Source organism: Nicotiana sylvestris, chromosome 5 (assembly GCF_000393655.2).
Source record: "Nicotiana sylvestris chromosome 5, ASM39365v2, whole genome shotgun sequence".
Taxonomy (NCBI): domain Eukaryota; kingdom Viridiplantae; phylum Streptophyta; class Magnoliopsida; order Solanales; family Solanaceae; genus Nicotiana; species Nicotiana sylvestris.
Genome location: NC_091061.1, coordinates 143,092,913 through 143,165,001, shown reverse-complemented (window position 1 = coordinate 143,165,001; position 72,089 = coordinate 143,092,913).

Below are 72,089 nucleotides of genomic sequence, written 5' to 3'. Positions count from 1 at the left end.
TTTCCCATGAAAAACACTAGATTTTGAAATGAAATCATGTAAAAAGATGAAATAGATTGAAGAAAAAGAGTTAAGATTCATTTACCAATGATTTGGGGAAGAACTTGCTCTAGGAAAATCGCCCTTAGGAGTTTAGGTTTTGAAATTTTGAAGAATGAAATGAAAATCCCGTCTAAAATCTCACTTAACAGGCTGCAGTTATCGTAATTGTGATTAGGGGTTCGCAATTGAATTTACTACTGCCTTCGCATTTGCGACCTTTAGGGCCTTCACAATTCCAGCCAAAGTTTCGCATTTGCGACAATATTGTCGCATTTCCCAGGCTTACAGACTTCGCATTTGCGAAGCCTAATCTCGCATTTGCGAGATCAGTGGCCTGTGCAAAATACCAGATGTATCGGCTGAGTTTTCCTAAGTTCTAATCACTCCGTGGCCTATCCAAAACTCACCCGAGCCCTCGGGGCTCTAAACCAAACATGCACACAAGTCTAAAAACATCATACGGACTTGCTCGTGCAATCAAATCATATAAATATCATCAACAACTAAGAATTAACCTTAAACTCATGATTTTCTTCAAGAACACTTCAAATTTACTATTTTCACAACCGAACGTCCGAATCACGTCAAATCACTTTTATTTTCCACCAAATTTCACAGATAGGGTCTAAAGACCATAACGGACCTGTATCGGGCTCCAGACCAAAATACAGGCCCGATACCAACAAGATCAATTCTATTTATATTGGAAAGAACCATTACATTTTCAGTTAAACAATTTTTTTCAAAAATTCATTTCTCGGGCTAGGGACCTCGGAATTTGATTCCGGGCATATGCCGAAGTCCCATATTTTATTACGGACCCTCTGGGACCGTTTACTCAAAATGTTGACCAAAGTCAACTAAAATTATCTTTTTAAGCCAAAAATCATTATTTTTAAATTTTTTTATATATACAAAAGCTTTTCGGTATCGCACCCGGACTGTGTACACAAATCAAGGAGAGATAAAGGGAGATTTTTAAGGCCTCGGAATACAAATTTGACTTCTAAAATAAGAGATGACCTTTTTGGGTCATTACATCAACTAGAGGATATTCTTACTTCATCACTTTCACTGATGATATGTCAAGATATGGATTTGTGTATATTATGAAATATAGATCTGAATTTTTTGAAATGTTCAAATGGTTCCGTAGTGAAGTTGAGAAACAGACTGGTAAAAGTATCAAAGTACTGAGGTCTAATAAAGGTGAAGAATATCTTAGTAAAGATTTTACTAGGTATCTCAAAGAGAATGATATTCTCTCACAATAGACACTCCAAGAACACCATAACATAACGGTGTATCTGAATAAAGAAACCCAACCTTATTAGATATGGTGAGATCTATGATGGGGTTCATTGATATTTCGATAAATTTATGGGGATATGCTTTAGAAGCATCAATATACTTACTTAATAAAGTTCTCACTAAGTTAGTCTCTAAAGCACCATATGAGATACGGAAAGGATGTAAGCCTAGCCTAAAACATATTAAAATTTGGTGTTGTCTAGCTTATGTTAACATATTGCAGTCCGATAAACTTGAGTCAACATCTAGTAAGTGTAGGTTCATTGGATATCCGAAAGAAATAATGAGATATTAGTTCTATCACCCTTCTGGCCATAAAATATTTGTTGCTAGAGGAGTAACCTTTTTAGAAAGAAAATTTCTTTTAGAAGGAAATTATAGTGGAGAAATAGAACTTGATGAAGTTCAAGAAATTCTTTGAATCAACACAAAATCGAGATCATGAGACATAAGTTGAAGAACCTTTATTGGATGCTTTGAAGTTGACAAGGAAGGCAATCTTCAACAGTTGAAGTTCAAGAATTAAATGTTGTTCAAGAAGTGTCACGACCCCAGTTTCTCACCTTAGGACGTCGTGATGGCACCTAGTCTTTAACACTAGGTAAGCCTAACACATGCTGCTTTTTAATGGAATTTAGTTAACTTAACTGCAATATATTAAATAATATATGTAACAACATAGCTGAACTAACATCAGTTACATAACCCCAAAATCGGTAGTATAAGTTATAAGCTTTTCTAAGAGTCACTAGAAATAACAAGTACATCACTATCCCGAAATAATAGAAAACAATGGAAACAAAATACATTAGAAGGTGAGTTTGGAGCCTGCGAACGTCAAGATAAACCTTGAAGTCTCCAGCCGCGCAGACATAAGTATCTAACCAACTCGATCATAAGTACCTGAATCTGCACAAAAATGTGCAGAAACGTAGCATGAGTATACCACAGCGGTACCCAGTAAGTATCAAGCCTAACCTCGATAGAGTAGTGACGAGGCCAGGTCAAGACACCTACCAGACATGTAAACCTATGTAGGATATAACATAAAGCTAACAAGGGAAAAGACGTCAATGTAAGACCAACATCAGAAGGATCACAAATTTACAATCAATAGTGAAAATAATAGGAGCACAAAGGGCAACAAGAAATAACCAGGTTATAAAGCAACAACATAGTTAGGATACAAATGAAATATTATCACGATCCGGATTTTCCACCCTCGGAAGTCGTAATGGCGCCTACTAGTGAGAGCTAGGCAAGCCAATCAACTGAATTATCTACCTTTTTCCATTTATTTAAAATTCGTTAACAGTTATAGGCCAACAGTTAGTAATCAACCAAATTTATCAAGCGGAAGATTCAATTTCAAGTTATAATAATCCTGTTAATACCATTCCATAACAAATCTACCCAAGATTGGTGTCACAACTTCAGAGACTGTCTAAGAGTACTACAAATAAAGGTCTGAAAGAAATAACAAAATACTGCCTCTGGGATTACATAAAAGAAACAGGAAAATAGATAGAGGGAGACTCCAAGGCCTGCGGACGCTTGCAGGACTGCCTCAGGTCTCCTGATGAACAAGGAGCAGAAATCTCACTGCGGTCCGAAATCTACAGCACTGGGATCTGCACAAAAGAGTGCAGAGTGTAGTATCAGCACAACCGACCCCATGTTCTGGTAAGTGCCTAGCCTAACCTCGGCGAAGTAGTGACGAGGCTAGGATCAGACTACCAAATAAACTTGTGCAGTTATAGCATAAACAGCGGAAATATAAGCAGATAATTTCAACTAAAATTGGGTAGGAGAAACATGCTTCGGGGAATAACAGATAATAACAGAATATCAAGAGAATATAAAGAAACCAAAATCCAATTACAAACACGGGTCGGGAAAATAAATGCAGAGTTCACTTTCATTTCACATCTCGTTGCAGGCGTGCAACCCGATCCCATTTCATGTATTTCGTTGCAGGCGTGCAATCCGATCCCATTTCACATATCTCGTTGTAGGCGTGCAACCAGCTCCCATTTCACATATCTCGTTGCAGGCATGCAACCCACTCCCATTTCACATATCTCGTTGCAGGCGTGCAACCCGATCCCATTTCACATATCTCGTTGCAGGCGTGCAACTCGCTCCCATTTACAATTCAACAACAATCACAAAAGAATCCCGGCAAGGGACCAATTATGTTTCAACAACATCCCAGCAAGGGAACAATAATGATAATATATCCCGGCAAGGGAACAATAATGATAATAACATGTGAAGCGCAATAAACCACAACGGAGTCATAACAACTACAATACAAGACTCACGGGCATGCTTGACTCCGACGTATAGATACTCGTCACCATACCTATACGTCGTACTCCACAATTAACACATAGCAAGTAAGACACGACTCCTAATCCCTCATGCTAAGAGCAAACACTTACATCGATTTGCAACCAATTCAAAATTCCAACAAGCCTTTTGCCTCCGAATTCATGCCCGAAATTCGCAAATCTAGTCATAAACAATTCAAAATACTCAACACGAATTGTAGGAACTAATTCTGTATGAATTTACAAATTTTCCAGATTAAAATCTGCAATTTAGCTCAAAATTTGCTCGTGGGGCCCACGTCTCAGAATCCGACGAAACTCAAAAAATCCGACAACTCATTCCGATACGAGTTCAACCATACAAAAATTATCGAATTCCGACATCGTATTGACTTTCAAATCTTAAATTTTTGTTTTTGGAAGATTTGGTAAAAATTTAATTTTTCTTCCATAAATTCATGGATTCATGATGTAAATGAGTATGGAATCATTATATAAAGGATTTATGATAAAGAACACTTACCTCATTCAAATATGTGAAAACCCCTCTGAAAATCGCCCAAACCGAGCTCCCCCAACTCTATTTTTGTTAAAAATGGTCAAAACCCCAGTTTTATAGCATTTTACGATTCGGGTGCCATAGGTGGCGCCAGGCGCTGCCTGTGGTGTTGGTTCCAATAGCCAAAATAATCCCGGCGCCATGGATGGCACCCCGCGCTACCCTGGGCGCTGGCGATGGGAAATTATTTTTTTCCCGACACGAAAATGGGCATAACTCTCTCATACGATGTCCGAATTGGACGGTTCTTTTTGCTATGGCTCCGATATTTCAATACGAATCTAATGCTTCAATCAAAACTGAATTTGGATCTCATTTGCTTAATATTATACCACTTATTCTTGAAGAAACGACATCGAAACATTCTTGAAATGCCCAAGTTAAAATCCATCAACCATCCAAAATCCAATTGAGGCCCTCGGGACTTCAACCAAATATATCAACAAGTCTTAAAACATTATATGGACTTACCTAGGGTTTCAAATCATTCCAAGCAATGTTGAAACGTCAATTCACACCTCGATTCGGACTTATGAGTTTCAAACTTTTCAATTTACAAAACTTGTGCCGAAACATATTAAATGAATCAGGAATGACTTCAAATTTGGCATAAAAGTCATAAATGACATAATGGAGCTATTCCAATTTTCGGAATATCAATCCGAGCCCGGTATCAATAAAGTCAAATCCGTAGTCAAACTTTGGAAACATTTAGCCTTTAGATTTCTAGTTTTTTTTGTTAAATGGCTATAACTTGAGCTAGGGACCTCCAAATTTGATTCCGGGCATACGCCCAAGTCATAAATCACGATACAGACCTACCTGAACTATCAAAACACATATACATGTCTGTTTGCTCAAAATATTGATCGAAGTCAACTCACTTGAGTTTTATAACTCTATTTCACATTTTAATCCATTTATTTCACATAAAAACGTTCTGAAAAATTATACAGACTGCACATGCAAGTCGAGGTGAGGTAACAAGGAGGTTCTTAGGCCTCGGAACATTGAATTTGTTTCTAAAATAAGTGATGACTTTTTGGGTCATCACAAATATGAATGAATTCAAGTAAGGGGAACCGTTGACAACTCAATCAAATCGTTCCTAATGCACAAGTTACAACAAGAACTATCCGAGGTACCACTCCTCGTAAATCTCAAATCATAAGTCACAACTTCTAAATCTTACAAGTATGGCACCGTGTGCCTACATTTTTCCAAATCACTTTCGCGTAGCAAAGTCCACGTGCTATCATGTACATCGTATCTGTGTAAATTGCTAAATAAAATGTTTGAGAGATTTATTTATATACGATAAAGCATAATAACAATCTTGAATAAGTAGGGAATCAATTGAGAAAATGAGTTTATTTTAGAAATTACTTGGGTAAAGAAAATAGCATTTTCAAATAAAACGAAGCACTGGATAAGCTATCGAATTAAATATAGAATTTGTTAAAATAAAATATAATACTGATTTTTAAGTAAAGTAAAAAAACATCAGATTTAGTAAGGAGTTTAATTTGAGAAATAAATTAAAGTAAAATATGAAAACTATTAAGAATAATAAAGTACCGAATGATATGACGAGTTCCAACTTAAGAGTCACGTAACATGTTAAAAATTCTTTAACTTAAAACTATTATGTTACTAACAACTCAACAAGATACAAGATAATGACTCCGTGCAGTAAATTCATCTTGAAAATTAATTCACCAAGTAACTACGGAAGCACAAATTGACACATTGAAGTAATACAACAGTGCATGTGGGATGCATGACTCACGCAAGACATAACAACACCAACAAGTACAACACACACAATCAGTTGGGGCACACAACCCGATCCCATAGTATCATCATTGATAACAACTAGGTCGGGAATCCAAATTAGAGTAAGAATTTGAGAAGTAAATGCAGAAGCAATAACAACAAGGAATTGAACAACTAGAATTAAAGAGACGAAAATAAAGGATATGGGAAGAATTCCAAGAACTTCCAAGAACGCAAGTTCTATAGCCTTGACAAGATCAAAGTAACAACGTCTTGATTTATGGAAGAAATCAAACGCCTTTACTTAAAAAGCAAATCAAAACAATAGATTCGGATCTTGACCACTTTACGAGTAACTTGAGACAACAATTAATAACTAGTATTAATCGCCTTCTAAGAATACCACAAAGGAATCAAAGATATCATAAAAGAGAAGTAATCTTACTACCTTGAACTAAGAACTAGTAAAGGTTGAAAGATAAATCTCAAAGCACAAGTAACAAAGGTTCAAAAGAACTCTCAAAGTATGATATACTTAATCAATAAATGTTGTATCTTATGAATGAGAAGAACTCCCTATTTATAGGAGTACTAAGTCATAAAAGTCCTTAAAATTAGGTAGGGTGGTTGCTAAGGCATACAAAGTCATTACAATTAGGTAGGGTGGTTGCTAAGGAGTAAGAAAAGTCATTAAAATTAGGTGAGGGCGGCCAAGACCCTTTGGGGCAGATTTGGACCTTAAAACAACTAGTTTGGGCCATTGGTTTGGACTCCAATTGGGCTCCTTTTGAAACACCCCCTTTTGGACCTCTTTTAAACTTATTTTGAGCCCTTTTTGATGGATTTCAAGGGCTAATTTGGTGACCCAATCTTTCTCCTCTTGGACTTCAATTTGGACCACCATATAATTGTAAAATTTGGACAATTTATTTCCTTTGGTCTTGAGCTCTTCCTCTACAATTGAAAGCTTCTTTATTTGCCATTGAAGTCTAGCAACCTTAGTTTGCAACTCTTTAGCTTGAGATCTTGTATATGGCCTTGGAGCTTCCAAAACTCTATCCTTGTCCTTGATGCTATCACCTAGCCAATTCACATCCTTTATCCTTGAGCTCTTCCTCCCAATTAATAACTTCTTCATTTGCACTTGAAGTCTAATGATCTTGTTTTGTAATTCTTTAGCTTGAACTCTTATTAAAGGCCATCTTTGAGATTCAAAAGCTTCATCCATGTCCTTGAATAGAGTTGAGCTTCCTAGGATGCTATCATTCCCCTCTTCTTGAAGAAAATTCGTCCTCGAATTTTGACCTTGCAAGAAAAAGAAAACACGCACTAGTAAATGGTATCCACTAATCTGAAAAAATAGTAGGAATAAAATAAGATAGTGACAATGTGTCCATTTAACCCAATCAATCCTAATAGGTATAAATACTCCCTTATAAAGAATATGGACATCATCATCCCAATAAAATTTATGTCTACCTAGATTAATACAATAAAAACCTCTCTTAGATGCACCATGCAATGGAACTTGCAATTCGATCTTGTCGGTACGGCAGTCCATGAGTATACATGATAAAGAAATTATAAGAGAGTAACTACACATCCATTTAATATAAGTACCTTTACCACATTTAACAAACAAGATACATTCATGATATAGACTACTAACTACAATTACAAATCTCATGGATTCCTCTACATGAAAGAGTATTTGATCACCAGTATTACAACAATCATGCATATCCTCTTTACTAGAAACAAATACTTGTACAATCTTACAATGAACATGACTTGAAGAATGACTCCCCATCACATAACAAAGATCACATTCTTTAGCACATGAAAACTCATTAGCCACTTGAATAAGATAAGAAGAAATATTTAACTCATTTGCAAGCCTCTTCACAGAAATTCCATGCCTCTTTCCACCAAGTTGGAATAAGTAATCATCTATGTCATACACAATTTCAAAAGGAAGCGAATTACTCTTACACATTAACTTAGATATTATAGTTAATGACTTGATGTGCATCAAAATATCATCATCTACAAAAATTATAAAGTCACCAATATAAGAAATAAGAGTGTAATTCATTACCTCCAAAAATACCTTAGGTGTTCTAGAAAGACCAAGAATGCAAATAAACCAATTATACATACCATACTTGGACTTATTTACCAATGGAACATCATCACCTTGTATTCTTTTATGCATTGGCTCCACCTTAGCAATGCTTTTAGGCAACTCCATGTCATAACCCTGTAAATAAGAATCGAAATAGTCAAAAGGTTTAATAACAAAGAATTTAATCAAGCTTTTGTCTTCCACCATCCAACAAGAATTGATATTGCCGAATTTATGTTGGAATCCAATTGGATCTTTTGCCACCATCTCTTGCGCCTCACCACTCCTTTCAAAAGGTATTTCATCACGTGGCTGCACAAAATCACAAGAACTAAAACAAGAAAGAGTTAATGGGTTAGGAAGTAAAGAAACGTTTTTCTTGCTTACACTCTCTTTGGCTTTTATCGCAAGACTAATGTTTTCCTCACCCTTAGCCTCTTTTCTCTCACTAAAGAGTTCTTTTCCTTCACTCAATCTCTCTTGTTTCTCTCTCTCTACCTTACAAACTTTGTTTCTCTTATTGCTTTCTCTCTTTTCTTTTTTCTCAAGATCATTGTTTACCTCACTTGACATCCCACTCTTTTTACTCAAGACAACCTCTCCTTTTTCCTCTCTTGGAATGTCAACATGCACTCCCTTACTCCTCTCATTCTTTTCTCTCTCGTATTTTTCCATATTCTTTTTAACAATCTTTTCATCTGCACAAATTTGTGAGGGAGTCAAAGGTCCAAGACTGAGTTTCTTCCCATTAACCTCAAAAGAGTATCTATTTTTTTCGATACTATATGAAGCACTTCTATAGATATTCCATGGCCTTCCCAACAAGATATGAAAACGATTCATGGGAATGACATCACACCAAATCACATCCTCATACCTTCCAATAGAGAATGGTAATAACACTCTTTTATCTACCTTTACTCCTTTCAACATGTAGGGATCAATATGTTCAACACAAGGCAAGTTCAATTTCTCAACCATATAAGTGCTAATTAAGTTATAGTTAAATGCTTTGTCAATTCTAAGGGTATAAATTGTAGACATCACTTTAGCTCTTGTTTGAAAAATAACTTTACCATTGTCTTCTTTCCATTCGATATATTGTAATATCGACCTTTCAAGAGTCATAGATCTACTCCTTCCACTGCAACTACCTATTTGAGATATCTTGACATAGATTAAAGGAAATATGTATCTCTCAAATTTGGCTTCTTTGTTTTTTTTTTTCAATTGTTCTCTCACACACTTTATCCTTTTTTTTCCTCTCGAAATGACCTTTGAACAAAATACTTTGTAGATTTATAATTAAACCCAACTCGTATGAAATTCTTAGTAGTAAAATTCAGATTTTTGGGGAACTAATGAAAGAAAAACCAAATCCTAGAACTATTAGGCTCGGTTGAAACATGACGCGAACAAAAAGGAAAGGATTATATGTTTAGATTAGAAAGAGTAAGAAAATCTAGGATCCCCTCTTCTTGTTTCCTTTGTTAATTTTTGGTAACAAATTAGATACAAAAGAAATATCCCGGAGAGCACTCAATTCTATTTTTTTTGTTCTAAAAACTGATTTTCGCTTCTTTATATTTTCGCTTTGGTAAGGGCTTTAGCCACATGGCAACATTACTTGTGGCCAAGAGAGTTTGTCATTAAAACTGATCATGAATCCTTGAAATACTTGAAGAGTCAAGGTAAGCTTAGTAGAAGGCATGCTAAGTGGGTTGAATTCATTGAAACGTTTCCTTATGTAATTTCTTACAAACAAGGGAAAGAAAATGTTGTTGCTGATGCACTTTCAAGGAGGTATGTCTTAGTTTCTACCCTGACTTCTAAATTAATGGGTTTTGATCAAATCAAGGGACTTTATGCTAATGATGTTGATTTTGGCAAAATTTTTGCAGATTGTAAGTTGAGTCCTTTTGAGAGGTTTAACCTCCAAGATGGCTTTCTCTTTAAGGAAAATAAGTTGTGTATTCCTAATTGCTCTTTACGTGAAGTATTTGTAAGGGAAGCACATTGTGGAGGGCTTATGGGACACTTTGGAGTCCCAAAGACACTAGACATACTGGCCGAAAATTTCTTTTGGCCTGGAATGAGAAAAGATGTTGAAAGAATGTGCGCACAGTGTTTGGAATGTAAACAAGCTAAATCTAAAGTGTTACCACATGGTCTTTACACGCCATTACCTGTTCCTACTTCGCCTTGGATTGATATTTCCATGGATTTTGTGTTAGGTTTGCCTAGAACAAGATATGGTAAGGATAGTATATTTGTTGTGGTAGATAGGTTCTCCAAAATGGCTCATTTTATTCCTTGTTTAAAGACTAATGATGCCTCACATGTTGCTGATCTTTTTGTAAAAGAGGTTGTCAAATTTCATGGTATACCTAGAACTATTGTTAGTGATAGGGATGCTAAGTTTTTGAGCCACTTTTGGCGTGTGTTTTGGGGGAAGTTAGGTACTAAATTGTTGTTTTCTACTTCTTGTCACCCACAAACTGATGGACAAACTGAAGTAGTTAATAGAACCTTAGGAAACATGTTGAGGGCTGTTTTGAAAGGTAAATTAACTTCATGGGAAGATCACTTACCTATGATTGAATTTGCTTACAATAGAACAATTCATTCTTCTACAGGTATGTCTCCTTTTGAGGTTGTTTATGGTTTTAATCCCTTCACTCCCCTTGATTTATTACCATTACAAACTAATGATATTGCTAATCTTGATGGTAGGACAAAGGCTGAGATGATGAAAAAAATTCATGAACAAACAAGGCTTGCAATTGAGAAGAAAAATGAGCAAACTGCCTTGAGAAAGAATAAGGGACGAAAGCAAGTTATTTTTAAACCTGGAGATTTAGTTTGGGTTCACTTTAGAAAGGAGAGATTTCCTTCCAAAAGGAAGTCAAAGTTGCATCCTAGAGGAGATGGCCCATTTCAAGTCCTTGAAAGGATTGGAGACAATGCTTACAAGTTGGACCTTCCTGGTGAGTTCCAAGTAAGTGCCACATTTAATGTTGCTGACTTATCTTTGTTTGATGTAGGATCGAATTCGAGGACGAATTCTTTTCAAGAAGGGGGGAATGATAGCATCAAGAACAAGGATATAGTTAAGGACAATGATAGAGATGATAGAGTTTTGGAAGCTCCAAGGCCATTTACAAGATCTCAAGCTAAAGAGTTGCAAGCTAAGGTTGCTAGACTTCAATGGCAAATAAAGAAGCTTTTAATTGTAGAGGAAGAGCTCAAGCCCAAAGGAGATGAATTGTCCAAGTTTTACAATTATTTGGTAGTCCAAATTGAAGTCCAAGAGGAGGAAGATTGGGTTACCAAATCAGCCCTTGAAGTCCACCAATAAGGCTCAAAATGACCTTAAAAGAGGTCCAAAAGGGGGTGTTTCAAAAGGAGCCCAATTGGAGTCCAAACCAATGGCCCAAACTAATAGTTTTAAGGCCCAAATCTGCCCCAAAAGGATTTGGCCGCCCCCACTTAATTTTGATGGCTTTTGTTACCCCTTAGGAGCCACCTACCTAAGTTTGATGGCTATTGTGACCCCTAGCAGCCCCCTACCTAATTTAGATGACTTTTTAGCAACCCCCTACATTATTTTAAGTGCTTTTAACTCCTATAAATAAGGAGTTCTTCTCATTCATAAGACACAACATTTATTGATTAAGTATATCATACTTTGAGAGTTCTTTTGAACCTTTGTTACTTGTGCTTTGAGATTTATCTTTCAACCTTTACTAGTTCTTAGTTCAAGGTAGTAAGATTACTTCTCTTTTATGATATCTTTGATTCCTTTGTGGTATTCTTAGAAGGCGATTAATACTAGTTATTAATTGTTGTCTCAAGTTACTCGTAAAGTGGTCAAGATCCGAATCTATTGTTTTGATTTGCTTTTTAAGTAAAGGCGTTTGATTTCTTCCATAAATCAAGACGTTGTTACTTTGATCTTGTCAAGGCTATAGAACTTACGTTCTTGGAAGTTCTTGGAATTCTTTCCTTGAATTCGTCCCATATCCTTTATTTTCGTCTCTTTAATTCTAGTTGTTCAATTCCTTGTTGTTATTGCTTCCGCATTTACTTCTCAAATTCTTACTCTAATTTGGATTCCCGACCTAGTTGTTATCAGTATTTGGCACCCCTTAAAATCTACCTGAGGTAGCTCCATAGGACTTAAACTAGATACGGAATTTATTTATTTGCACTATGTCTTAACAAGTGTTCTAAGAGTATAGTTTACCATACATTAGGACATAATATAAGCGGAGAGTTGGCTTAAAGAGGATGGATTTAAAGAAGAGCCTTTAAGAAGATGATGTTAGTATATACAAACTTGAAAAAGAATTTTGAAAGATGGAACATTTGTATAAATGTAAAAAAACGGAAGCACTTTATTCCCTAAATCATGGAGGTTTATGTCCTTCTATTGTGGTGAAAGTGTTATGAGAATGATCTTAAAATATATAATTTTGTTTTGAAGTAGAAAACTATTCAAATGCCTTTGTTTAGGGCAGCAGCGCCATGATCTTTCGAAAATAGTTAATTCCTTTTATGGAAGATTAGAATCGCGACAATTCTGATTTTTCTATTTGAAAAGAGGGTTGCCACTTTGTTATGCCTTTAGTCTTAAAAATCTTTAAGGAAAGAGTTAGTGAAGCATAATAGATTGATAACATTTCATGGCTAGTAGTAATAGAATTAATTGTTAACTAAGACTTCTTTTAATTTTAAGTTCTTTAGGCTTGCCTAAGTTATTTTATGTGAGTTAAAAAGATAAAATAAAACATTCAATCCAATATATAAACATGTGAGATAACACGACATGAGCATAGTAAAAGTAAAGACATAACAAAGCTATGAAATACTGGAAGTAGTAAACAAAGGAGATAGGGAAAGAAGGAACTCTAGGGGTGGGCCTCAAAGAGGCAGTCCCAGCAAATAACAGGAACGGACAACAACTGACTCTGGACCTTCTGATATATGGCAATGCTGGATTTGGGCCTGAGTTCCTTAAGAACTCAGTAGGCCCAAACAATTAATTATACATGGTCAAAAGGAAAAGAGAAAATCATTAGAATAACAGTATTGCGTACATGTCCACAAAATTCTCAACCAAAGACTAAAAGAAGTCACTGATAGTGTTCAAATGCTAAGGGAATCATACTAAGCAATTTAAAGAAGAAGTTGCTAACAGAACCTAAATACTGAGGAATCATGCTAAGCAGGGATTAAAAGGAGAAGCTGTTAATAACCTAAATGCTGAGGGAATCATGCAAAGCAAAGATTACAAATAATAATAAGAAGAAGTTACTATCAGTACCTAAATGCTAAGGGAGTCACGCTAATGTGGAGGTTATGTATAGTGAATGATTCACATTGAATACCTTTCGTTGTCATTAAACACCAAACCCAAAGAGAGTAATTAGTGTCAATGAATTAAATTCTAAGGAGAGAGTTCTACTCAAGGCATCCGATACCTCCTTTGAATCCCCCGATACTTCAAAGTTCTCAAGGGTCTCAAGGCCTAAGGCAATGCTTGTGCCAGGGAGAGCAGCCTAACCTAGAGTTAAACTCTACTCCCAAATACCTTTAGCCACTAACTACTAACTCTTCCCTCTAGGTTTGAATGCCACTGAGGCCCTCTCAATGCAAACCATCCATTAGGACATTTCCTACCACATGAGCCTACTTTTCTTAGCAGAATAACACAGAAATAGATACATAGAGTAGTCCTTATACTTCAGCATTAAATAACTGAAGCGCACATATGAACAGGTTTTGAAAATCAAAATTCTGACACATATGACAACAGGAATACTTATGTTGTTATTGCTGAAAGTTAGTAACAGAAATAGCATATCTCATAGACAAATAAGGCCCATCATTTGGAATTATAACAATTTTAGGATACATAACCTTGTCACAAATGAATATGCACTTAGGCTAATGACATTACTTGAATCCCTTGAGATCATTAATACAAATTCAGACAACGATACAAGTATGCTATTGCATTCAACCAAATAATAGTTCCCTTACATTAGATTCAATTCAGAATAACAAAAGAAAGAAAAAGATTGAGTATAAATTTAAAATAGTGTTCAAAATATGAAGTCATGAAGGATAAGCAAAGTTCATACCAAACTCCCACACACACTGAGATTTCAATTAAGATTATGACTTCAAATGACATGATGAACCCAAATATTGAAAAATCAGGTTGTAAATATCACTAGGGGTTAGGATAGGGGAGGCATCACACTTAACAAACTCAAATCAGCTACACAGGTTTGATTGAATAGCTAAACATGCTGGAGTTATATTCCAATTACATAAATGGTCAACAAGGCACATCTATACTCTGACTTAAAGGAGATGGGCTGATCATGACTAATACTAATGATGTTCAAAAGAAAATCCATCCCTAGTAGGATTGTTTACAAGATAACAGTTAGACATGGATGTAAAGCATTCACAATGAGGATTCAAATGATACTTAAGGGCTAATGAACATTTATGAAAGCATTTTGAACATTGAGATTTCATAAACCTTATCCTAGTAAGGCAGACTTATCCTATGTATTTCATATAAACCCTGGTTAAAACCATCTAATAACATCCCAAGTTTAGAAATACAGAACCCTACAGGACATGTTAAACATGGAGACTTCAATAACAACTTTGAGTATAGCATGATAGAACTTCAAAGGATATGGCATGATGAATAGAAAAGCCTAAGTAGGATAGTAGAACTTAGAAGGGTGCTGCATGTTAAGCATGATGACCATAGCAGGACCTAAATGCAGAACTCGGGAGAACATAACATGATGAGTCATGAGGGCTTATAATAGAACATCAAGTGGTACAGGATTCAGAATGCAGCATGATAAGGATGAAGGTTATAACAGAGCATTAAGTGGAAGAAAACTCAAAATGCAACATAAAGATTATGAAAGTTGCAACAAGACATTAACAAAACTCAAAATGTGACATGGCAAGCATGAAAGTTATAACAGGACACTAACAAGACTCAAATGCAGCATGAAGATTATAAGAGAATCTTAGAGCAAGGTTTGAGGTTTTAGGCAAATGTGAGAAATCATCAAGTTAAACAACTTAAACACCTAGGTTGTTTGATACAGAAATTGAGATCATTAAAGTCATACAGCTACTTAGTTCACATTAAACAACCTATCCTAGATCATCAATAAGTCATAGTTGTCACGATCCAAACTACCTAGTCGTGATGGCGTCTATCGTAGTACTAGGCTAGCCGACTCATTACCCAAAACACACAACATTTCATTTTAGAAATATATTTTCAAACTATTTAATCATAAAATCTTTCGTAAGAAATCTAAAACAAGGAAAAATGCGGAAATAAAAGCCCAACATCGGGTGTCACTAGTCATGAGTATCTACGATACAAGTCTGAATATGCTAATACCAATACAGTTTGGAAAATCTAATAAAATAGTTATAGGAAGATAGGAGGGAGAAGAGCAAGGATGCGATTGTTATGCAGCTAACTTTCCAACTCTAAAGATCTGCAGTGGATGAATCAACACTCGCTCGAACGTCTAATAATACCTGGATCTGCTCACAAGGTGCAGGGGTAACGTTAGTACGCCAACTCAGTAAGTAACAACCATAAATAAAGGCCGAGTAGCAGTGACGAGCAGTAAATCACATAAGGATCATAGTATGAAATCTCAGTGAAACAATATGCTTACAAATCAGTATTTGAGTCAAATCATCTCATAAAAATCCAGTTTCGGTGAAAATCATTTATTGATATTTTTCAACAGTTTCAGTAGAGGCTCAATGCAAAATAGAGTGAAGATAATAAAGTCATGAACAGCCCCACGGGCAAAATATCACTCATAAATAGCCCCTCGGGCAAGCCTAACAGTCACTCATAAATAGCCCATCGGGCATACCTCACAATTAGTCGTAACAACCCCTCGGGCATACCTCACCATCACTCATGCCTCCCAGTCACTCGTCACTCGGCACTCGACATTCGCAAGTAGGTACCTGCGCTCACTGGAGGTTTGTACAGACTCTGTAGGGGCTCCTTCATCCCAAGCGCTATAACAAGCCAAATCATGGCATCAATCACTCAGGTCCTCGGCCTATAATAAACATACTGTGGCGTTGGGACCGAACGTACCTGGATCAATGACTGCCACTGGGACCGAAATATCAATGACTGCCACTGGGACCGAAAGTACCTGGATCGGCACACAAGGTGCAGAGGGTAACGTAAGTACACCAACTCAGTAAGTAACGAGTCCAAACTATGGATTGAAAGGTAGTGACGAACTCAACCTCATTAGGGATAATAGAAATAACGTACAGAAACGTAAGCATGCTTTCAATTAAATAAACAGCTCAAAATAGTGAAATAGAGCTGTAACGACCCGACCGACCGTTTTGAGTATTTGCACTTTGCTCGATTGTTTGAGGGCATGAGTAGCTCCGTATGAAGTATTATGACTTATGTAAATCATCGGTTTTGGTTTTCAGGTTATTTGGAATTGATTTGGAAGAATGATTCTCAGCTAGAAGCTTTAAATTTGAAAGGTTTGACTGATTTTTGACTTTCTAGAATTTGACCTCGGATTAGATTTTTGATAGTTCCGTTAGCTCCGTCGGGTGATTTTGGACTTAGGAACGCGTCCGGATTGTGATTTGGAGGTCCGTAGTAGAATTAGGCTTGAAATAGTGAAAGTTGGAATTTTGGAAAGTTTGACCGGGAGTGGACTTTTTGATATCGGGGTCGGATGCTGATTTCGGAAGTTTGATCAAGTCCATAATGTCAAATGTCACTTGTGTGCAAAATTTGAGGTCAATCGGACGTGATTTGATAGGTTTCGGCATCGGTTGTGGAAGTTTGAAGTTTTAACTTCATTGATTTTGAATTGAAGTGTGATTCGTCCTTTCGATATTGTTATGTGTGTTTTGAGGTCTCGGGTAGGTCCATTCATGATGTGGGACTTGTTGATATGTTCAAACAGGGTCCCGAGGGGCTCGGGTGAGTTTCGGATAGGTTTGGGTTATGTTGCGCTCGTTTTTTAATGTTTCGAAGTCGTTTTTCAAGTATAAAAAGAAAATGAGCTCTAATTTCTTTTTTTTATTGAAGCATTAGATTCGTATCGTAATCATGGAGCTATAGCAAAAAGAATCATCAAATTTGGACATCGTATGAGGATTTTATGGTCATTTTACTAAGATGGGTTGCCAGATTTTTCAGATTAATTACGAAGTTGCTACTGAATTTGTATTTAAAAATCTGCACTATTTTCAAATATTGAAACCAACATATCTCCTTAAATATAAGATCAAATTGAGTGATTGAAGAGCCTAACTTGACTAAAATTTCACAAGGAATCCATTGGAAGCATCAAAGCTAGTTTCGGGATTGTTTAGCAGAATCGAGGCAGAATAGCTGGCAGAAAATATATAAAATAATGGTTTGTTCATTTGGTCATATTTTGAGTTGGGGAGCTCGAATTTGGGCGATTTTGTAGGCGATTTTTACCATATGGATTGGGGGTAAGTGTTCTCTACTCGGTTTTAGTTATATTTCATGAATTCATCTTCGTTTTTGGCATTTTATTGATGATTTCAAAGTGAAATTTGAGGGTTTTTGCCTAAAGTTTCATAAAGTGAATTTTTAAGTTTTGAACATCGATTCAGAGTTGGAATTGGATGAAACTAGTATGGTTGGACTCATAGTTGAATGGATTATCGTATTTTGTGAGTTTTGTCGGGTTTCGAGATACGAGCCCGGATTGGGCTTTTGAATAAAGATTCGACCTTTTTCAATTGGGATTGATTCCTTTAGCATTGTTTGATGTATTTGAGTTGCTTTTGGTTTGTTTCGAGCCGTACGACGGCCGGAACGCGCGAGATGGCATTTTGGAGCATCACTTGGCTTGCTCGATATTGGAATTGGATTGTTTGAGCTAAGTACCTATTGTAAATCTAGTCCTGAGGGTATGGAACCCCGGATTTCGTATCATTTTAATATTTTGAGGTGATGCGCATGCTAGGTGACGGGCGTGTGGGCGTGCACCGTTGGGAATTGTGACTTGGTTCGTCCCGTAGCAACTATAAGTTGCGTATTTGGTTGAAACTAGATGATACTTATGTGTTTTAGAAAGAATTTCTATAAATTGGGCTGAACGCCATACTTGGGCCTTGTGCCAGAGCTGTTTGGACCATTAGGGGCCTTTTTCTTACTATCCTCTCACTGGTTTCGCCGATGGGTGCGCCTGTTCTATTTGTGAAGAAGAAGGATGGCACGATGAGGATGGGCATTGATTAGAGGCAGCTGAACAAAGTCACAATCAAAAACAAGTATCCTTTGCCTCGTATTGATGATTTATTTGACCAGCTTCATGGAGTGAGAGTGTTCTCCAAGATTGATCTCCGATCAGGGTATCACCAGTTGAAGATCAGGGATTCAGATATTCTTAAGATGGCTTTCAGGACTCGATATGGTCATCATGAGTTCCTTGTGATGTCTTTTGGGCTGACCAATGCCCCAGCAGCGTTCATTCATTTGATTGATGAACAACGTGTTTCGGCCTTATCTCGACTTGTTTGTGATTGTTTTCATTGATAATCTTCTGGTGTACTTGCGTAGCCAGGAGGAGCACGTTGAGCATTTGAGAGTTGTGTTGCAGCGGTTGAGGGAGGAGAAGCTTTATGCAAAGTTCTCCAAATGTGAGTTTTGGCTCAGTTCAGTGGCTTTCTTGGGGCACATGGTGTCCAGTGAGGGTATTCAGATTGATCCGAAGAAGTAGAGGCGGTTCAGAGTTGGCCTCGGCCGTCCTCAACCATAGAGATTTGCAGCTTTCTTGGGTTGGTGGGTTATTACCGTCAGTTCGTTCAAGGATTTTCATTTATTGCATCACTCTTGACCAAATTGACTCAAATGGGTGCTTTATTCAGGTGGTCGGATGAGTGTGAGGCGAGCTTTCAGAAACTCAAGACTGCCTTGACCACAGCTCCAGTGTTAGTTTTGCCATCAACTTCAGGTTCATACACTGTGTATTGTGATGCTTCTAGAGTTGGTATTGGGTGTGTTTTGATGCAGGAGGGTAGAGTGATTGCTTATGCTTCTCGTCAGTTGAAGCCCCATGAGAAGAACTACCCTATTCATGATTTGTAGTTGGCTGCCATTGTTCACGCGTTGAAGATTTTGAGGCATTATCTCTATGGTGCGTCTTGTGAGGTGTTTACTGATCATCGTAGCCCCTAGCACTTGTTCAAGCAAAAGGATCTCAATTTGAGGCAACATAGATGGTTAGAGCTGCTAAAGGATTATGATTTCACTATCTGGTACCATCTGGGAAAGGCCAATGTAGTGGCTGATGCCTTGAGTAGGAAGGCGGTGAGTATGGGCAATTTGGCAAATATTCCTGTTGGGGAGAGACCTCTTGTAGTTGAGGTTCAGGCTTTGGCTAATCGGTTCGTGAGGTTGGGTATTTCGGATCCCAATCGGGTCTTAGCTTGCGTTGTTTCTCGGTCTTCCTTGTTCGATCGCATTAGAGAGCGCCAGTATGATGATCCTCATTTACTTGTCCTTAAGGATAGAGTTCAGCACGACGATGATAGGGATGTGACTATTGGTGATGATGGGGTATTGAGGATGCAGGGCCGAATATGTGTGCCCAGTGTAGATGGCCTTCGGGAGTTGATCTGGAGGAGGCTCATAGCTCGCGGTATTCCATCCATCCGGGTGGTGCGAAGATGTATAAGGATTTAAGACATCACTATTGGTAGAGGAGAATGAAGAAGGATATTGTGGGATATGTAGCTCGGTATCTCAATTGTCAGCAGGTGAAATATGAGCATCAAAGACCGAGTGGCTTGCTTCAGCGGTTAGATATTCTAGAGTAGAAGTGGGAGGGGATCACCATGGATTTCGTAGCTGGACTCCCACGGACTTCGAGGAAGTTCGATGCTATTTAGGTAATTGTGGATCGGCTGACCAAGTCCACGCACTTCATTCCTGTGTGCACTATGTATTCTTCGGAGCGGTTAGCTGGCATTTATATACGAGAGATTGTTCGCCTGCATGGGGTTCCAATTTCCATCATTTCAGATAGAGTTACTCGGTTCACTTTGTAGTTTGGAGGGCCGTGCAGAGAGAGTTGGGTACTCAGGTTGAGTTGAGTACAGCTTTTCACCATCAGACGAATGGGCAGTCCGAGCGCACTATTCAGATATTGGAGGACATGTTGCGCGCTTGTGTCATTGATATTGGGGGTTCATGGGATCAGTTTCTACCGCTCGTAGAGTTTGCATATAACAACAGTTATCTGTCGAGTATTCAGATAGCCCATATGAGGCTTTATATGGGAGACAGTGTAGATCTCCAGTCGGTTGGTTTGAGCCAGGCGAGGCTAGGCTTTTGGGGACAGACATGGTATAGGATGCTTTGGACAAGGTGAAGGTGATTTAGGAGCGGCTTCGTACAGCACAGTCAAGACAAAAGAGTTATGCTGACAGGAAGGTCTATGATGTGTCTTACATGGTTGGGGAAAAGGTTCTACTGAAGGTTTCACCCATGAAGGGTGTTATGAGGTTTGGAAAGAAGTGTTAAATTGAGTCCTCGGTTCATTGGGCCTTTTGAGGTGCTTCGGAGGAATGGGGAGGTGGCTTATGAGCTTGCCTTGCCACCTAGCTTGTCGAGCGTGCATCCGGTATTTTATGTTTCTATGCTTTGAAAGTATATTGGCGATCCGTTTCATGTTTTGGATTTCAGCACGGTTCAGTTAGACAGTGATTTGACTTATGATGTGGAGCCAGTGACTATTTTGGAGCAACATGTCCTAAAGTTGAGATCAAAGGATATAGCTTCAGTGAAAGTGTACTGGAGAGGTCGGCCCATGGAGGAGGCTACCTGGGAGACCGAGCGGGAGATGCAGAGCAGATATCCTCACCTATTTGGGGCTTCAGGTATGTTTCTTGACTCATTCGAGTACGAATGTTTGTTTAAGAGGGGAGGATGTAACGACCCGGCCAATCGTTTCATGAGTTACAACCCAATTTTCCCCATTTCTGCTTCTTTATGTGTTGTTCAACTACATTTTATCATATCGTGTTGGTTGGTTTGGAGTAGTGTTGGAGTGATATGAGACACTTAGTCTCTTAAGTTGGACATTTAGTTGGAAAAGTCAACCGGAAGTTGACTTGTGGGTAAATCTCAGAATTTGGTTTTTATGGATCGGATAGCTTCGTTAGGTGATTTGGGACTTAGGAGCGTGATCGGAATGTAATTTGGCGGTCCTTGGTAGACTTAGGCTTGAATTGGCGAAATTTGAATTTTGGCGTTTTCCGCTTGGTAGTGGAAATTTTGATATCGGGGTCGGAATGGAAGTTTGGAAATTGGAGTAGGTCCGCTATGTTATTTGTGACATTTGTGCAAAATTTCAGGTCTTTCGGATGAGGTTTGATTGGCTTTTTGATCGTTTGCAGAATTTGGAAGATTTTGAATCCTTAGGCTTGAATCCGAGAGTGTTTTGATGTGTCTTTGTTGTTTTGAGTGTTCCGAGGGTTTGTATGAGTTTGAATGATGTTATGTGACTTGTTCGTATTTTTTGTTGAGGTCCCGGGGGCCTTAGGATGAATTCGGAAGATTTTCGGAAAGTTTGGTTTTGAAATTGAGCAGCTTCAGTTGCTGCTCCTGTCATAACCGCACCTGCGAATTGGGTAAAAATATGCAGTTGGTTAGACCGCAGAAGCGGTACCGCAGGAGTGAGAAAAAGGTCGCAAGTGCAGAATCCTTAGGTCAGAAAGTATATAAGCTTCCCTTCGCAAATTTTTACCCATTTCCACCATTTTTGAGACGGGCTTGGAGCTTTTTGAGAGGATTTGAAAAGGGATTCGAGGGGTAACACTTGGAGGTAAGGTTTTTGAACTCAATAAATTCTATGACGATTTCTAACTGAATAGACATGAAATTAGTTGAATTTAAGGGTTAAAATTGGGGAAATAGGGCTTGAAATTGGAGAGTCGAAATTGGGTATTTGAGGGGCCATTTGAGGTCCGATTTGATGTTCTTGGTATGTACGGACTCGTGGGAAGATAAGGATTCTAGTGACGTGATTTTTATCGAATTTTGAGACGTGGGCCCGGGGGTCGGGTTTGACCAATTTCGGGATTTTTGATGTAATTTGATTATTTTCGCGTGGGCTTTGTTCCCTTAGCATATATTGATGTTAGGATTCTGATTTTGGTTAGATTCAGAGCATTTGGAGGATGATTCAAGAGGCAAGGGCATCGCGGGCTAGATTTTTGTCCGGTTTGAGGTAAGTAACGATTGTAAATCTAGACCTGAGGGTATGAAACTCCGGAATATCGTACTGTTTTGATAAATGAGGTGACACACATGCTAGGTGACGGTTGTGTTGGCATGCACTCATAGGGATTGTGACTTGGTCCGTCCCGTGGTGATTGTATAGTTGCACATTTTGATAAACTGTATATGATATCCATGTGTTTTAGAAATAAATCTGTTAACTTGGGCTGAATGCCATGTTTGGGGCCTTGTACCGAACTGTTTAGACCCTCAGGTGTATTTTACTACTATCCTCACACTGTTTTGATTTGAAAACAAAACCTCAGTCCTGATTTTTACCTGTTACTTTTGATTCAGTTCCACTACTTTATTTTAAATATATGAAAGTTGTTTGGGCTGAGTTCCCTGATTTTTTAATGAAATGCCCGAGTGACTATGAGGTTGATGATTGAGAGAGGCCAAGGACCTGATGACGAGGATTATAAATATTTATGGATCAGGCTGCACGCCGCAGCGATATGTATTGGATCGGGCTGCACGCCGCAGCGATATAGCGTTTGGGCTGTAGGTGCCCCTCCGGAGTCTGAACAACCCCAGTGAGCACAGTCGACTATATATTACCTATCGGGCTGCACGCCGCATCAGTTATTATTATGAGATATCTATTGAGCGGGAGTGCTGAGTGAGAGTTCTGTTTGACGAGAGCTGAGTCACAAGTGACTGAGAGGCTGCCCGAGGGGCTATATATATACATGAGCGATGCTTTCCGAGGGGCTTGTTTATGAAATTACTGTTTTCACTCTCCTTTATACTGAGCCTCTATTGAAAATGTGTTGAACAAATGCTTTAAATAACTTTCATTGAAACTGAAATTTTTACGAGTTGTTTGGAGATTGAACTACGGATTTGGCTTTGATAATTCCATTGAGATTTTATGATAGATTATGTATATGATTTAAATGTTCGTCACTGCACTCAGACTTTATTTACTTTGGTTACTTACTGAGTTGGCGTACTCACGTTACTCCCTGCACCTTGTGTGCAGATCCAGGTGCCCGAGCATCAGAGTGAGAGCTTTCAACAACTTCTGAGTATTTCCAGAGATAGCAAGGTAGCTGCACAACGTTCGCAGCCCTGCCTTTTTCCTTACTATCCTTAGTATTTTATATTTCAGCCTTTTTTTGTATTGAACAAAGAGTATTGGGTTGTATTTAGTGGCTCATGACTAGTGACACAAGATTCGGGTTGTGTTGATGTATTTGCGTACTTGTTTATGCGTATTTCTTTTGATATATTAAAAGTGCAAGATTTGAGACTTAATCTGCTTAGAAAATGAATTTACAAAAGACCTCGACATTGTTAGTGTTGATTCTGTTGGCCTAGTACTATGATAGGCGCCATCACGACCGGGGTGGTTTGGGGTCGTGACAAGTTAGTATCAGACCCTAGATTACATAGGTCTCACGGGTCATGAGTAGGTTTAGTAGAGTCTCACGGATCGGTACGGAGACGTCTGTACTTATCCTTGGGAGGCTGCAGAACCTTTAGAAAAACTTCACATTCTTGAAATTCCTATCATGCGAATCTGTTGATTCTAGAACTAAACTTCTGTTATTCTATTCTCTCAGAGATGGTGAGGACATGTGCTACCGGTCAGGACGGACGGCCACCAGTACCACCAGTTTGGGCCACCAAAGGCCGAGGCCATGGTAAGGGCAGGGGTGTAGCCCGCATAGCAACTAGGACAACACCTGCAGATCCACCAGCCGCCCCAGTTCATGATCAGGTCCCGGTTGCGGATGCTCCAGCAGGACCAGCTCAGGCACCGGCATATTCCAGACCTTCAGGAGGCCCTAGCCCAGATTCTATCAGTGTGCATTGGCATGGCTCAGGGGTCTCAGTTACTATGGCCACAGTTACTTCTCAGGACGGGGGAGGCACCCAGACTCCCGCCGCTCGCATACCTGAGTAGGTGGTGCAGGGACTTCAGACACCGGGAGCACCTATGCCGGTTGCACCCGCCCAGGATTATGTGGTACTAGTTATGCCTAACAACGAGCAGTGTCGAGTGGAAAGGTTTGGTAGACTTTAGCCTTCGACTTTTAGTGGTGCAGAGGGCGAGGATGCCTAGGGTTTCTTGGACAAGTGTCAGAGGATGCTTCGGACCGCGGGTATTTTGGAGACTAGTGGGGTCTCCTTCACTACTTTCTAGTTTTTAGGAGCTGCCTTTACTTGGTGGGAGGCTTATGATAGGCCGGCCTGTTGATGCAACGCCCCTTACATGGCAGCAGTTCTCCACTCTCTTTTTGGAGAAGTATGTGCCACAGTCTTACCGAAAGGAGCTGCGTAGGCAGTTCGAGCAGTTGCGTCAGGATGATATGACTGTGACGCTGTATGAGATGAGATTTTCAGAGCAGAGGTTCGTGGATGGCCTCACATATCAGCTTCGAATTCTCATAACCAGAGAGAGGGTGTCAGGTGCTACTTTTGAGCAGGTTGTTGATATTGCCGAAGAGATTGAGTCAGTTCATCGCCAACAGCAAGACGAGAGGGAGGCCAAGAGGTCTCGAGGATCTGGTAGTTTTGGTGGTGCTCCTTCGAGAGGCCAGTTTCAGCACGGCAGAGGCCGTCCATCAGACATGCTCCATCGGCTCACCTAGTTCATCGTGGGGCATCATCGAGCCATGGTTCTCACAATTCTCATCAGGGCCATTCATCACTTAGTGCCCTTCCAGCGCATAGTTCGTGTGCTCCATCAGTTCAGGGCTCTAACTGATAGCAACTAGGTCGGGAATCCAAACTATAGTAAGAATTTGAGAAGTAAATGCAAAAGCAATAGCAACAAGGAATTGAACAACTAGAATTAAAGAGATGAAAATAAAGGATATGAGAAAATTCAAGGAAAGAATTTCCAAGAACTTTCAAGAACGCAAGTTCTATAGCCTTGACAAGATCAAAGTAACAACGTCTTGATTTATGGTAGAAATCAAATGCCTTTACTTAAAAGCAAATCAAAACAATAGATTCGGATCTTGACCGCTTTACGAGTAACTTGAGACAACAAATAATAACTAGTATTAATCGCCTTCTAAGAATACCACAAAGGAATCAAAGATATCAGAAAAGAGAAGTAATCTTACTACCTTGAACTATGAACTAGTAAAGGTTGAAAGATAAATCTTAAAGCACAAGTAACAAAGGTTCAAAAGAACTCTCAAAGTATGATATACTTAATCAATAATGTAGTATCTTATGAATGAGAAGAACTCCCCATTTATAGGAGTACTAAGGCATAAAAGTCCTTAAAATTAGGTAGGGTTGTTGCTAAGGCATACAAAGTCATTACAATTAGGTAGGGTGGTTGCTAAAGAGTAAGAAAAGTCATGAATATTAGGTGGGGGCGGCCAAGACCCTTTGGGGCAGATTTGGTCCTTAAAACTAGTTTGGGCCATTGGTTTGGACTCCAATTGGGATCCTTTTGAAACACCTCCTTTTGGACAACTTTTAAACTTATTTTGAGCCCTTTTTGATGGACTTCAAGGGCTGATTTGGTGACCCAATCTTCCTCCTCTTGGACTTCAATTTGGACCACCATATAATTGTAAAATTTGGACAATTCATCTCCTTTGGTCTTGAGCTCTTCCTCTACAAGTAAAAGCTTCTTTATTTGCCATTGAAGTCTAGCAACCTTAGTTTGCAACTCTTTAGCTTGAGATCTTGTATATGGCTTTGGAGCTTCCAAAACTCTATCCTTTTCCTTGATGCTATCACCTAGCCAATTCACATCCTTTATCCTTGAGCTCTTCCTCCCAATTAATAACTTCTTCATTTGCACTTGAAGTCTAATGATCTTGTTTTGTAATTCTTTAGCTTGACATCTTATTAAAGGCCATCTTTGAGATTCGAAAGCTTCATCCTTGTCCTTGATAGAGTTGAGCTTCCTAGGATGCTATCACTTCTTTACCAGGTTCTTCTGCTAGCCATCCCGGTGCTAAGGGTTCCCTGTAGTCCCTTTCCCCGCACCAAGGAGTTGATTTGAGTGTGAAGAGTTTGGGCATATGAGGAGGCATTGTCCTCATCTTTTTGGGGGTCCATCTCAGTAGAGGAGTCACCCTTGACTTTAGCTCCAGTTACTTCACCACCCGCTCAGGCAGCCAGGGGTGGGGGTCAGTCAACTAGGGGTCAGGCCCGTTTCTATGCACTTCTAGCTAGACCAGATGCTATTGCTTCAGATGCCGTGATTACGAGTATTGTCTCAGTTTGCCACATAGATGCCTTTGTGTTATTTGATCCTGGTTCCACTTTTTCATATGTGTCATCATATTTTGCTCGTTATTTGGAAGTCTCTTGTTTTATCTGTTCGTGTATCTACTCTGGTGGGCGATACTATTACTGTGGACCACGTATATCGATCGTGTGTGGTGACTATTGGGGGTCTGGAGACCCGAGTGGACCTTTTGTTGCTTTGTATGGTGGACTTTGACGTGATATTGGGCATGGATTGGTTATCTCCATGTCGTGCTATTTTGGACTGTCATACTAAGAATGTTGGCTATGCCGGGTGTGCCATAGATTGAGTGGCGAGGTTCGACTGATTTTGTCCCCAGTAAGGTGATATCATTTTTGAAGGCCCAGTGGATCGTTGGGAAAGGTTGTCTTTCATACTCAGCCTTTGTGAGGGATGTTAGTGCAGAGACTCCTAGTATTGATTATGTTCTAGTAGTGAGGGATTTTCTCGATGTGTTTCCTACTGACCTGCCGGGCATGCCAACGGACAGGAATATTGACTTCGATGAACAGTGTGTTTCGGAGAATTAGGACTTGAAATTGGAGAGTCTAAATTGGGGATTTGAAGGGCTATTTGAGGTCCTATTTTGATGTTCTTGGTATGTATGGAGTCGTGGGAAGATAAGGACTCTAGCGATGTGATTTTTATCGGATTTCAAGATGTGGGCCTGGGGGTCGGTTTGACCAATTTCAGGATTTTTGAATGTAATTTGATTATTTTCATGTGGGCTTTGTTCCCATAGCATATATTGATGTTATGATTCTGATTTTGGTTAGATTCGAAGCATTTGGAGGCCGATTCGAGAGGCAAGGGCATCGCGGGCTAGAGTTTTGTCCAATTTGAGGTAAGTAACGATTGTAAATCTAGACCTGAGGGTATGAAACCCCGAAATTTTGTACTGTTTTAATAAATGAGGTGACGCATATGCTAGGTGACGGCCGTGTGGGCATGCACCCATAGGGATTGTGACTTGGTCTGTCCCGTGGTGACTGTATAGTTGCACATTTTGATAAACTGTATATGATATCCATATGTTTTAGAAATGAATCAGTTAACTTGGGCTGAATGCCATGTTGGGGGCCTTGTGCTGAACTGTTTGGACCCTCGGGGGTATTTTACTACTATCCTCAGACTGTTTTGATTTGAAAGCATATCCTCAGCCCTGATTTTTACCTGTTACTTTTGATCCAGTTCCACTACTCTGTTTTAAATATATGAAAGTTGTTTGACCGAGTTCCCTAATTTTTTTTACCGAAATGACCGAGTGGCTGTGAAGTTGATGACTGAGAGAGGTTGAGGACATGATGATGAGGATTATATATATTTATGGATTGGGCTGCACGCAACAACAATATGTATTGGATCGGGCTGCATGCCGCATCAATATAGTGCTTGGGCTGTAGGAGCCCCTCCAGAGTCTGCACACCCCTAGTGAGCGTAGTCGACTATATATTACGGATTGGGATGCACGCCACAACAATTATTATTATTATGATATATCTATTGAGCGAGAGTGCTGAGTGAGAGTGTTGTTTGACAAGAGCTGAGTCACGAGTGACTGAGAGGCTGCCTGAGGGGCTATATATATACATGAGCGATGCTTAGTCCGAGAGGCTTGTTTATGAAATTATTGTTTTCACTCTTCTTTATACTGATCCCCTATTGAAAATGTGTTGAACAAGTGCTTTAAATAAATTTCATTGAAACTGAAATTTTTACGAGATGTTTGGAAATTGAACTACGGATTTGGCTTTAATAATTCCATTGAGATTTTATGATAGATTATGCATATGATTTAAATGCTCGTCACTGCACTCACACTTTATTTACTTTGATTACTTATTGAGTTGGCATACTCACGTTACTCCCTGCACCTTGTGTGCAGATCCAGGTGCCCGAGCATCAGAGTGAGAGTTTTTAGCAGCTTCTGAGTATTTCCGGAGATAGCAAGGTAGTTGCACGGCGTTCGCAGCCCTGCCTTTCTCCTTCCTATCCTCAGTATTTTACATTTCAGTCTATTCTTGCATTGAACATACAATATTGGGTTGTATTTAGTGGCTCATGACTAGTGACACCAGATTCGGGTTGTGTTGATGTATTTACGTACTTGTTTCTGCGTATTTCTTTTGATATGTTAAAAATGAAATATTTGAGACTTAATCTGTTTAGAAAATGAATTTACAGAAAACCTCGGTGTTGTTAGTGTTGATTCGGCTGGCCTAGTACTATGATAGGCGCCATCACGACCGGGGTGGTTTGGGGTTGTGACAAGCTGGTATCAGAGCCTAGGTTTGATAGGTCTCACGGGTCAAGAGCCGGTTTAGTAGAGTCTCGCGGATCGGTACGGAGACGTTTGTACTTATCCTCGGGAGGCTGCAGAACCTTTAGGAAAAATTCACATTCTTGAAATTCCTATCGTGCGAATCTGTTGATTCTAGTACTAAATTTTTGTTATTCTATTCTCTCACAGATGGTGAGGACACGTGCTACCGGTCAGGACGGACGGCCACCAGTACCACCAGTTGGGGCCACCAGAGGCCGAGGTCGCGGTCGAGGCCATAGTAGGGGCAGGGGTGTAGCCCGCACAGCAGCTAGGGCAGCACCTGCAGATCCACCAGCCGCCCCAATTCATGATCAGGTCCCAATTGCGGACACTTCAACAGGACCAGCTCAGGCACCGGCTATGCCGGTTGTTATTCTAGGCCTTCAGAAGGTCTTAGCCCAGATTCTATCAGTATGCACTGGCCTGGCTCAGGCGGTCTCAGTTACTATGACCACAGCTACTTCTAAGGCTGGGGGAGGCACCCAAACTCTCGTCGCTAGCACACCTGAGCAGGTTGTGCAGGGACTTCAGACACCGGGGGCACCTCTAGCCCAGCCGATTGCACCTGCCTAGGATTATGTGGTACCAGTTATGCCTGACGACAAGCAGCATTGATTGGAGAGGTTTGGTAGACTTCATCCTCCGACTTTCAGTAGAGCAAAGGGCGAGGATGCCTAGGGTTTCTTGGACAAGTGTTAGAAGATGCTTCGGACCGTGGGTATTTTGGAGACCAGTAGGGTGTCGTTCACTACTTTCTAGTTTTTAGGAGCTGCCTTTACTTGGTGGGAGGCTTATGAGAGGTGTAGGCCTGTTGATGCAGTGCCCATTACCTGGCAGCAGTTCTCCACTCTCTTTTTGGAGAAGTATGTGCCACATTCTCGCCGAGAGGAATAGCGCAGGCAGTTCGAGCAGTTGTGTCAGGATGATATGACTATGACGCAGTATGAGATGAGATTTTCTGAGCTAGCTCGTCATGCTGTTTGGTTGGTTCCTACGGATAGAGAGAGGACCAGGAGGTACGTGGATGGCCTCACATATCAGCTTTGGATTCTCATGACTAGAGAGAGGGTGTCAGGTGCTACTTTTGAGCAGGTTGTTGATATTGCTCGAGAGACTGAGTCAGTTCATTGCCAGCAGCGAGATGAGAGGGAGGCCAAGAAGTCTCGGGGATCTAGTAGTTTTGGTGGCGCTCCTTTGAGAGGCCAGTTTCAGCACAGTAGAGGCCGTCCATTCAGACATGCTCAGTCGGCTCTCCCAGTTCATCGTGGGGCATCATCGGGCCATGGTTCTCACAGTTCTCATCAGGGCCATTCATTACTTAGTGCCCTTCCAGCCCACAGTTCGTCCCATGCTCTATCAGTTCAGGGCTCTTCTATACCAGGTTCTTCTGCTAGCCATCCCGGTGCTAGGGGTACCCTTCAGTGCCCGTCCCCCACACCAGGGAGTTGTTATGAGTGTGGAGAGTTTGGGCATATGAGGAGGCAGTGTCCTCGTCTTCTTGGGGGTCTATCTCAGTAGAGGAGTTAGCCCTCGACTTCAGCTCCAGTTACTTCACCACCCGCTCAGGCAGCCAGGTGATAGCATCCTAGGAAGTGCTCAACTCTACTTAAGGATAAAGGATGTGAATTGGCTAGGTGATAGCATCAAGGACAAGGATAGAGTTTTGGAAGCTCCAAGGCCATATACAAGATCTCAAGCTAAAGAGTTGCAAACTAAGGTTGCTAGACTTCAATGGCAAATAAAGAAGCTTTCAATTGTAGAGGAAGAGCTCAAGACCAAAGGAAATAAATTGTCCAAATTTTACAATTATATGGTGGTCCAAATTGAAGTCCAAGAGGAGGAAGATTGGGTCACCAAATTAGCCCTTGAAGTCCATCAAAAAGGGCTCAAAATAAGTTTAAAAGAGGTCCAAAAGGGGGTGTTTCAAAAGGAGCCCAATTGGAGTCCAAACCAATGGCCCAAACTAGTTGTTTTAAGGCCCAAATCTGCCCCAAAGGGGCTTGGCCGCCCCCACCTAATTTTAATGACTTTTCTTACTCTTTAGCAACCATCCTACCTAATTGTAATGACTTTGTATGCCTTAGCAACCACCCTACCTAATTTTAAGGACTTTTATGCCTTAGTACTCCTATAAATAGGGAGTTCTTCTCATTCATAAAAAACTACATTATTGATTAAGTATGTCATACTTTGAGAGTTTTTTTGAACCTTTGTTACTTGTGCTTTGAGATTTATCTTTCAACCTTTACTAGTTCATAGTTCAAGGTAGTAAGATTACTTCTCTTTTGTGATATCTTTGATTCCTTTGTGGTATTCTTAGAAGGCGATTAATACTAGTTATTAATTGTTGTCTCAAGTTACTCGTAAAGCGGTCAAGATCTGAATCTATTGTTTTGATTTTCTTTTAAGTAAATGCTTTTGATTTCTTCCATAAATCAAGACGTTGTTACTTTGATCTTGTCAAGGCTATAGAACTTGCGTTCTTGAAAGTTCTTGGAAATTCTTTCCTTGAATTTTCCCATATCCTTTATTTTCATCTCTTTAATTCTAGTTGTTCAATTCCTTGTTGTTATTGCTTCTGCATTTACTTCTCAAATTCTTACTATAGTTTGGATTCTCGACCTTATTGCTATCACCAGGGGTGGGGCTCAGTCAGCTAGGGGTCGCCCCAGAGGGGGAGGTCTATCCGGTGGTGGTCAGGTCCATTTCTATGCACTTCCAGCTAGACCAGATGTTATTGCTTCAGATGCCTTGATTATAGGTATTGTCTCAGTTTGCCACAGAGATGCCTCTGTGTTATTTGATCCTGGTTCCACCTTTTCATATTTGTCATAATATTTTGCTCGTTATTTGGATATGCCCCGTGAGTCTCTTGTTTCATCTGTTTGTGTATGTACTCCGGTGGGCGATACTATTGTTGTGGACCGCGTATATCGGTCGTGTGTGGTGACTACTGGGGGTCTGGAGACCCTAATGGACCTTTTGTTGCTTTGTATGGTGGACTTTGACGAGAGCTGAGTCACGAATGACTGAAAGGCTGCCCGAGGGGCTATATATATACATGAGCGATGCTTAGTCCGATGGGGTTGTTTATGAAGTTACTGTTTTCACTCTCCTTTATACTGAACTTCTATTAAAAATGTGTTGAACAAATGCTTTAAATAACTTTTATTGAAGCTGAAATTTTTACGAGTTGTTTGGAAATTGAACTACTGATTTGGCTTTGATTATTCCATTGAGATTTTATGATAGATTATGTATATGATTTAAATGCTCGTCACTGCACTCACACTTTATTTACTTTGGTTACTTACTGAGTTGGCATACTCACGTTACTCTCTGCACCTTGTGTGCAGACCCAGGTATTTCTTGACCCGGTAGCGGGTGTTGATTATTCGGTGGCAGATCCATCAGAGTTAGCAAGGTAGCTACTTGGCAATTGCAGCCCTACTTTACTCCCTCTTAATCCTTAGTTGTATTCAGTTATTTTCAGGCTATGTTAGTCTTGATAATGTCAGCCGGTTGTAGTAGATGCTCGTGACTAGTGACACCCCGATGTCGAGCTTTCTTTTCCGCACTTTTGTTTTTGATTTACACTTCTTATGAAGTTTCTATATTAAATAACTTTGGAAATTATCTTGAAATGAAAATCTCATTTTGTTTTGGTAATGTGTCGCTTGCCTAGTACCACGATAGGCACCATCACGTCAGGGTTAGTTTTGGGTCATGACAAGTTGGTATCAGAGCCTAGGTTACATAGGTCTCACGAGTTATGAGCGGGTTTAGTATAGTCTTGCGGATCGATACGGAGACGTCTGTACTTATCTTCGAGAGACTATAGAAACTTTAGGAAAATTCCACATTCTTGAATCCTTATCGTGCAGTATTGATTCAACTTGAAGCGTAACTCCTTGAATTCCTTCCACGCATTCGTGTGCGCACATGAGCGCTCGGTATCAGCTGTGCATCGACGGCTTGTGATTCCCTGGATGAGGTGCGAGATGTGATTTTTGTGTGTTGATGTTGGGCCAGTTGGAGGGCTTGAGGCAGAGTTTTGACTGTAGCTTGAGAAATGAGATTCCAATTGTGCGAGCACGTGCATTTGGGACTTATATGCCCGTTTGTGTCCTTATTAGTAGGATTTGTGACTGGATGACTATGGGGTGAGTATGATTTGAATGCGAGATGTGTTCAGATTGTTCGAATGTGACAAGAAGAGTTTGGTGGAGATGTAGCAAGGACTATTGGGTGCTTGACTTCTGTCTTGAGCTGGCATATGGCCTCGACCTATGGGTGTGTTGAAGGACCTCTCATGTATAATATTTGTGGAGTGGAGTAGATCTTCATGTTGTGTTACGAGTTCAGACTTAGGGGGTTAAGTGATTGTGTAATAGTTATGATATGGAAGAGTATAGAGAGAGACAAATTTCAGGCTAAGCAGGTGGATTATCTCCATCGGGGTGCTATGAGGTTTCTGTGATTCTTATGTAGTTGGTTGGGAGCCCTCTTTTACCAGTGAAATATATGTGTTGCAATTTGAGTTTGGATCGTTTATAAGAGTGGGCTTGTCTATTATGAGGGTGAACGCGACATTTGCAGATGATTTGAAATACTAGATGGATGTGTTGCATGAGCTTATGAAGGGATTTAGCTGACTCTCACTATGGTAAAACAGTGATAGAGTATGCACGTTGTGAGTTATTGTGTGTTTTGATCTAAGGCTTTGAGCCAAGTGGGGGAGTCTGCTATTGATTAGTTGATTGCATGGTTATGTGTTGTGTTGGTTCCAATTTGAGGTATACTAGTGAATTAGTTATGGCTTACAGAGGTTGAGATCGATGATGACTTGAGTAAAGAAAATTTTGGGTGAGGGTTGTGTTATGATGATTTAGTTGTTGTTTGTAAGGAATGTAACGTGATGGAGTAGGAAAAATCACTCGGTGGCTTAGAAGAATGGGTTACTTCCTTGGGTGTTGGAGTGCTAATGGGGCACATGTTGTTCGGTCCGTTTGGTCAGTCTAATTGAGATTTGAGTAGAGTAGATGACTCTCGAGAATGGTTCCAATGAATTCAAGATTTATATGTGGCAATTGGGAATCTTCAGGATGTGTGTTGGCTAGAAACTAAGATTTATATGGGAGGATGTCAGGACTTGTGGCATTTCTATATCATTATAGATTCTACATATTAGTATCTGGAAGGCGAAGGTAATGGCTTTAGATTCGCAGAAGGTCTCTTCAGAGCCCATCTCGGTTGTGGTACTTTTGGGGGTGCTTCAGAAGAATACAACAGTTTATGAGCCTTAGCGCGGTGTGGTTTTATGCTAATGTTCGTGGGGCAAGTTTTATTTAAGGATAGTGGTGTACTAGCAAGGAAACGTATCAATTTAAAGGTAATTCGGAAGGAACTCAGAGAATTAGGACGGCTTGGTAGTAGGTTGGATCGGCATGGTAATAGATAATGATCGGTTCTTGGGTTCTTATGATGCGGTGGGTTTCTACAGGTGTTTTGTGGCAATGCTATTAGGTTTTGATGGCTTGCGTAGCTTAGTTAAGTTAGAAGGAGTCAGTCCTGACGATTTGGTTTTGTGCAAAGGGGATATCGGAGAGTTCTTGATGATTTCTACCACGGTTGGAGGTGTATATTTTCTACTGGCGTGAGGAGCATGGGATGTATAGTGATTTTCTCCTAGATGGGATCAAATGGCAAATTTCTTGGCTGGTTGAATACGTAGTTGCTTATAGCTCGGAGTGGATTATGAAGTTCTCATATTTATCATAGGATGGGATGGTATATGCAGTATGTTGTGTAGGGTTGAGATTTGCATGTGTAAGGTCCCTGTTCCGTTTTTAAATGAAGGTCATAAATTCTTAGGCAGCATTGACTAAGGATGTATTGTGGTCCGGGCCCAGCCCGGGACCGCGAGACCATGGGCTAAACGGGCCAAACGGTTCGGGCCCAAGCGGTCTTAGGAGCCCACTGTGGGCCGGTCCTCCATGTTGAGACCGCGAGCCTGGGACCGTTTTGCGGGACCCTTTATATATATATATATATATTTACAAGAAATTGTATATATATATATTGCTTTAGATAAAAAATTTCAAAAAATAAAATAATCCGGAACTCTTAGGCTCGTTTAGGCCCGTGGGCTCGACCCATTTAACCCGGGACCATGTGGGCTTAGGCCTACAGTGGGCCGGTTTCACCCTCCAGGACCGTTAAGCCCGGGACCGGGCCACAATACAGCCTTAGCATGGACAGTTTCAGATGACTAGGTGAATGATATTACTATTTGGTGGGGATTGATGAGAGTATACAATTCAGAAGGGGGCAATGTGTTTTGATTTATGGATACTTCATCGGTATTGTGGTACTCGTCTAATTGATCGACTGCTGATACTCAAATTTTGTGATGTGGCACGGAAGAATCAGAGAAGCATTCCTCATGGGATGATCGTGTATTAGATATGCGTCAGATATTTGGTCGGTGGAGTTGGGATCAGATATGGTGATTCGTGTGTTCTATAGATTTGGAGACTGGGAGTTCTCATAAGTAAATTGTTTCATGGTTGTGGACTCTGAAAATGTAGCTAAGGTTAGTCAAAGGGTAGTGTGTGTTGTGATTCAGTCATTGTGGACTTTCGGAGGGTTATTTATCGGTTGTGGGTGACCAGAGTTGATTTCGGGTTCATTGGTAGGCCCAATATGGATGAGTGTTCTGCACCGGGTCGGATTTATTGACTCCGAACTGCTATTGTTGAGGGATGTGCCATTCGATTGTTGTTGAGCTTATTCGTGTTTTGGAGTGATCTATGAGTTACTCTTCTGTATTACGAGGGTTTATGATTTGTTGGTTATATGCACATATGGTGTGGTTCTATTGGGGTCTTATAACGGAATTTGAGGAAAGAGTATTGGGTATTACTAGGTGGATGGCGTATTGATTATGCTCTTTCGGGTTTTGTGTGGCATTATGTCATTAGCTTCTCCGTGGTTATGGTAATGCACTTTGAGTACTTGATGTCAAATTGCGCATGGTTATTGATTTTGAGCAAGATGGCTTGAGGTATATTCCATGGATTAGTGTTTGGATGGGGCACGCATTGCAGCGAAATTATGTTGAGGTACGAACCTTTGTGTTAGATTCGTGTGATGAAATTTTGGGGTGTGATGGATTTTCAGTATTTCGTTGTGGCAGTACTTGTTAAGCTTGCGGGACAGTCCTCTCGCTTGAGTCATTTTTTTCAGGATTTGAGTACATTTGGGATGTTGCTATTGAGTGCACGAATTGAACAGGTTATGGCATTGGATTGTATTGTTGTGTCATGTCTGATATAATTCCTGTCGGAGAAGAGGGAGCTCCATGGCTTGTTGATCTGATGAATGGTTATGAGTTTCTGCATGTTTCTTTTCATCATTGGCAGTATATGAAAGTGTTAGAACGAGGCTTTGTTTGTTAAGAGGTGTATTACCGGTATTGGGTTGTTTTGAGAAGGTATTGTGGTTTGGAGTTATTGCCATGAGTGTTTGAGTTATGTGGTATATCATGTGATTACATCTTGGGTTATGGATATGGTTTGATACAGCTTGTTCGGACTTATACAGTGTGTAAGTCCGAATGTTTGATCTGCGAGATTGTGATCTTATAGAAAATTCCGGATGTTGGAAATTGGGCCCTAAGACTTATGGACTAGGTTGGATTAAGAAATTTCAGTCATGTTGTGTTATCAGACCTATATGGGATAGGGTGACGTGGGATCACCCCCAGGTATGTGCATAGTGAGGTTACACGATGATTTGATGGCTTTTGGAACAACTCCTGACACGTTCGAGGACGAACGTATGTTTAAGTAGGGGAGGATATAACGACCCGACCGATCATTTTGAGCATTTGCACTTCGCGTGGTTGTTTAAGGGCATGAGTAGCTCCGTATGAAGTATTATGACTTATGTGAATCGTCGGTTTTGGTTTTCAGGTTAATTTGGAATTGATTTGGAAAAATGATTCTCAGTTAGAAGCTTTAAATTTGAAAGGTTTGACCAATTTTTGACTTTCTAAAATTTGACCTCAGATTGGATTTCTGATGGTTCCATTAGCTCCGTTGGGTGATTTTGGACTAAGGAGCGCATCCGAATTGTGGTTTGGAGGTCCGTAGTAGAATTTGGCTTGAAATAGCGAAAGTTGGAATTTTGAAAAGTTTGATCGGGAGTAGACTTTTTGATATCGGGGTCGGATTCTAATTTCGGAAGTTGGAGTCCATAATGCCAAATGTGACTTGTGTGCAAAATTTGAGGTCAATCGGACGTGATTTGATAGGTTTCGGCATCGGTTGTGGAAGGTTGAAGTTTCAAGTTCATTGATTTCGAATTGAAGTGTGATTCCTCATTTCGATCTTATTATGTGTGTTTGAGGCCTTGAGTAGGTCCGTATTATGATATGGGACTTGTTGGTATGTTTGAACAGGGTCCCGAGGGGCTCGGGTGAGTTTCGAATTGTGTTGCGCTCGTTTTTTAAAAGTTTCGACGCCATTTTTCAAGCATAAATGGTACTACATTAAGCAAATGAGCTTCGATTTCTTTTTTATTAAAGCATTAGATCCGTATCGTAATTATGGAGCCATAGCAAAAAGAATCATCGAATTTGGACATCGTATGGGGATTTTATGGTCATTTTACTATGAATTGGGTTGCTAGATTTTTCAGATTAATTATGAAATTGCCACTGAATTCGTATTTAAAATCTGCACTATTTTCAAATATTGAAACCAACATATCTCCTTCAATATAAGGTCAAATGGAGTGATTCAAGAGCCTAACTTGACTAAAATTTCACAAGGAATCCATTGGAGGCATCAAAAGCAAGTTTCGGGATTGTTTGGTATGAGAATCGGGCAGAAAATATATAAAACAAGGGTTTATTCATTTGGTCATATTTTGAGTTGGGGAGCTCGGATTTGGGCGATTTTGGAGGCGATTTCCACCATATGGATTGGGATAAGTGTTCTCTACTCAATTTTAGTTATATTTCATCAATCCATCTTCGTTTTTGGCATTTTATTGATGATTTCAAAGTGACATTTGAGGGTTTTGCCTAAAGTTTCATAAAGTGAATTTTTAAGTTTGAACATAGATTCGGAGTCAGAATTGGATGAAACTAATATGGTTGGACTCATAATTAAATGGGTTGTTGGATTTTTTGAGGTTTGTTGGGTTTTGAGATGCGGGCCCGAATTGGGCTTTTTGGCCGATTATGAGCTTTTGATTAAAGATTCGGCCTTTTTCGATTGGGATTGATTCCTTTAGCATTGTTTGATGCATTTGAGTTGTTTTTGGTTAGTTTCAAGCCGTTCGGAGGTTGGAACGCACGAGATGGCATTTTTGGAGCATCACTTGGCTTGCTTGGTATTGGAATTAGCTTGTTTGAGGTAAGTAACGATTGTAAATCTAGTCCTGAGGGTATGAAACCCTGGATTTTGTATCGTTTTACTATTTGAGGTGACACACATGCTAGGTGACGGGCGTGTGGGCGTGCACAGTTGGGGATTGTGACTTGGTCCGTCCCGTAGCAACTATAAGTTGCTTATTTGGTTGAAACTATATGATACTTGAAGAGTCCAGGTAAGCTTAGTAGAAGGCATGCTAAGTGGGTTGAATTCATTGAAACGTTTCCTTATGTAATTTCTTACAAACAAGGGAAAGAAAATATTGTTGCTGATACACTTTCAAGGAGGTATGCCTTAGTTTCTACCCTGATTTTAAATTAATGGGTTTTGACCAAATCAAGGGACTTTTATGCTAATGATGTTGATTTGGGCAAAATTTTTGCAGATTGTAAGTTGAGTCCTTTTGAGAGGTTTAACCTCCAAGATGGGTTTCTCTTTAAGGAAAATAACTTATGTATTCCTAATTGCTCTTTACGTGAAGTATTAGTAAGGGAAGCACATTGTGGAGGGCTTATGGGACACTTTGGAGTCCCAAAGACACTAGACATACTAGCTGAAAATTTCTTTTGGCCTGGAATGAGAAAAGATGTTGAAAGAATGTGCGCACAATGTTTGGAATGTAAACAAGCTAAATCTAAAGTGTTACCACATGGTATTTACACGCCATTACCTGTTCCTACTTCACCTTGGATTGATATTTCTATGGAATTTGTGTTAGGTTTGCCTAGAACAAGGTATGGTAAGGATAGTATATTTCTTGTTGATCTTTTTGTAAAAGAGGTTGTCAAATTTCATGGTATACTTAGAACTATGGTTAGTGATAGGAATGCTAAGTTTTTGAGCCACTTTTGGCGTGTGTTTAAGGGGAAGTTAGGCACTAAATTGTTGTTTTCTACTTCTTGTCACCCACAAACTGATGGACAAACTGAAGTAGTTAATAGACCCAAGCACGTCTCGGAATTCAATAAAATTAACATCAATAGATTCCTTATCTCCCCACGAGTTCATACTACCAAAATCCGACCACAAATGGTCCCTCAAATCCTTAAGTCTAGGTCTCCAATACCAAGCCCTAGTTTCCCCAATTTTAACCCTTAAATTCCATTAATTATAGCTCTAATCCGTGAAATAATACCATAGGAACGAGTTTTAGGTCCAAAATCCTTACCTCAATGAAGTTCCCTTGAAATCCTTCTTCAAAATCATCCAAAAAGCTTCAAAGCTGACTTACAAATGGTGGAATAACTCAAAAATCGTGAAGGAAACAATTTATATGTTCTGGCCCAGGGATTTCACATCTGTGGCCCAATTCCCGCTTCTGCGGTATTGCTTCTGTGGTCAAGACCACCGCATCTGCGGTCCTCACTTAATGATAGCAACTAGGTCGGGAATCCAAACTATAGTAAGAATTTGAGAAGTAAATGTGGATGCAATAACAACAAGAAATTGAACAACTAGAATTAAAGAGATGAAAAAAAAGGATATGGGAAAATTCAAGGAAAGAATTTCCAAGAACTTCCAAGAACGCATAGCATTGACAAGATCAAAGTAACAACGTCTTGATTTATGGAAGAAATCAAACGCCTTTACTTAAAAGCAAATCAAAACAATAGATTCGGATCTTGACCGCTTTATGAGTAACTTGAGACAACAATTAATAGCTAGTATTAATCGCCTTCTAAGAATACCACAAAGGAATCAAAGATATCACAAAAGAGAAGTAATCTTACTACCTTGAACTATGAACTAGTAAAGGTTGAAAGATAAATCTCAAAGCACAAGTAACAAAGGTTCAAAAGAACTCTCAAAGTATGATATACTTAATCAATAATGTAGTGTCTTATGAATGAGAAGAACTCCCTATTTATAGGAGTACTAAGGCATAAAAGTCCTTAAAATTAGGTAGGGTGGTTGCTAAGGCATACAAAGTCATTACAATTAGGTAGGGTGGTTGCTAAAGAGTAAGAAAAGTCATTAAAATTAGGTGGGGGCGGCCAAGACCCTTTGGGGAAGATTTGGGCCTTAAAAAAACTAGTTTGGGCCATTGGCTTGGACTCCAATTGGGCTCCTTTTGAAACACCTCCTTTTGGATCTCTTTTAAACTTATTTTGAGCCGTTTTTAATGGACTTCAAGGGCTGATTTGGTGAGCCAATCTTCCTCCTCTTGGACTTCAATTTGGACCACCATATAATTGTAAAATTTGGACAATTCATCTCTTTTGGTCTTGAGCTCTTCCTCTACAATTAAAAGCTTCTTTATTTGCCATTGAAGTCTAGCAACCTTAGTTTGCAACTCTTTAGCTTGAGATTTTGTATATGGCCTTGGAGCTTCCAAAACTCTATCTTTGTCCTTGATGCTATCACCTAGCCAGTTCACATCCTTTATCCTTGAGCTCTTCCTCCCAATTAATAACTTCTTCATTTGCACTTGAAGTCTAATGAACTTGTTTTGTAATTCTTTGGCTTGACATCTTATTAAAGGCCATCTTTGAGATTCGAAAGCTTCATCCTTGTCCTTGAATAGAGTTGAGCTTCCTAGGATGCTATCACTTAAGTCCTCATTTTCGCATACGTGATTCACTGTCCACACCTGCGTCATCACAGATGAGGTTCTCCAACCGCTTCTGCGGTTTCTGTCTCCCATACTTTCTTCCGCTTCTGCGGCCCTCTTCCTCGCATCTGCGGCATCGCACCTGCAGTCCCCAATCTGCAGGTGCGGAAACACCAGAAGTAGAAAATCAGCAGCTTCACCAAAAATTTCCAAACTCTCCGTCAACCATCCGAGATCGCCCCGAGGCCCCTGGGACCTCAACCAAAAGCACAAACATATCCCAAAACTTTATTCAAACTTATACCAATCTTCAAAACACCTCAAACAACATCGAATCAACCAAAACACATCGGATTCAAGCCTAAGTTTCCAAAATCTTTCGAATTCCCCTTTTTATCAAAAACCCAACCAAACCACGTCCGAATGACCTAAATTTTTGCGCACACAGCTCAAATGGCACTACGGAACTACTGCAACTCTCGAAATTCCATTTTGACCCCTATATCAAAATCTCACCCATCAATCGGAAATCGCCAAAATACCAACTTCGCCAATTCAAGCCTAAATCTAATCCGGACCTCCAAAAGACATTCCGATCACGCTCCTAAGTCTCAAATCACCTCCCAAAGATATTCGAACCATCGGAACTCACATTCGAGCCCTCTAACTCATAAATCAACATCCGATTAACTTTTCCAACTTAAGCTTTTTCAAAAGAGACTAAGTGTCTCAAACCTTCTCAAAATCTTTCCGAACTCGAGGCAACCAACCCAATAACTCATAGAACCGATAGACAAAGCAATAAGAAGCAGAAATAGGGGAAACAGAGCGGTAACTCATGAGACAACTGGACGGGTCGTCACAGAAACAGAACAGAATCATATTCCAGTAGATTGGTTCACATATAGATCCAAATAATTAAACAATCATAACAAAACAGGAACACTTGAATCACAGATAAAATTGATCTCACACATTCATAATCCCTAAACAACTTCTGAATAGGGACAAGGTAATCAAACAAAGTTCACATTGCTGGAGTTAACTTGATTTACTAGTTATCACTAGGTGGAATCATGCAGACAGGTATTAAGCAGAGGAAGACATGCTAAAGTTAAATGACTAATTAGACAGCCATACAAAAAAGATAGCAGGAATCTAAAGCACATTATTCTTGAAAGAAGTACACAGAAACCATGAATTTATCAAGAACAAGCTAAGGCAAACTATTAGCACATAAAAACAAGACAGGAATTGGGACATGCTAGTTGAGAAACAAGTAAACAAGTGCCATGGATCAAACAGGAATATGCTCAAATATACTAACCATACTAACATATAAGACAGGGCAAGTTAACAGGAAATAAATCATGTTGGTTAAGAGGGCAATAAACAGGAAAACATAGAGTAAACAGGAGCATGTTGGAATTCATAATGAACTGACTACATAGAATATAGAGGAGAGCATGATAACAGAAATTGAGGCATACCGCAAGTGGAATCCAAGAGTCTAGCCTTGGCTTTCATCCGGCTAGACAAAATAGCAAATAGAAGTAACAGAAAGAACTACATTTGTGAGTGTGTGAGTAGGAGTAAGAATTTATGTATGTAGGTGTTTTTGTATCTTTCCGTGTGTGTTCGTGTGTTCTAAAAATATCAGAATGGTGAGGTTTATATAGCATTCAGCAGAGTAGAACAAATAAGGCAAAGAAAATTAAGAGTTTACAAATATGGTATGCAAATCATTCAACCAGTTGATTAAGCCTAAACCCAATCAATTAATATGACAGGATCCGGGAAATATCACTTAGATTAGGGAGAATCAATTAATAGGCAAGATTGAAGTTTTAATAAGGTAAGAAATAAGTCAGAGACCATTTATAGGTCGGCCAGAACAAATCAAAACCCAAAAATTAGGCCAGTAGCATAATTAAGGAAGGCAGTACCAATTATAAGTTACATATAGGGAAAGAATAAATAAAAATCTCAGATACCCAGAAATTATAATTTCAAATCCTAATTAGGCAAATAAATCAATTAATTAATTTATTTAACCGGGCCAAAGTGAACGGGCTAGAACAGTGAGACAAATAATCGAATACGGAAAACTATAAGCATATCGAAACACATAGATGAAACATCAAGCAAAGAAATTAGTCGAACAGTAAAGAAGAAAGGCCAGAGTTGAACCTTTAAGCATTTTAAAACATTTGCTGAAACTTAAAAGATGAAACCCTAATTTTAGAGGAACACTAAAATTGGTTAAATAATAAGAAAACACAGAAGATTTTAAAGAGAAATATCAAATAAATTTAAAATCATCTCAGGTCTACAAAGATCTGAACAAACTCGAGTAGAAAGAGACTAGGGTTTTGAAAAATGGACCGAGGTGAGAAAAGTCCAGTTTGGAACCAGAGGTTTAAGCCATAAACATGAAGATAACAACACTCACAAACATAGAGATGAACACAGGCAGGTTCATCGAGAAAATGAAGAGTTGAAGCCAAGTCTGTGTTGAATCTCTTCGAGATTCCATCAAACAACAAAGAGATCGAATATCCAGTAGAGATAGGAGGTCGGATGGGGCTTAAACTCAAAGGGAAACCCCATGGATTGAAGGGCTTCCGATGACGGCGGGCTAGGGTTAAGGGAGAGTTTGAGAGAGAAGAGAGGAGGAGGGATTCAAGGGCGGCTGGCCGAAAGAAATGATTAGGGTTAGGGTGTTAGGGGTTAATTAAAAAAGAAAAATGATCTTGGACCGTTGATCTTTTGAAATCAACGGCTAGGATTTGATCTGAGGGGTTGGGCGGGTTTTAAAAAAAATGGGTCAGGGTATTGGGCTATGATTTTAATTGGGCTAGGGGTAATAAGTTGGGCTAAGGTCCGAAATTAAACCAAATTACATAGGCAATTTGTTAAATACCCAGTTAATTGATAAAATAAATTGTAAAAAAAAAGCTAATAAATGATAAAAAAATACTTACTTAACATTATAAAAATATTAAAAGTTATTTTCTGTATAGATAATATAATTATGCGTATGGATGAGCTATTGTTGCAAAAATGTGCAATTCTAGCTTAGAAAATGCAAATGTAATTATATAAAAAATGCGATTAAAATGTTTAAGCACTATTTAGGATAAATAATGAATTTAGATGATTAAATCATCATAAAAGTAATATGATGGATAATTATTGGATATTTGTATAGTAAAAATGCAGAAATAAATTGGTTGAAAACCTTTAAAATTATAGAAGAATTATAGGAATACTTGTGCATGTGCACTATTTTTTAAAATATATATGCATGTTACAAATATATGAGGGAAAAATTGGGTATCAACACCATGGAGGAAATGAGATGAAATGAGCCAAACCCATTTTTGCAAACTTATACACTGCCAGGCAACCCTTTTTCGCGTTTGTGAGCCTCTTATCGCGTTCGCGGTGAACAAAATTCTCGAAAGCCATTCCCAAACTCTTCTCAGACAACCTCTAATATAATGGTCATCACTTTTTGTACAAAACTCCAAATGACAAATAGTTTAACTTTTTGAAAGCTAGACACTAAGATCTACAACTTTTATGTTTTGGTCATCTCCCAATTCCTTATTGAGTTCGATATATAAGCCTCCAAAGTCAGCCCTATGCAACACAAATGTCTTCTTCATCTTCCCGGACAACCCGTAGTGTACTAGCCATTACTTTTTGTACACAAAACCAAATGCTAAAGAGTTTACTTTTCTGAAAACAATAACAAAGGAATCAATATAAGGCCTGAACACCCTGTTCATCAAATCCATAAACGTCGCCGGGGCATTAGTCAAGCCGAAAGACATCACCAGGAACTCATAATGGCCATATCTAGTACGAAAAGTAGTCTTCGGAACGTCTGAGTCCTGGATCTTCAACTGATGGTACCACGATCTTAAGTAGATCTTAGAAAACACCCTAGCACCCTGAAACTGGTCAAACAGATCATCAATGCACTGTAACGAGTACTTGTTCTTGATGGTAACCTTGTTCAACTTGCGGTAATCAATACACATCCGCATAGTCCCATCCTTCTTGATAACAACTAGGTCGGGAATCCAAATTAGAGTAAGAATTTGAGAAGTAAATGCGGAAACAATAACAACAAGGAATTGAACAACTAGAATTAAAGAGATGAAAATAAAGGATATGGGACGAATTCAAGGAAAGAATTCCAAGAACTTCCAAGAACGTAAGTTCTATAGCCTTGACAAGATCAAAGTAACAACGTCTTGATTTATGGAAGAAATCAAACGCCTTTACTTAAAAAGCAAATCAAAACAATAGATTCGGATCTTGACCACTTTACGAGTAACTTGAGACAACAATTAATAACTAGTATTAATCACCTTCTAAGAATACCACAAAGGAATCAAAGATATCATAAAAGAGAAGTAATCTTACTACCTTGAACTAAGAACTAGTAAAGGTTGAAAGATAAATCTCAAAGCACAAGTAACAAAGGTTCAAAAGAACTCTCAAAGTATGATATACTTAATCAATAAATGTTGTATCTTATGAATGAGAAGAACTCCCTATTTATAGGAGTACTAAGTCATAAAAGTCCTTAAAATTAGGTAGGGTGGTTGCTAAGGCATACAAAGTCATTACAATTAGGTAGGGTGGTTGCTAAAGAGTAAGAAAAGTCATTAAAATTAGGTGAGGGCGGCCAAGACCCTTTGGGGCAGATTTGGGCCTTAAAACAACTAGTTTGGGCCATTGGTTTGGACTCCAATTGGGCTCCTTTTGAAACACCCCCTTTTGGACCTCTTTTAAACTTATTTTGAGCCCTTTTTGATGGACTTCAAGGGCTAATTTGGTGACCCAATCTTCCTCCTCTTGGACTTCAATTTGGACCACCATATAATTGTAAAATTTGGACAATTTATTTCCTTTGGTCTTGAGCTCTTCCTCTACAATTGAAAGCTTCTTTATTTGCCATTGAAGTCTAGCAACCTTAGTTTGCAACTCTTTAGCTTGAGATCTTGTATATGGCCTTGGAGCTTCCAAAACTCTATCCTTGTCCTTGATGCTATCACCTAGCCAATTCACATCCTTTATCCTTGAGCTCTTCCTCCCAATTAATAACTTCTTCATTTGCACTTGAAGTCTAATGATCTTGTTTTGTAATTCTTTAGCTTGAACTCTTATTAAAGGCCATCTTTGAGATTCAAAAGCTTCATCCATGTCCTTGAATAGAGTTGAGCTTCCTAGGATGCTATCATTCCCCTCTTCTTGAAGAAAATTCGTCCTCGAATTTTGACCTTGCAAGAAAAAGAAAACACGCACTAGTAAATGGTATCCACTAATCTGAAAAAATAGTAGGAATAAAATAAGATAGTGACAATGTGTCCATTTAACCCAATCAATCCTAATAGGTATAAATACTCCCTTATAAAGAATATGGACATCATCATCCCAATAAAATTTATGTCTACCTAGATTAATACAATAAAAACCTCTCTTAGATGCACCATGCAATGGAACTTGCAATTCGATCTTGTCGGTACGGCAGTCCATGAGTATACATGATAAAGAAATTATAAGAGAGTAACTACACATCCATTTAATATAAGTACCTTTACCACATTTAACAAACAAGATACATTCATGATATAGACTACTAACTACAATTACAAATCTCATGGATTCCTCTACATGAAAGAGTATTTGATCACCAGTATTACAACAATCATGCATATCCTCTTTACTAGAAACAAATACTTTTACAATCTTACAATGAACATGACTTGAAGAATGACTCCCCATCACATAACAAAGATCACATTCTTTAGCACATGAAAACTCATTAGCCACTTGAATAAGATAAGAAGAAATATTTAACTCATTTGCAAGCCTCTTCACAGAAATTCCATGCCTCTTTCCACCAAGTTGGAATAAGTAATCATCTATGTCATACACAATTTCAAAAGGAAGCGAATTACTCTTACACATTAACTTAGATATTATAGTTAATGACTTGATGTGCATCAAAATATCATCATCTACAAAAATTATAAAGTCACCAATATAAGAAATAAGAGTGTAATTCATTACCTCCAAAAATACCTTAGGTGTTCTAGAAAGACCAAGAATGCAAATAAACCAATTATACATACCATACTTGGACTTATTTACCAATGGAACATCATCACCTTGTATTCTTTTATGCAATGGCTCCACCTTAGCAATGCTTTTAGGCAACTCCATGTCATAACCCTGTAAATAAGAATCGAAATAGTCAAAAGGTTTAATAACAAAGAATTTAATCAAGCTTTTGTCTTCCACCATCCAACAAGAATTGATATTGCCGAATTTATGTTGGAATCCAATTGGATCTTTTGCCACCATCTCTTGCGCCTCACCACTCCTTTCAAAAGGTATTTCATCACGTGGCTGCACAAAATCACAAGAACTAAAACAAGAAAGAGTTAATGGGTTAGGAAGTAAAGAAACGTTTTTCTTGCTTACACTCTCTTTGGCTTTTATCGCAAGACTAATGTTTTCCTCACCCTTAGCCTCTTTTCTCTCACTAAAGAGTTCTTTTCCTTCACTCAATCTCTCTTGTTTCTCTCTCTCTACCTTACAAACTTTGTTTCTCTTATTGCTTTCTCTCTTTTCTTTTTTCTCAAGATCATTGTTTACCTCACTTGACATCCCACTCTTTTTACTCAAGACAACCTCTCCTTTTTCCTCTCTTGGAATGTCAACATGCACTCCCTTACTCCTCTCATTCTTTTCTCTCTCGTATTTTTCCATATTCTTTTTAACAATCTTTTCATCTGCACAAATTTGTGAGGGAGTCAAAGGTCCAAGACTGAGTTTCTTCCCATTAACCTCAAAAGAGTATCTATTTTTTTCGATACTATATGAAGCACTTCTATAGATATTCCATGGCCTTCCCAACAAGATATGAAAACGATTCATGGGAATGACATCACACCAGATCACATCCTCATACCTTCCAATAGAGAATGGTAATAACACTCTTTTATCTACCTTTACTCCTTTCAACATATAGGGATCAATATGTTCAACACAAGGCAAGTTCAATTTCTCAACCATATAAGTGCTAATTAAGTTATAGTTAAATGCTTTGTCAATTCTAAGGGTATAAATTGTAGACATCACTTTAGCTCTTGTTTGAAAAATAACTTTACCATTGTCTTCTTTCCATTCGATATATTGTAATATCGACCTTTCAAGAGTCATAGATCTACTCCTTCCACTGCAACTACCTATTTGAGATATCTTGACATAGATTAAAGGAAATATGAATCTCTCAAATTTGGCTTCTTTGTTTTTTTTTCAATTGTTCTCTCACACACTTTATCCTTTTTTTTCTCTCGAAATGACCTTTGAACAAAATACTTTGTAGATTTATAGTTAAACCAACTCGTATGAAGTTCTTCGTAGTAAAATTCATATTTTTAGGGAACTAATGAAAGAAAAACCAAATCCTAGAACTATTAGGCTCGGTTGAAACATGACACGAACAAAAAGGAAAGGATTATATGTTTAGATTAGAAAGAGTAAGAAAATCTAGGATCCCCTCTTCTTGTTTTCTTTGTTAATTTTTGGTAACAAATTAGATACAAAAGAAATATCCCGGAGAGTACTCAATTCAATTTTTTTTTGTTCTAAAAACTGATTTTCGCTTTTTTTTTTAAATTTTTTTTTCTTTTCTTTTCTTTGCTCTTAGTATTCAAGAAATACCAAGACTTACCAAGAACGAAATCTTGATAAAAACCGCTCTGATACCACTTGATAACAACTAGGTCGGGAATCCAAATTAGAGTAAGAATTTGAGAAGTAAATGCGGAAACAATAACAACAAGGAATTGAACAACTAGAATTAAAGAGATGAAAATAAAGGATATGGGACGAATTCAAGGAAAGAATTCCAAGAACTTCCAAGAACGTAAGTTCTATAGCCTTGACAAGATCAAAGTAACAACGTCTTGATTTATGGAAGAAATCAAACGCCTTTACTTAAAAAGCAAATCAAAACAATAGATTCGGATCTTGACCACTTTACGAGTAACTTGAGACAACAATTAATAACTAGTATTAATCACCTTCTAAGAATACCACAAAGGAATCAAAGATATCATAAAAGAGAAGTAATCTTACTACCTTGAACTAAGAACTAGTAAAGGTTGAAAGATAAATCTCAAAGCACAAGTAACAAAGGTTCAAAAGAACTCTCAAAGTATGATATACTTAATCAATAAATGTTGTATCTTATGAATGAGAAGAACTCCCTATTTATAGGAGTACTAAGTCATAAAAGTCCTTAAAATTAGGTAGGGTGGTTGCTAAGGCATACAAAGTCATTACAATTAGGTAGGGTGGTTGCTAAAGAGTAAGAAAAGTCATTAAAATTAGGTGAGGGCGGCCAAGACCCTTTGGGGCAGATTTGGGCCTTAAAACAACTAGTTTGGGCCATTGGTTTGGACTCCAATTTGATAGCATCCTAGGAAGCTCAACTCTATTCAAGGACATGGATGAAGCTTTTGAATCTCAAAGATGGCCTTTAATAAGAGTTCAAGCTAAAGAATTACAAAACAAGATCATTAGACTTCAAGTGCAAATGAAGAAGTTATTAATTGGGAGGAAGAGCTCAAGGATAAAGGATGTGAATTGGCTAGGTGATAGCATCAAGGACAAGGATAGAGTTTTGGAAGCTCCAAGGCCATATACAAGATCTCAAGCTAAAGAGTTGCAAACTAAGGTTGCTAGACTTCAATGGCAAATAAAGAAGCTTTCAATTGTAGAGGAAGAGCTCAAGACCAAAGGAAATAAATTGTCCAAATTTTACAATTATATGGTGGTCCAAATTGAAGTCCAAGAGGAGGAAGATTGGGTCACCAAATTAGCCCTTGAAGTCCATCAAAAAGGGCTCAAAATAAGTTTAAAAGAGGTCCAAAAGGGGGTGTTTCAAAAGGAGCCCAATTGGAGTCCAAACCAATGGCCCAAACTAGTTGTTTTAAGGCCCAAATCTGCCCCAAAGGGTCTTGGCCGCCCTCACCTAATTTTAATGACTTTTCTTACTCTTTAGCAACCACCCTACCTAATTGTAATGACTTTGTATGCCTTAGCAACCACCCTACCTAATTTTAAGGACTTTTATGACTTAGTACTCCTATAAATAGGGAGTTCTTCTCATTCATAAGATACAACATTTATTGATTAAGTATATCATACTTTGAGAGTTCTTTTGAACCTTTGTTACTTGTGCTTTGAGATTTATCTTTCAACCTTTACTAGTTCTTAGTTCAAGGTAGTAAGATTACTTCTCTTTTATGATATCTTTGATTCCTTTGTGGTATTCTTAGAAGGCGATTAATACTAGTTATTAATTGTTGTCTCAAGTTACTCGTAAAGTGGTCAAGATCCGAATCTATTGTTTTGATTTGCTTTTTAAGTAAAGGCGTTTGATTTCTTCCATAAATCAAGACGTTGTTACTTTGATCTTGTCAAGGCTATAGAACTTACGTTCTTGGAAGTTCTTGGAATTCTTTCCTTGAATTCGTCCCATATCCTTTATTTTCATCTCTTTAATTCTAGTTGTTCAATTCCTTGTTGTTATTGTTTCCGCATTTACTTCTCAAATTCTTACTCTAATTTGGATTCCCGACCTAGTTGTTATCAAGTGGTATCAGAGCGGTTTTTATCAAGATTTCGTTCTTGGTAAGTCTTGGGATTTCTTGAATACTAAGAGCAAAGAAAAGAAAAAAAAAAAAAGAAGCGAAAATCAGTTTTTAGAACAAAAAAAATAGAATTGAGTGCTCTCCGGGATATTTCTTTTGTATCTAATTTGTTACCAAAAATTAACAAAGGAAACAAGAAGAGGGGATCCTAGATTTTCTTACTCTTTCTAATCTAAACATATAATCCTTTCCTTTTTGTTCGCGTCATGTTTCAACCGAGCCTAATAGTTCTAGGATTTGGTTTTTCTTTCATTAGTTCCCCAAAAATCTGAATTTTACTACTAAGAACTTCATACGAGTTGGTTTAACTATAAATCTACAAAGTATTTTGTTCAAGGACATTTCGAGAGAAAAAAAAGGATAAAGTGTGTGAGAGAACAATTGAAAAAAAAACAAAGAAGCCAAATTTGAGAGATTCATATTTCCTTTAATCTATGTCAAGATATCTCAAATAGGTAGTTGCAGTGGAAGGAGTAGATCTATGACTCTTGAAAGGTCGATATTACAATATATCGAATGGAAAGAAGACAATGGTAAAGTTATTTTTCAAACAAGAGCTAAAGTGATGTCTACAATTTATACCCTTAGAATTGACAAAGCATTTAACTATAACTTAATTAGCACTTATATGGTTGAGAAATTGAACTTGCCTTGTGTTGAACATATTGATCCCTACATGTTGAAAGGAGTAAAGGTAGATAAAAGAGTGTTATTACCATTCTCTATTGGAAGGTATGAGGATGTGATCTGGTGTGATGTCATTCCCATGAATCGTTTTCATATCTTGTTGGGAAGGCCATGGAATATCTATAGAAGTGCTTCATATAGTATCGAAAAAAATAGATACTCTTTTGAGGTTAATGGGAAGAAACTCAGTCTTGGACCTTTGACTCCCTCACAAATTTGTGCAGATGAAAAGATTGTTAAAAAGAATATGGAAAAATACGAGAGAGAAAAGAATGAGAGGAGTAAGGGAGTGCATGTTGACATTCCAAGAGAGGAAAAAGGAGAGGTTGTCTTGAGTAAAAAGAGTGGGATGTCAAGTGAGGTAAACAATGATCTTGAGAAAAAAGAAAAGAGAGAAAGCAATAAGAGAAACAAAGTTTGTAAGGTAGAGAGAGAGAAACAAGAGAGATTGAGTGAAGGAAAAGAACTCTTTAGTGAGAGAAAAGAGGCTAAGGGTGAGGAAAACATTAGTCTTGCGATAAAAGCCAAAGAGAGTGTAAGCAAGAAAAACGTTTCTTTACTTCCTAACCCATTAACTCTTTCTTGTTTTAGTTCTTGTGATTTTGTGCAGCCACGTGATGAAATACCTTTTGAAAGGAGTGGTGAGGCGCAAGAGATGGTGGCAAAAGATCCAATTGGATTCCAACATAAATTCGGCAATATCAATTCTTGTTGGATGGTGGAAGACAAAAGCTTGATTAAATTCTTTGTTATTAAACCTTTTGACTATTTCGATTCTTATTTACAGGGTTATGACATGGAGTTGCCTAAAAGCATTGCTAAGGTGGAGCCATTGCATAAAAGAATACAAGGTGATGATGTTCCATTGGTAAATAAGTCCAAGTATGGTATGTATAATTGGTTTATTTGCATTCTTGGTCTTTCTAGAACACCTAAGGTATTTTTGGAGGTAATGAATTACACTCTTATTTCTTATATTGGTGACTTTATAATTTTTGTAGATGATGATATTTTGATGCACATCAAGTCATTAACTATAATATCTAAGTTAATGTGTAAGAGTAATTCGCTTCCTTTTGAAATTGTGTATGACATAGATGATTACTTATTCCAACTTGGTGGAAAGAGGCATGGAATTTCTGTGAAGAGGCTTGCAAATGAGTTAAATATTTCTTCTTATCTTATTCAAGTGGCTAATGAGTTTTCATGTGCTAAAGAATGTGATCTTTGTTATGTGATGGGGAGTCATTCTTCAAGTCATGTTCATTGTAAGATTGTAAAAGTATTTGTTTCTAGTAAAGAGGATATGCATGATTGTTGTAATACTGGTGATCAAATACTCTTTCATGTAGAGGAATCCATGAGATTTGTAATTGTAGTTAGTAGTCTATATCATGAATGTATCTTGTTTGTTAAATGTGGTAAAGGTACTTATATTAAATGGATGTGTAGTTACTCTCTTATAATTTCTTTATCATGTATACTCATGGACTGCCGTACCGACAAGATCGAATTGCAAGTTCCATTGCATGGTGCATCTAAGAGAGGTTTTTATTGTATTAATCTAGGTAGACATAAATTTTATTGGGATGATGATGTCCATATTCTTTATAAGGGAGTATTTATACCTATTAGGATTGATTGGGTTAAATGGACACATTGTCACTATCTTATTTTATTCCTACTATTTTTTCAGATTAGTGGATACCATTTACTAGTGCGTGTTTTCTTTTTCTTGCAAGGTCAAAATTCGAGGACGAATTTTCTTCAAGAAGAGGGGAATGATAGCATCCTAGGAAGCTCAACTCTATTCAAGGACATGGATGAAGCTTTTGAATCTCAAAGATGGCCTTTAATAAGAGTTCAAGCTAAAGAATTACAAAACAAGATCATTAGACTTCAAGTGCAAATGAAGAAGTTATTAATTGGGAGGAAGAGCTCAAGGATAAAGGATGTGAATTGGCTAGGTGATAGCATCAAGGACAAGGATAGAGTTTTGGAAGCTCCAAGGCCATATACAAGATCTCAAGCTAAAGAGTTGCAAACTAAGGTTGCTAGACTTCAATGGCAAATAAAGAAGCTTTCAATTGTAGAGGAAGAGCTCAAGACCAAAGGAAATAAATTGTCCAAATTTTACAATTATATGGTGGTCCAAATTGAAGTCCAAGAGGAGGAAGATTGGGTCACCAAATTAGCCCTTGAAGTCCATCAAAAAGGGCTCAAAATAAGTTTAAAAGAGGTCCAAAAGGGGGTGTTTCAAAAGGAGCCCAATTGGAGTCCAAACCAATGGCCCAAACTAGTTGTTTTAAGGCCCAAATCTGCCCCAAAGGGTCTTGGCCGCCCTCACCTAATTTTAATGACTTTTCTTACTCTTTAGCAACCACCCTACCTAATTGTAATGACTTTGTATGCCTTAGCAACCACCCTACCTAATTTTAAGGACTTTTATGACTTAGTACTCCTATAAATAGGGAGTTCTTCTCATTCATAAGATACAACATTTATTGATTAAGTATATCATACTTTGAGAGTTCTTTTGAACCTTTGTTACTTGTGCTTTGAGATTTATCTTTCAACCTTTACTAGTTCTTAGTTCAAGGTAGTAAGATTACTTCTCTTTTATGATATCTTTGATTCCTTTGTGGTATTCTTAGAAGGCGATTAATACTAGTTATTAATTGTTGTCTCAAGTTACTCGTAAAGTGGTCAAGATCCGAATCTATTGTTTTGATTTGCTTTTTAAGTAAAGGCGTTTGATTTCTTCCATAAATCAAGACGTTGTTACTTTGATCTTGTCAAGGCTATAGAACTTACGTTCTTGGAAGTTCTTGGAATTCTTTCCTTGAATTCGTCCCATATCCTTTATTTTCATCTCTTTAATTCTAGTTGTTCAATTCCTTGTTGTTATTGTTTCCGCATTTACTTCTCAAATTCTTACTCTAATTTGGATTCCCGACCTAGTTGTTATCACAATTGGGCTCCCTTTGAAACACCCCCTTTTGGACCTCTTTTAAACTTATTTTGAGCCCTTTTTGATGGACTTCAAGGGCTAATTTGGTGACCCAATCTTCCTCCTCTTGGACTTCAATTTGGACCACCATATAATTGTAAAATTTGGACAATTTATTTCCTTTGGTCTTGAGCTCTTCCTCTACAATTGAAAGCTTCTTTATTTGCCATTGAAGTCTAGCAACCTTAGTTTGCAACTCTTTAGCTTGAGATCTTGTATATGGCCTTGGAGCTTCCAAAACTCTATCCTTGTCCTTGATGCTATCACCTAGCCAATTCACATCCTTTATCCTTGAGCTCTTCCTCCCAATTAATAACTTCTTTATTTGCACTTGAAGTCTAATGATCTTGTTTTGTAATTCTTTAGCTTGAACTCTTATTAAAGGCCATCTTTGAGATTCAAAAGCTTCATCCATGTCCTTGAATAGAGTTGAGCTTCCTAGGATGCTATCACTTCTTCTTCACAAAAAACACTAGCGCACCCCAATGTGACATATTTGGTCTCACAAACCCCTTTGCTAATAGCTCCTCAAGCTGCTCCTTCAATTTCTTCAACTCTTTCGGAGCCATACGGTACGGTGGGATAGATATAGGCTGGGTACCTGGAGCCAAATCAATACAGAAATTAATATCACGATCCGGTGGCATGCCTGGAAGGTCAGAAGGAAACACATTGGCAAATTCCCAAACTACTGGCACTGAATCAATCATCGAAGACTCTGCGGTGGTGTCCCGAACATAAGCTAGATAAGCCAAACAACCCTTCTCGACCATATGTCGAGCCTTTAAGAAAGAGATAACCCGACTAGATGTACTTACTGAGGAACCCTTCCACTCCAACCTCGGCAACTCTGGCATCGCTAAAGTGACAGTCTTGACATGGCAATCTAGGATGGCGTGATATGGAGATAACCAGTCCATGCCCAATATGACCTCAAAGTCGGTCATATCAAGTAATAGGAGATCCGCTCTATCGAAACCAAAGAATATAACCACACAAGACCGATAGATTCGATCCACAACCACAAAATTGCCCAAAGGATTGGACACATAAACATGAGTACCCAAAGACTCACGAGGAATATCCAGGAAATGAGCAAACAGAGATGATACATATGAATAGATAGATCTTGGATCAAATAGTACTGAAGCATCCCTACCACAGACGGAAATAATAATTGTGATAACGGCATTTGAGGCTAATGCATCTGGCCTGGCTGGAAAAGCATAGAATCTGGTTGGAGCGATGGCTGGCTGGCCTCCACCCGACTAAACAGTTGATGGCTGATCTCCCCTTGCCTGGCCTCCACCTCTAGGCAGCCGGTGCTGGAATCATGGGTTGTTGACCTTGTTGCACTGCTTTGCCCCGAAGTCTGGGGCAGTATTTCCTCATATGATCGAGATCTTTGCACTCGAAAAAGCCCCTCGGTGCGGTGAACTGCTACCCTGATGTCGGACCCTGATGGCCTAAAGACCCACTGTGCCCTGATGTTGGACCCTGATGGCCTAAAGACCCACTGGAAGAAGCCTGAATAGCTGGTGGGCGGTATGAACTCTCTGGCCTAAAAATAGGGGCTGGAAGAACCCTGGGGACCTAACTAGCCACTGGAGGAACCCTGGATGGCTGGTGGGTAGTAAGAACTCTCTAGTATGACGCTGAAATAGGGGCACACTAGAGCACCCCGAGGAGGTGGTGGTGCTGAATATGGGGGCCTGCTAGGCTGACCCCTCCCAAACTGACCTCTGCCCCTAGCCGGGGCACCTATAAACTCTATAGAGAAACGGGCCCTCTTGTCCTGCTGCATCTGCTCTTTACCCCTCTAACGGTAGCCCTCAATCCTCCGAGCAATCTCCATTACCAGTTGTTAAGAAGTCCCCATCTTAACCTCTCAGGCCATGTTGGCCCTAATAGCCTCTTGGAGGGTGGAATATATCTATCCAAGAAAAACTGTGTGAAGTGTCCCTAAGTAATGGGAGGGGAACCCGCTGGTCTGCCAAGAATATAAGACTGCCACCATCTACGGGCCTTGCCCTCCAGCTGGAAAATAGTGAATTCAACCCTATGAGACTCCAATATCCTCATGTTGTGCAGTTTGTCCCTGCACCTATCAATGAAATCCTGGTCATCCTCATGACACTCGCCTCCGAAGATAGGAGGATGTAGCCTAGTCCATCTGTCTAATAACCTCTGCGGATCGCCGTCCGCAGCTGGTCTAGCTCAGGTGCCACTGCAACTAGTTGGGTCCCATCTGCGGGTAGTGTGTCCAGAGTCTGATACACTACGGCTGCATGCCCAGGAGCATGAGCAGTAGGGGTTTGTGCTCCCCCTGCCGCCTGAGATGTGGTTGTGTCTGCTAGAAATAAACTAGCCTGGGTCATAGAATCCATGAACCGCAGCATACGGCCCATGACCTCCTGAAAGCTCGGTGCTGTCATGAAATTCGTCGTGACAGGCTCTGCTGCGGGCACCTCGCCTTGCTCCTCAATAATGGGATCCCCTGCTGTAGGTGCAATTGGGGCAGCTCTGGGATGCCCTCGTCCCTTACCTCGGGCCGGTGCCCTCCCCCGGCCTCTGTCTCAACCTCTAACAACAAGGGGAGCAGCTCCTCCCGGGTCTGGAACGTCAGCCGTACGCGTCCTCACCATTTGTGAAAGAATAGAAGAAGGAAATTTAGTATACCATCAACTGCACGATAGAAGATGAATAAAGAGTAGTTTCTTAACACTATATAACCGCTCGAAGATAAATACAGACGACTCCGTATAGATCCACAAAACTCTACTAGGTTTGCCTATAACTTGTGAGACCTACGTGAACCTAGCGCTCTGATACCATGTTGTCACGACCCAAATCCTACTATAGGTCGTGATGGCGCCCAACACCGTTGTTAGCCAAGCCAACACTAATCAACTAGTGAGTTCTTATTTACTTTATTAAACAATCCTAACATTTACTTAAACTTAAATTTAAAACATTCGATAAATAACGAATTTATAAGGCAATTGAAACAGAAATGACTAAAGGAAATCATAACTATAGGAATACAACCCAAAAATAATAGTCTACTAATGTGTGTGCCAAGATCTAGTGTAACAAGTACGAGGGCAACTAGTAGAATGTATACAAAATACAACTATCCTACTGGCTGAATATAATAGACTACTATAAATAAAAGAGAGACTCCAGGGACGGCTCACCGTGAAATCTCGGTCAAGCTTCAGGAATGAGCACCGGATGGGTAACTAGATGCACCTGCTTTAGATCCTACAGAAGCGTAGTATGAGTACATAAACAATATGTACCCAGTAAGTATCCAGTCTAACCTCAGAAAAGTAGTGACGAGGGATCGACTTGACACCTACTAGGGCCAATAATAATATAATTTAAGTGTTAGGCTGAGCATGAATAGCATGAATAATAATGACAGTTTAAGAACAGGGAGAAGTAAGATATCCTTTCATAATCAACATATCAATCCCAGTCATATCATGTAACATGTTACAATTCAAAGCATTTAAGTAGTATGAATTACAAAAATTCCAATTAATAACATGCGCAAATTATGCCGAGGTCGTCTGGTCAGGTCCAACATAATATTAACATGTGCACTGTTAGAGGGTCAAATGGCGCGAGCCATAGATGCATCTATTTACTACTTAGGCGCTCGGCCCGATCCACAAATAACAATTTATATTTCAAGAAAGCACACATTGCCCATTTACAGTCTAGTGTTTCATAAAAATTCTTAAGTAAGTGAGTATAACCGTCTATATTTGTTTTTACCAATTTCCAGCATAATTAAGTGATTATAGTAACAAGTAAGGATGCAAGCATTGCAAGTATAGCATGATACGGGTCCTAAACTACCCGAACAATTAGCATAATAGTAGCTACCTACGGACTCTCATCACCACGTACGTACGTAGCCCCCACACGTAGGTACATACATATATTTAGTTCACTTATGGGGTTAATTCCCTCTTAAAGGTTAAAAAGGAGACTTACCTTTTCCAAAAGCTTATTTCCAAACTCAAGAATGCGCTCAAACCCTCAAATTGGAGTCGAACGATCCAAAACTATTCAAATGGGGTAGAAACTAATCAATACATACTCAAGAGTTCATTTTCTAACTATTAAAGTAGTTTCCCGACCCTAAATGCAAGAGTCCTAAAATTCATCCCCAGGCCCACATGCTTGGGTTCCGGAAATTTTTGAAGAAAGTTGTTACCCATAACTTAAGGAACATAAATATATGATTAACACTAAGTTTCATGGTCAAATTTATGGTAAAAATCTCATACTTTCCAAACACCCTAGGTTTTCCTCTAATCCCATAAATTTCATTAATCGTCACATGTTAATCTACCCATAATCTAAGTATTTAACTCACATATAGTAGGATTTGCTTACCTCCAAAAGCTTGGTGAAAAACTCCTCTCAAGAAGCTTTAAAATAGCCCAATAATAGAGTGAAATAAGACAAAAAAGACTAACTACCGTATCAAATGAAGGCCACTGCCTTCAGCGACTTCCGCACTTGTGGCACGTTGACCGCATCTGCGGTCTCGCTTCTGCGAAAATGGGTCGGGCCAGCTAGGGTCGCATATGCGGAAAGGTGAACACTCCTGCGGTTCCGCTTCTGCGGAAGAGGAGCCGCATCTGCGAAACCTGGGCTCCTCCTCTTGGAGCCCGCAGTCCACATCTACGGAACCTGGGCTCCTCCTCTTGGGCCACATCTGCGGGCTCGCACCTGCGGCTGGCCAACCATAGGTGCGGTTATGACAACAACTGGAGATTCAACTCCTTCTCAAATTTTCAACTTAGTTCGAGCCTCGTCCGATTGATGCTCGGGGCCCCGGGGGCCCCGCCCGAATATGCCGACAAGTTTGGAATCATAAAACAGACTTGTTCGAATCCTCGGAACACCCGAAACAACATTTAAACTAAGAATCACGCCCTAAAACCAATTGAATCAAACTTATGAACTTCAAGTTCTTCAATTTACTTCTAAAGCACCGAAACGTGCTTATACTACTCGGAATGATACCAAATTTTGCGTGCAAGTCTTAAAATGACATTATGGAACTTCTAAATAGGGAGTTCTTCTCATTCATAAGATACAACATTTATTGATTAAGTATATCATACTTTGAGAGTTCTTTTGAACCTTTGTTACTTGTGCTTTGAGATTTATCTTTCAACCTTTACTAGTTCTTAGTTCAAGGTAGTAAGATTACTTCTCTTTTATGATATCTTTGATTCCTTTGTGGTATTCTTAGAAGGCGATTAATACTAGTTATTAATTGTTGTCTCAAGTTACTCGTAAAGTGGTCAAGATCCGAATCTATTGTTTTGATTTGCTTTTTAAGTAAAGGCGTTTGATTTCTTCCATAAATCAAGACGTTGTTACTTTGATCTTGTCAAGGCTATAGAACTTACGTTCTTGGAAGTTCTTGGAATTCTTTCCTTGAATTCGTCCCATATCCTTTATTTTCATCTCTTTAATTCTAGTTGTTCAATTCCTTGTTGTTATTGTTTCCGCATTTACTTCTCAAATTCTTACTCTAATTTGGATTCCCGACCTAGTTGTTATCAAGTGGTATCAGAGCGGTTTTTATCAAGATTTCGTTCTTGGTAAGTCTTGGGATTTCTTGAATACTAAGAGCAAAGAAAAAAAAATTAAAAAAAAAAGAAGCGAAAATCAGTTTTTAGAACAAAAAAAATAGAATTGAGTGCTCTCCGGGATATTTCTTTTGTATCTAATTTGTTACCAAAAATTAACAAAGGAAACAAGAAGAGGGGATCCTAGATTTTCTTACTCTTTCTAATCTAAACATATAATCCTTTCCTTTTTGTTCGCGTCATGTTTCAACCGAGCCTAATAGTTCTAGGATTTGGTTTTTCTTTCATTAGTTCCCCAAAAATCTGAATTTTACTACTAAGAATTTCATACGAGTTGGGTTTAATTATAAATCTACAAAGTATTTTGTTCAAAGGTTATTCCGAGAAAAAAAAAGAGAGCTAATTTTTGTGATACAGTTTACACTTTTTTTTTTAAAAGATGTCGCGTACAGGTAGTGATGATGAACGAAGGGTTCTCCAAGAAGCTGAAATCAAAGCAAGAAATGATTTTACCTTGCAAGCTATGCATCAACAATTTGAAAGGTTGAATTTGCAACTCCAAGAGATGAGGGATACCATTGCTGATCAAAATGATACAATAGCTGAACTTAGGAGGGAAAATAATGTTAGACCCCAAGCTAGGAGAAATGTACCCCATGCTCCCATTGTAAATCAAGAAAACCCTATAGATGATTTTAATGATATTGATTTTGATAGGGTGGGAAGAGATAGGAGGGGACAAAGAGGTAGAGTAGAAGATGACAATATAAGTAGTATAAAGATGAAGAATGCCATCATTCAAGGGAGCAAGGGACCCAGACTTGTACCTTGATTGGGAGAGAAAGGTTGAAGCCATCTTTGATTGTCACAACTACTCTGAGGGTAAGAAAGTTAAACTTGCTGTTGTTGAGTTTTCTGACTATGCTGCTATTTGGTGGAAAAAGCTTGCTAGGGACAGATTGCAAGAAGGACAAGCACCAGTTGCTACTTGGGCTGAGATGAAGAGGGTGATGAGGAAGAGATTCGTGCCATCACACTTTCAAAGAGAGCTACAACAACGTCTTCAAACATTGAAGCAAGGGTCCATGTCTGTGGATGAGTACTTTAAGGCTATGGATATGGCTATGATCCAAGCTAATTGTACAGAGGAAGAAGAGGCTACAATGGCTAGGTTTTTAAATGGTTTAAATAAGGAAATAGCTGATGTAGTAGAATTACAACAATATGTAACAATAGATGAGTTAGTTGATTTGTCTGTAAAGATAGAAAATCAAAATAAAAGAAAGCAGACTAGCTCGTGGAAAGGTCGGACAAGCACCATCTCCAAGAATCCATGGCCATATCATGAGATGAAGAGTTCTTCTAGACCTCAAGAAGACAAGGGTAAAGGTAAATTTGAGAACAAAGAGGGAGGTAAAACCTTTAACCCTAAACCTTTTACACCTTCTAGTTCTATTCAATGTCATAAATGTAAAGGAAGGGGACATATGATGCATGAATGTCCAAGTAGAAGAAACATCATTCTTAGAGAAGATGGAGGATATGAGAGTGAAAGAGGTGAGGGAGAAGAAGAGGGAGATGTGAGTGATGAAGATGATGTAGAACTACCTAATGAGGGCATGATTGGGGTAGTTAGAAGGATTATGACTATCAATTTGGCAAGCAATAGTGAAGAACAAAGGGAGAATATATTCCATACTAGGTGTGGGATAAAGGGAAAAACTTGCTCTATGATCATTGATAGTGGTAGTTGTGCTAATGTGGTGAGTTCATACTTTGTGGAAAAATTGGGACTTGCCTGCATGAAACACCCTACTCCATATAGACTCCAATGGTTAAATGATAGTGGTGAACTAAAGGTAAACAAACAGTGCATGATTTCATTTAATGTTGGTAGATATGAGGATGATATTCTTTGTGACATAATACCTATGCAAGCTTGTCATATCTTACTGGGTCGTCCTTGGCAGTATGACAGGAATGTTTTTCATGATGGAAGAAAGAATAGATATTCTCTTGAACTAAATGGCAGGAAATTTACTCTTGCACCTTTATCTCCTTCTCAAGTGTTTGAAGATCAAAAGAGATTAAGAGAAACAATGGGAAAACCAAGGGGAGAGATAAAAAGTGAGCTTGAGGAAAAAGAAAAGAAAGAAGGCCAAGAATTAGAAAAAAAGAGAGATGGCCGAGAGAAAGAGAGAGAGGGCAGCAATTTGAGAGAAGAGATAAAAAAGGGTTTGAATGAAAAAATAGACAGTCTTGGTGAGAGGAAAGAGGTTAAGGAAAGAAAAAAAGAGAGTTTTTATATAAAAACCAAAGAGTGTTTAAATGCAAGAAAAGAGGGGCTGCCCATAATACTACTTACTTACAAAGAGACTTTGATTAATTCTGAGTTGCTAACTTCTTCTTTGCCAAGTAGTATTTCTTCTCTTTTGCAGGATTTTGAAGATGTCTTTCCAGAAGATATTCCTAATGGATTGCCACCTTTACGTGGCATTGAGCATCAAATTGATTTTGTACCTGGATCACAAATCCCAAATAGGCCAGCCTATAGGAGTAATCCAGAAGAGACAAAAGAACTTCAAAGGCAAGTTGAGGAGTTGCTTGAGAAAGGTTTTGTGAGAGAGAGCATGAGCCCTTGCTCGGTTCCCGTCCTATTGGTACCAAAAAAGGATGGAACTTGGAGGATGTGCGTGGATTGTAGAGCAATCAACAAGATTACGGTAAAGTATCGCCACCCTATTCCTCGTCTTGATGACATGTTGGATCAATTACATGGATCCAAAATCTTTTCTAAAATTGATCTAAAAAGTGGTTACCATCAGATTCGAATGAATCCTGGAGATGAATGGAAAACTGCTTTTAAGACCAAATATGGGCTTTATGAGTGGTTAGTTATGCCTTTCGGCTTGACTAATGCACCTAGCACTTTCATGAGATTAATGAATCATGTTTTTAAGGATTTTCATGGAAAATTTGTTGTGGTGTACTTCGATGATATCTTGGTCTTTTCTAACACTTTAGAAGAGCATGTAGAACACCTAAAACAAGTTTTTGAAGTTCTTAGAAAGCAATTTTTATTTGCTAATCTTAAAAAGTGTACTTTTTATGTGGATCGTGTGATTTTCTTGGGTTTTGTAGTTAGTTCTAAAGGAGTTGAGGTTGATGAAGAGAAAATCAAAGCAATAAAAGAATGGCCTAAACCTAAGAGTGTAACTGAAGTTAGGAGTTTTCATGGACTTGCTAGTTTTTATAGGAGGTTTGTGAGAGACTTTAGTACCATTGCTTCTCCTTTAACTGAAGTTATTAAAAAGGATAAGATTTTTAAATGGGGAAAAGAACAAGATGATGCTTTTAACTTGTTGAAAGAAAAGTTATGTTCTGCTCCATTGTTACAATTGCCTGATTTTTCTAAATCTTTTGAAATTGAATGTGATGCTTCGGGCAAAGGAATAGGTGCTGTTTTGATGCAAGATTCTAAACCTATTGCCTACTTTAGTGAAAAGTTAAGTGGAGCCACATTGAACTATTCCACTTATGACAAAGAGTTATATGCTTTGGTAAGGGCTTTAGCCACATGGCAACATTACCTGTGGCCAAGAGAGTTTGTCATTAAAACTGATCATGAATCCTTGAAATACTTGAAGAGTCAAGGTAAGCTTAGTAGAAGGCATGCTAAGTGGGTTGAATTCATTGAAACGTTTCCTTATGTAATTTCTTACAAACAAGGGAAAGAAAATGTTGTTGCTGATGCACTTTCAAGGAGGTATATCTTAGTTTCTACCCTGACTTCTAAATTAATGGGTTTTGATCAAATCAAGGGACTTTATGCTAATGACGTTGATTTTGGCAAAATTTTTGCAGATTGTAAGTTGAGTCCTTTTGAGAGGTTTAACCTCCAAGATGGCTTTCTCTTTAAGGAAAATAAGTTGTGTATTCCTAATTGCTCTTTACGTGAAGTATTTGTAAGGGAAGCACATTGTGGAGGGCTTATGGGACACTTTGGAGTCCCAAAGACACTAGACATATTGGCCGAAAATTTCTTTTGGCCTGGAATGAGAAAAGATGTTGAAAGAATGTGCGCACAGTGTTTGGAATGTAAACAAGCTAAATCTAAAGTGTTACCACATGGTCTTTACACGCCATTACCTGTTCCTACTTCGCCTTGGATTGATATTTCCATGGATTTTGTGTTAGGTTTGCCTAGAACAAGATATGGTAGGGATAGTATTTTTGTTGTGGTAGATAGGTTCTCCAAAATGGCTCACTTTATTCCTTGTTTAAAGACTAATGATGCCTCACATGTTGCTGGTCTTTTTGTAAAAGAGGTTGTCAAATTTCATGGTATACCTAGAACTATTGTTAGTGATAGGGATGCTAAGTTTTTGAGCCACTTTTGGCGTGTTTTTTGGGGGAAGTTAGGTACTAAATTGTTGTTTTCTACTTCTTGTCACCCACAAACTGATGGACAAACTGAAGTAGTTAATAGAACCTTAGGAAACATGTTGAGGGCTGTTTTGAAAGGTAAATTAACTTCATGGGAAGATCACTTACCTATGATTGAATTTGCTTACAATAGAACAATCCATTCTTCTACAGGTATGTCTCCTTTTGAGGTTGTTTATGGTTTTAATCCCTTCACTCCCCTTGATTTATTACCATTACAAACTAATGATATTGCTAATCTTGATGGTAGGACAAAGGCTGAGATGATGAAAAAAATTCATGAACAAACAAGGCTTGCAATTGAGAAGAAAAATGAGCAAACTGCCTTGAGAAAGAATAAGGGAAGAAAGCAAGTTATTTTTAAACCTGGAGATTTAGTTTGGGTTCACTTTAGAAAGGAGAGATTTCCTTCCAAAAGGAAGTCAAAGTTGCATCCTAGAGGAGATGGCCCATTTCAAGTCCTTGAAAGGATTGGGGACAATGCTTACAAGTTGGACCTTCCTGGTGAGTTCCAAGTAAGTGCCACATTTAATGTTGCTGACTTATCTTTGTTTGATGTAGGATCGAATTCGAGGACGAATTCTTTTCAAGAAGGGGGGAATGATAGCATCAAGAACAAGGATATAGTTAAGGACAATGATAGAGATGATAGAGTTTTGGAAGCTCTAAGGCCATTTACAAGATCTCAAGCTAAAGAGTTGCAAGCTAAGGTTGCTAGACTTCAATGGCAAATAAAGAAGCTTTTAATTGTAGAGGAAGAGCTCAAGCCCAAAGGAGATGAATTGTCCAAGTTTTACAACTATTTGGTAGTCCAAATTGAAGTCCAAGAGGAGGAAAATTGGGTTACCAAATCAGCCCTTGAAGTCCACCAATAGGGCTCAAAATGACCTTAAAAGAGGTCCAAAAGGGGGTGTTTCAAAAGGAGCCCAATTGGAGTCCAAACCAATGGCCCAAACTAGTTGTTTTAAGGCCCAAATCTGCCCCAAAGGGTCTTGGCCGCCCCCACCTAATTTTAATGACTTTTCTTACTCTTTAGCAACCACCCTACCTAATTGTAATGACTTTGTATGCCTTAGCAACCACCCTACCTAATTTTAAGGACTTTTATGCCTTAGTATTCCTATAAATAGGGAGTTCTTCTCATTCATAAGATACAACATTTATTGATTAAGTATATCATACTTTGAGAGTTCTTTTGAACCTTTGTTACTTGTGCTTTGAGATTTATCTTTCAACCTTTACTAGTTCTTAGTTCAAGGTAGTAAGATTACTTCTCTTTTATGATATCTTTGATTCCTTTGTGGTATTCTTAGAAGGCGATTAATACTAGTTATTAATTGTTGTCTCAAGTTACTCGTAAAGTGGTCAAGATCCGAATCTATTGTTTTGATTTGCTTTTTAAGTAAAGGCGTTTGTTTTGTTCCATAAATCAAGACGTTGTTACTTTGATCTTGTCAAGGCTATAGAACTTACGTTCTTGGAAGTTCTTGGAATTCTTTCCTTGAATTCTTCCCATATCCTTTATTTTCATCTCTTTAATTCTAGTTGTTTAATTCCTTGTTGTTATTGCTTCCGCATTTACTTCTCAAATTCTTACTCTAATTTGGATTCCCGACCTAGTTGTTATCTAGTAGTATCAGAGCGGTTTTTTTTTATCAAGATTTTGTTCTTGGTAAGTCTTGGGATTTCTTGAGTGCTCTCCGGGATATTTCTTTTGTATCTAATTTGTTACCAAAAATTAACAAAGGAAACAAGAAGAGGGGATCCTAGATTTTCTTACTCTTTCTAATCTAAACATATAATCCTTTCCTTTTTGTTCGCGTCATGTTTCAACCGAGCCTAATAGTTCTAGGATTTGGTTTTTCTTTCATTAGTTCCCCAAAAATCTGAATTTTACTACTAAGAATTTCATACGAGTTGGGTTTAATTATAAATCTACAAAGTATTTTGTTCAAAGGTTATTCCGAGAAAAAAAAAGAGAGCTAATTTTTGTGATACAGTTTACACTTTTTTTTTAAAGATGTCGCGTACAGGTAGTGATGATGAACGAAGGGTTCTCCAAGAAGCTGAAATCAAAGCAAGAAATGATTTTACCTTGCAAGCTATGCATCAACAATTTGAAAGGTTGAATTTGCAACTCCAAGAGATGAGGGATACCATTGCTGATCAAAATAATACAATAGCTGAACTTAGGAGGGAAAATAATGTTAGACCCCAAGCTAGGAGAAATGTACCCCATGCTCCCATTGTAAATCAAGAAAACCCTATAGATGATTTTAATGATATTGATTTTGATAGGGTGGGAAGAGATAGGAGGGGACAAAGAGGTAGAGTAGAAGATGATAATATAAGTAGTATAAAGATGAAGATGCCATCATTCAAGGGAGCAAGGGACCCAGACTTGTACCTTGATTGGGAGAGAAAGGTTGAAGCCATCTTTGATTGTCACAACTACTCTGAGGGTAAGAAAGTTAAACTTGCTGTTGTTGAGTTTTCTGACTATGCTGCTATTTGGTGGAAAAAGCTTGCTAGGGACAGATTGCAAGAAGGACAAGCACCAGTTGCTACTTGGGCTGAGATGAAGAGGGTGATGAGGAAGAGATTCGTGCCATCACACTTTCAAAGAGAGCTACAACAACGTCTTCAAACATTGAAGCAAGGGTCCATGTCTGTGGATGAGTACTTTAAGGCTATGGATATGGCTATGATCCAAGCTAATTGTACAGAGGAAGAAGAGGCTACAATGGCTAGGTTTTTAAATGGTTTAAATAAGGAAATAGCTGATGTAGTAGAATTACAACAATATGTAACAATAGATGAGTTAGTTGATTTGTCTGTAAAGATAGAAAATCAAAATAAAAGAAAGCAGACTAGCTCGTGGAAAGGTCGGACAAGCACCATCTCCAAGAAGCCATGGCCATATCATGAGATGAAGAGTTCTTCTAGACCTCAAGAAGACAAGGGTAAAGGTAAATTTGAGAACAAAGAGGGAGGTAAAACCTTTAACCCTAAACCTTTTACACCTTCTAGTTCTATTCAATGTCATAAATGTAAAGGAAGGGGTCATATGATGCATGAATGTCCAAGTAGAAGAAACATCATTCTTAGAGAAGATGGAGGATATGAGAGTGAAAAAGGTGAGGGAGAAGAAGAGGGAGATGTGAGTGATGAAGATGATGTAGAACTACCTAATGAGGGCATGATTGGGGTAGTTAGAAGGATTATGACTATCAATTTGGCAAGCAATAGTGAAGAACAAAGGGAGAATATATTCCATACTAGGTGTGGGATAAAGGGAAAAACTTGCTCTATGATCATTGATAGTGGTAGTTGTGCTAATGTGGTGAGTTCATACTTTGTGGAAAAATTGGGACTTGCATGCATGAAACACCCTACTCCATATAGACTCCAATGGTTAAATGATAGTGGTGAACTAAAGGTAAACAAACAGTGCATGATTTCATTTAATGTTGGTAGATATGAGGATGATATTCTTTGTGACATAATACCTATGCAAGCTTGTCATATCTTACTGGGTCGTCCTTGGCAGTATGACAGGAATGTTTTTCATGATGGAAGAAAGAATAGATATTCTCTTGAACTAAATGGCAGGAAATTTACTCTTGCACCTTTATCTCCTTCTCAAGTGTTTGAAGATCAAAAGAGATTAAGAGAAACAATGGGAAAACCAAGGGGAGAGATAAAAACTGAGCTTGAGGAAAAAGAAAAGAAAGAAGGCCAAGAATTAGAAAAAAAGAGAGATGGCCGAGAGAAAGAGAGAGAGGGCAGCAATTTGAGAGAAGAGATAAAAAAGGGTTTGAATGAAAAAATAGACAGTCTTGGTGAGAGGAAAGAGGTTAAGGAAAGAAAAAAAGAGAGTTTTTATATAAAAACCAAAGAGTGTTTAAATGCAAGAAAAGAGGGGCTGCCCATAATACTACTTACTTACAAAGAGACTTTGATTAATTCTGAGTTGCTAACTTCTTCTTTGCCAAGTAGTATTTCTTCTCTTTTGCAGGATTTTGAAGATGTCTTTCCAGAAGATATTCCTAATGGATTGCCACCTTTACGTGGCATTGAGCATCAAATTGATTTTGTACCTGGATCACAAATCCCAAATAGGCCAGCCTATAGGAGTAATCCAGAAGAGACAAAAGAACTTCAAAGGCAAGTTGAGGAGTTGCTTGAGAAAGGTTTTGTGAGAGAGAGCATGAGCCCTTGCTCGGTTCCCGTCCTATTGGTACCAAAAAAGGATGGAACTTGGAGGATGTGCGTGGATTGTAGAGCAATCAACAAGATTACGGTAAAGTATCGCCACCCTATTCCTCGTCTTGATGACATGTTGGATCAATTACATGGATCCAAAATCTTTTCTAAAATTGATCTAAAAAGTGGTTACCATCAGATTCGAATGAATCCTGGAGATGAATGGAAAACTGCTTTTAAGACCAAATATGGGCTTTATGAGTGGTTAGTTATGCCTTTCGGCTTGACTAATGCACCTAGCACTTTCATGAGATTAATGAATCATGTTTTTAAGGATTTTCATGGAAAATTTGTTGTGGTGTACTTCGATGATATCTTGGTCTTTTCTAACACTTTAGAAGAGCATGTAGAACACCTAAAACAAGTTTTTGAAGTTCTTAGAAAGCAATTTTTATTTGCTAATCTTAAAAAGTGTACTTTTTATGTGGATCGTGTGATTTTCTTGGGTTTTGTAGTTAGTTCTAAAGGAGTTGAGGTTGATGAAGAGAAAATCAAAGCAATAAAAGAATGGCCTAAACCTAAGAGTGTAACTGAAGTTAGGAGTTTTCATGGACTTGCTAGTTTTTATAGGAGGTTTGTGAGAGACTTTAGTACCATTGCTTCTCCTTTAACTGAAGTTATTAAAAAGGATAAGATTTTTAAATGGGGAAAAGAACAAGATGATGCTTTTAACTTGTTGAAAGAAAAGTTATGTTCTGCTCCATTGTTACAATTGCCTGATTTTTCTAAATCTTTTGAAATTGAATGTGATGCTTCGGGCAAAGGAATAGGTGCTGTTTTGATGCAAGATTCTAAACCTATTGCCTACTTTAGTGAAAAGTTAAGTGGAGCCACATTGAACTATTCCACTTATGACAAAGAGCTATATGCTTTGGTAAGGGCTTTAGCCACATGGCAACATTACTTGTGGCCAAGAGAGTTTGTCATTAAAACTGATCATGAATCCTTGAAATACTTGAAGAGTCAAGGTAAGCTTAGTAGAAGGCATGCTAAGTGGGTTGAATTCATTGAAACGTTTCCTTATGTAATTTCTTACAACCCCCTACATTATTTTAAGTGCTTTTAACTCCTATAAATAAGGAGTTCTTCTCATTCATAAGACACAACATTTATTGATTAAGTATATCATACTTTGAGAGTTCTTTTGAACCTTTGTTACTTGTGCTTTGAGATTTATCTTTCAACCTTTACTAGTTCTTAGTTCAAGGTAGTAAGATTACTTCTCTTTTATGATATCTTTGATTCCTTTGTGGTATTCTTAGAAGGCGATTAATACTAGTTATTAATTGTTGTCTCAAGTTACTCGTAAAGTGGTCAAGATCCGAATCTATTGTTTTGATTTGCTTTTTAAGTAAAGGCGTTTGTTTTGTTCCATAAATCAAGACGTTGTTACTTTGATCTTGTCAAGGCTATAGAACTTACGTTCTTGGAAGTTCTTGGAATTCTTTCCTTGAATTCTTCCCATATCCTTTATTTTCATCTCTTTAATTCTAGTTGTTTAATTCCTTGTTGTTATTGCTTCCGCATTTACTTCTCAAATTCTTACTCTAATTTGGATTCCCGACCTAGTTGTTATCACCACTAATCTTTAAAAATAGTAGGAATAAAACAAGATAGTGACAATGTGTCCATTTAATCCAATCAATCCTAATAGGTGTAGATACTCCCTTATAAAGCATATGGACATCATCATCCCAATAAAATTTATGTCTACCTAGATTAATACAATAAAAATCTCTCTTAGATGCACCATGCAATGGAACTTGCAATTCGATCTTGTCGGTACGGCAGTCCATATACATGACAAAGAAATTATAAAAGAGTGACTACACATCCATTTAATATAAGTACCTCTACCACATGTATCAAACAAGATACATTCATGGTATAGACTACTATCTACAATTACAAATCTCATTGATTCCTCTACATGAAAGAGTATTTGATCACCAGTGTTACAACAATCATGCATATCCTCTTTACTAGAAACAAATACTTTTACAAGCTTATAATGAACATGACTTGAAGAATGACTCCCCATCACACAACAAAGATCACATTCTAGCACTTTAGCACATGAAAACTCATTAGCCACTTGAAAAAGATAAGAAGAAATATTTAACTCATTCGCAAGCCTCTTCTCATAAATTTCTGTAGCTGGCATCTTTCCCTTTGATTTAGATTGTACGGTGGTTCCGCCAGTTTCGGGTCGACACAAAACAACTTTCTTTTGGGGGATAATAATAAAGTAAAAGAAAAAATAAGAAGAAGGAAAAAAACAAGAGTCAGTTTCTTCATTTATACAAGTATGAAATCACACAAAGCAATTACATCATGAATTAAAGCTAGCACATTTTCCTAGATTCGTGGGACCTCTCATTACTGGAGGTAGGCCTAAATAGCAGATGTTTGACAAACAATCAGACTTGACACACTTAGATCCGAAGCATGTTTGTTTTCATTGATACTTTTGGACTGAGATAGGTGGGAACAAAGATTACATCACTGTTTCTGATATTCATGGGCTTGAACAACTTTCCCTTTAGGAAAGTAAAAAAAATTGGGGATAAGGGTACAAAGTGGGAAAGAAGGGGAAATCAACCAATTTCTAGTAACCATCCCTAAAATCGTTTTCCATCTCCTCTTCTTCTTCTGGTTCTTCCTCCGGGTCTTCTTCAAACTCCTCATCGTCATTGTTGACCCTTCCTCTGGATCTTCTTCTAGCTCTATACTAGACTCTATTTGGATGCACTCCACTATCCGGTCATCGTCTTCAGCAGGTGGCAACATGTGATCGATGGATCTTGGGACCACTTGACGGTGCATTGGGGTAGTCATAAGGTAATGTGGCAGAATATCATGGTAGATTTGCAAAGCAACCATTGCATCCTCCAACCAGGCTATACCCTCTTTGCTTGGTCAGGCCAGCTCGTCTTCCTTGTTGATACTGATAGCATCCTAGGAAGCTCAACTCTATTCAAGGACATGGATGAAGCTTTTGAATCTCAAAGATGGCCTTTAATAAGAGTTCAAGCTAAAGAATTACAAAACAAGATCATTAGACTTCAAGTGCAAATAAAGAAGTTATTAATTGGGAGGAAGAGCTCAAGGATAAAGGATGTGAATTGGCTAGGTGATAGCATCAAGGACAAGGATAGAGTTTTGGAAGCTCCAAGGCCATATACAAGATCTCAAGCTAAAGAGTTGCAAACTAAGGTTGCTAGACTTCAATGGCAAAT